This window comes from Miniopterus schreibersii, assembly GCF_964146895.1.
Source record: "Miniopterus schreibersii genome assembly, chromosome: 5".
NCBI lineage: Eukaryota > Metazoa > Chordata > Mammalia > Chiroptera > Miniopteridae > Miniopterus > Miniopterus schreibersii.
In genome coordinates, this window is record NC_138106.1 from 19,405,886 (window position 1) to 19,477,974 (window position 72,089).

Consider the following 72,089-nt stretch of genomic DNA (forward strand, 5'->3'; position numbering starts at 1 on the left):
GTTACATTAACATACAGCTCTGCCGATAAAGAAGCGTGTCTTGCAATTTGCATTACACGATGCAACACTGAGCTGTGCTCTCTGACAGCGATGCTCTTCTGCCTGGTCCTGGAAGCCTTGAGGAAACAGGGACTTACTGAACCCTCTCCCACGCTGGCAAGTGAGGGAGAAACATTTTCATTCTGACACTGATGGGCTGTCATCTACTTCTGAAAAGTACATCTTTCACCTAGGCACATTTGACCACATGCCCATGATTTCTGATTGATCCAAATTATAGGACATTTCCTTCAGAACAACTGTAGTTTGAATAAGGAGGTGCCAGGACCAGAGAGATGGCTTGGTGGGAGTAAACACAACTACACATAAGATTTAAAATATATTCCCCATCTTCCCGGATATACTAAAGATCAACCACATCATTTCTTCAGTCTTCCTGCTTCTAATTCCAGAAATGGGAACTGGGTACCCAAGTTCTCAAATGTTCAACTTCTAAAGATGTCCCCACAGTTGGATTTCAAGTGTCATTTTTGTTTTTGTCCTCTGGTTTTCAAGAAAACTATTATTTCCAGAAGAATTATATTACAAAGCCATAATTAGCAAGAATATCTGTGTCCAAATGTATTTTGTTTGACTCTGGAAATACCACTCTAATTTAGGCTTCTGTTTTTGACACCACTTCTTGAAGGTTTCCTTCTATGGTGAACATGTTCTGGTAGTAACAAGTGATGGACATCAGTGTGGCACACCTGAGGGGTAGGGATTGACTCTGCTTAGAGACACTGATGATAGCACATGTGAAATGATCCACTTGTAGGCTGAGGGAACATGTCATAAATCAAGACCAGAAGAACAGTATCTCCACATTATGATGAAAAAATATATTTTTTTCTAGTATGGTGGGAAAGTACCACCTGCCCTGCATCTCAGCAATACTTTTATATCAGTTAAGAGTAGGAGTTGCAAATGCAGAGACCTACTGAGATCAGGCAATAAAACTGATGAGTGAAGTGGGCCAGAGGTAATTCATTATGGAGTGGTGGGGACTGCGGATAAAGTGAATGAACAATCTAACATGGACAGTTCTACACGATTGAAGAAGATGCCATGTAGGAAAGCAAGCCCAGAGTTGTAGAGCCTCCAATTGTTTGAGAGGCAGGAAGTCCAGAGTTTATGTGAAATCGCCCAAATTTTAAATATTGACAACCAACTTATTTATTTTTATTTGTGTCTGTGGGCACAGTTGGGTCCATTCATCATCACTGTGCAAGTATAGTCTATGGTATTTAAGAAACAGATAGTCCTCTGCTAGCTAAGGGGAGCCTTAGGTAAGGCCTTAAAGTCCCAGCCAGCTGGGTCACCACCTTCCACAGACTGTCTTTTATTGTCACCTAACCATTGCTAATAATTCCTACTTCTGGTCCTAGAAATCATTCTGAGTCTGAAATTATTTTCAAGAAGCTGAAATTTCGGTTCATAGATGATCAATCTTTGACCATATTTTATAGATCACGTAGTAATAAAAGCAATCTCTAACATTTATTGAATACAATTACAAATGCCACCTGGCCGGTGTGGCTGAGTGGTTGAGCATCGACCTGTGAACCAGGAGGTCACAGTTCAATTCCCAGTCAGGGCACATGCCAGAGTTGTGGCTCAAGCCCCATGCAGAAGGCAGCCAATCAATGACCCTCTCTCATCTTTGATGTTTCTACCTCTCTCTTTCCCTCTCCCTTCCTCTCTCTGAAATCAATTTTTAAATATATTTTAAAAAAAGAAAAGAAAAATTATAAATGCCTTCTATGTATTGACCAAAAACAGTAACAGCAATCACTTTTACAGGCCTCACTTTAGCCAGGCCCTAATCTATATGTTTTACATATATAAACTCATTTAATCCTCAGAACAAGCCTATGAGGCAGGATTACCATCATCCCCATCCCCACACACTTCATAATAAGGAAAACAAGGCACAAAGAAGTTAAGAGCCCTGCCCAGGATGATTCAGTTAAAAAGGGTGAAGCTGGGATTGAAATTCAGTCAATCTGATTCCTGGAGTCATGTTCTCACCATTATACAATCCTGCCACTTAACAAGGGGGCAAAAGGAAGCAAGCAAAACACCAGCAGTGGAGACTCATGGGCCTCCACTCCAGTTCTAAATTCTCTAATATACACATAAATGCATGAAAACATCAGTAAGCATTAGGAAAAGTAGGAAATAATCCATTATCAACTGATGCTTTTATGAGGGAGGGAGTTGACATTTATTGAAGAAAGACTCTCCATGTGCAAGTGATTTACCTACATTAATATCTCACTTAATCTTCACCCAAACATCATGAAGGCCATGTTCATCCCATTCTGCACCTGGGGAAATGGAAGATCTCCAGTGGAGGTGAGTCCAGTTAAGGGAGTCCATTAAAGAAAACCACACAGAAGACTCCAGAGATTATTTTGACTGAAAATACGTCACTGTGTTTAAAACGAGCAGTCTTTTCTGATCATGTCAGTATTTGGCTTTGAACCTGTTAATTCCCATCGGGGAAGGACTGGGGTGGAAGCAGAAAAGAGTATATCAGAATCACCAGGAGAGTGTTTCCAAGACACACTTGACCCCACTTCCCCTGGGAGGTAGGTCAGTACAGGATGAAGTCCAAAGACAGGATGCCTCCAATAGGAAAGGTGCTGCCTGCTTTTGTCCAGGTGACTGCTTTGAAGGTTCAAATGCAAGAATGTTTCCACTTTGCCTGCCCTAATTTGGACTGCTGGGACATCTCATCTCATGGTTCCCCCTTCCATAATGACATCCAAGCTCTCCTAATCCAGCCACATCCCTATAAACTTAAAATACTCATCCTCCCATGGTGTTTACACATTTCAAATATTTGTAGCCCATTAAAAGGATATCGAGCACATGGAGAAATAGAGGTCCACATTTGGAAAACATAAATCTGAGGCACTGGGGATTACAGGCTCTCTTTTTAAAATTTTTTTAAAGATGAGAAAGGTTTCTTTTGATATTAAACAGAACTCTGAACCTAGCAAGCTGTGCATTCTTTTTAGGATTTGCCTCCCAAAGAGGTTTACCAGCCCTGAAGGAACCTTTCGGATTGAACGCTGTGTCTTCTAACTCCCTCACTTTGCCTTACATCACATGGCACTACTTCTGCTCCTTCCTTCTCTCTGATGACAGAAGATGCCAGGGACATCTCCTCCCGGGCCAAAGGAAGTGTGTGCCTGCCCTGTGTGTACACCACCTCCTGTGGTTTCCCCCTTTGCCTCCAAGTGGACCGCATGCACAAACACTTCAAAGAGTGAGCAAACCTCGACAGAGGACAGAACATGCAGGTGATCCACGGGGGAAAGTCTTTCCATTGCCTTGTGCCCACCCAGGCCCAGGCACTCCATTTGGGAACCCAGAAGATGAGCATAGGTGGCTAAGACATCATTTACCTTCAGAGCTCCAGCAATTCACTCCTGTATCCCCTGATGGAGCCCCTCCTCCCAACTCAGGCAGCTGCGAAGGAAGCTAAAACACTCCTCACCCGAAATTGTTTAAATGTGCTCATTTCTGCCTCCTTCCATTCGGGTTTTTAATTTCACTTTTACAGCTCCTGAATGGAGGTTTCAAAAAGAAAGGGGTCAGGAACTTCTGTAGGGTTAGCCAAGGGCATGCACAGGAAGAACACCCGATTGCCATACTCCTGCCCTTTGTGGTCTGTTCCTGTTTATCTCTCATCCTCATCGCCCTCCTTCAAACTCTATACAGAACAGTCTATGTGCTAGGTTTTCGTTGTTGTTGTTGTTGTTAAACATATATATATATGTATGTGTGTGTCTATATATATATGTCTTTATTGATTTCAGAGAGAGGAAGGGAGAGGGAGAGAGAGAGAAACATCAGTGATGAGAGAGTCATCGATCGGCTGCCTCCTGCATGCCCCCTGTGGGGGATCAAGCCCACAACACGGGCCTGTGCCCTGACCAGGAATTGAACCTTGATCTCCTAGATCATAGGTCGATGCTCAACTGCTGAGCCACGCTGGCCAGGCAATGTGCTAGTTTTTAAGGCATAGTCTCTGACCTCAAAAGGCTTATAGTCTGAAGCATCAGATAGATAGGTAAAGAGGTGATTAAAATAAGATGCCATCAATGTTAGGATGGTGGGAAGCATTGAATGCTATGGTGAACTTCTGACTGGTGTTGGGAGAGTTAGGGATGTTTCCTCAGATGAAGTAACATCTAAACTAAGACATGAAAGCTATGGAAGGAACCACCAGGTAAGTGTGGAGTAAGGTATGTGTGTTATGAGAATATAGAGATTCCAAACTAGGGAGCACAGGTAGGTGGTTCTAGAACCCCTCACACTTCATCCCTACCCAGCTCTTTATATTTTCCAAATGAGTCATCTCTAATTTAAAATACTCTTCCCCACCCCGAATGCTTGACAGACTCCTAAACATCCTGAAAGGGCCAACTCAAACAGCACCTTTCTGTGGCCATTGCTCTGACTTGCTGGGCCAGGATAGGGGTCCCATCCTCAGGGCTCCTGTCCTGCTGTGTAGTGGCACCTGTCTCCCTCTGGCCTGTTCCCTAAAGACAGAGACTAGATTTGTTTTGTTCACAGCTATATCCCCAACACCTCATAGAATGTTTGACACATAGAAGACTTTTAATAAATATGTATTGGAAAAATGAATAAAATGTCAAAAATTCAACTGATAATGTACGAAATAAATATACCTAACAAATGCAGTACAGGTGTTCAATAGCCTGTGATATGAAGGCAAAATTAGTACACCTCTCTGCTGGTCACACGTTCTTCATGACTTGTTAAGTGAATGAGTAAGGATGCAGACTCTGTGGTCCAATGGCCAGCATTCAAACTGGTCATTTATCCCTTATTAGCGTGACATCTGGCTTTACCCCATCAGCTTTGGTTTCACCACGAGGCCAATAATATTAATATCAATCTTGTAGCATTGTTTCAAGAAGTAAATGCAATGATTTGGGTGAATGACGGAGCCATAAGTAAATATTAAATATTATTATTGAGAAGAAATACAGGAGGACCAATGCTCTTAAATGACATAGAACAAATATGTTTTTTGTCCCCAGACAAAGCTGCCATATACCTGAAAACAGGGATCAGCGTTTTCCTCCTTCCTCATCCCGGGTAGCTCTCAGAAAAGTAAATTAATGACAAAATTGGCCCTCCTCACCTCACGCAAGTGAGGTCTGCTAATGAAAAGACATTATATTTATATTCATATTTTAAAAAGTCTGGTTTCCTCTCCAAAACTATGTCTAGCTCTAATCATTAAGAACTTGGGATATGGAACAAGTTCCTTCAAAGACTCTGGATTTCATTGTAAACCACTTGAGCAAACGGGTTATAAAAGTTATGTGGCTGCAGTTTTACGCTACTATTACTCTCTGGAATTAGTTTCCTACCATGTTGAGAAACGGGGGTGTGAACGCGAATGAATTCGTCCCTTCCTGTTTACTGCTTCGGCTGAGCCCGGAGCTGGGCAGCTTGCTCGGACGGACGGCTCCATAAGTCGCATTTTGTGGTTTCGGCCTGTCAGGGAGGTCACTCACTGATGACTCAGATATGCTGGCCCGAAGGTAGTTATGTGATCTCCCGGGCTGGCAGAAAGCCTGCCCTCAGAACAAGGCAAATATATCCCTGCTCTTGATGGCTTCACGCTCTGCAGTGAGGGGCTAACCTGACAGCTGCCTGTCCTGAGGGAGGAATAAAGGAAACTGGTGAAACACATGCTCTTTCCATGAATTCCCACTCATCTGCTGCTTGAAAATTCAGCCGAGACCCTGACAATAAAGGTTAGGCTTGCAGTGTCACAACAGAAAGGGAAGGAACTTTTACTTGCCTTCGGCATACCAAACAGGCTGCACGTCACAGGATCCACAGCTCGCTGAACCCTCTAACACACACCACGGAAAAACTATCAATGGCCATTTGTCTGGATTCATATTTATGGCATCTGTTTGACATGCGGTTTTCATTTCGACGGCAATCCAGATAGAGCTTTACAGAAAGTTCTGGCTTTTTGAGCTGTCCATATCAATTGTCTTTTACCAAACATCTAATTTTCAGATGTTTACAGATGCACCAGGAGAATATTTTCAAATCATTCAAAAGACTAGCATCCAAGGAAAAATCCGAACCAAATGCTAATGAAAAGTCTTGTGTTTCGTGTAGAAAAATGCTCTGAAATGGGAAGAAAAAAAATCATCTACCCAAATTGGCTACAAAAGAATAATTTGTCTGTCTTTGGGAAGTGAATTAGGCCATTCCTCTTCTCTCCCCATTCCTAATTTAGGCAAAAGACCCATATCAAATGTATTAAATCAGAGTTTAATCATTTCTCTAACTAGATGTTGTTAGGAAAAAAGATGTAAAAAATTCCCAAAGCAATGACACAAGCATCTCTGTGAGTCACTGTTATTTCAGGGATTTATGATAATTCCTCATCTCGAGGAAAAAATGAAGCTAATTGAAACAAACTCCATACTTTATATTTATGCCATTTGAATACAGGGTGCACCGCCAGTTACAAAGTGACATGGAAAATTAGGCCGTTCTCAACAACACCACGCTCTCTCAGTTTTATGTATTTTTTAATTTCCTCTATGGAAAATCTGTTCTTCATAAAAGAACTGCTAGAGAAAAATGTGGAAAAAGTTGATTCATTCCATATTTACATTCTTTCTGGTACCTGGAAATGAACCAATTGCAAAAGTATGCCAAAAAAGAAGTTAGCTAAGTCATTTAGAAAACTCATCTTCCCCCCAGGCAGAAGGACAGAACAAACTGCCTTGGGAAGTCTTGCTTTGATAATATAAAACACCTTCCAGCCTAGTGAGATCTGTCTTCCTAACCTTTACCCAAGCCTCCATGAGGCCAACCTTAAGAAATTGCTGGTTTTCTTTAACATACAACCTACCCTGCAAACTGTCCGCCAGCCTGGGAGAGACAGTACTATTCAAATCCCCAAATTCCTCATCTGATATTTGAACAGACTGGGGCACTTAACACAAATGTGTCCAACAGCAAAGAAACACCAAGTTCCACTACAAAGCCGACTTAAGTCCTCCTGACCTGATCTGCTAATGCTGTTTCCCAGTTCACTTTGAAGAGCTGGGTAGAATAAAGCAAGGTGTCATTCTCAGGGAGCAGAGAGCAGCACCATGCACACCCCCCAGAGCTGCCAGGTGCATTTCCCACTCGGCTTGTCATTAACAGCTTCATTTCATTCCATCTACAATAAAAACAATTTAGAAGCATGGGAATGACATTACAGTTAGGCTACCCTGAAATATCACAGCGGTGAAAAAAGCTGCTCTACAAATCGCATCTTTCTTTTTGAAAATCCATAGTTTTTCTTGGGTCACAGATCAGTGGAAGTCATGGCTTTTGACTTGCCCAGGTGACAAATTTTCTCCCAGAACAAAGCAGCCCTTTATAACTTTCACACAGAGGCGAAATGACCCCTCACCTAAGGAAAGGGGGAGAAATTTGGGCTCCAAGATGGTAGCCAATCCATGAAAATGTGAATGACTGCCTTTTAGGAAGTGGGAGGGGGAGGGGGGTCAGACATGTTGGCTTCATTTGCCACCACTTGGTGGTAATATTCTGCATCTTGCTCTAGCCAAGCCAATTTCCTCTTTCACGTTGTTCCTCATTCGGGTCTCTTTTCTACCTCAGCTGTTGCTGTGATGTGGAAAGACAAACTAAAGCCTGAATTAGGTAACCAGAACAGGAGCGAAGGGGATGGCGAAGACACAAACCAATGAAGAGGAATCAGCAGCACTTGGGGACTGAGTGCAGGTGAGGGGGACAGAAGAGACAAGGGTAACAGCTGGGTTTCTCGCTTGGGAAATGGGGGTGTCCTCTCCCCCGAGATGAGAAAAACAGGAGGAGGAGCAGGTGTGGGTGGGAGGATGGTAAATGCAGTTTCCGCGCCCTGAGCTGGAGGAGTCTGTGGGACGGCCATGTGATGGTGACATATACTAGGCAGGAGCCTGGATGAGAGATCTGGGCTAGGGTTACTCCGATGAGAAAGGTAAAATGGAAACTGACAGTTGAAGGACAAGTCCGTGCTGCTCTGTGTCTGGTACGTATCAGATGCAGATGTAAGTTTAGATGTATTACTGAGTGAATTAAGAAATGGAGTCATGGATTCTTTGGAGCCAAAGAACCTCAGGGTCCATCTGGTCTTTGAAATTACCAATGAGTAGCGAGAGTACTGAAGTTAGAGAAAAGAGGTTTACCCAACGGCACAAGTTGTATTCAGAAACTTGGGCTGTATGAATTTATGTCCAGTTCTCTTTATGCTCTATATTCCTTTCAGCTGTCTCCTGGGCTGCAACACTGGATTCCTCAGGAGCCTCCAACTCAAGAAGTATATGACGTTAATCCCATTACTGCCCTATTAACTCCTCTTAAACTGATCATCCTCCTAGGTTCCCAGTTGCAGGGAGTATGGAGCCATCACTCTCCAAGTTCCCTTAGCCTTTCTCTCTTTTTCCCATTCTCTCACCTTTAACATCCAAGTCAACACTTCACACCTATATTAATTTTAAAATCTCTTTCATCTCTTTCCCTTTTTCATCTTCTCTGCTATTACCTTTGTTCCTCCATTTTCACTTGAGCATTGACACAAGCTTGCATATTAACACAGTTTTCTAACTGTTCTCCCTACTGTGTCCACTTTCTACCAAACCACTGTGATCATCTTTATAAAATGGATATTGATCTTCTCACTACACTGCATAAATTCATCCAATTGTTCACCATCCTGATGGATAGACTCCAAATACAAATACCTTGACCTAACAAGTAAGGGTTTCCACAATCTGGCCCTTTCCTGCCACTCAGGTTTACTTCCTGAGTAAAGATTCCCTACAGTCACACAAAGGATGAGGTCTGAGCCAGAGCCTGGGACAGTCAGAGGCTGATGTCACTTGCAGACTGCCCTCAAAGGGAACTTAATGAAAGCAGAGATTGTTTGGGGGAAAGCGTCAATCAAAATCCTGGAAAACCTTCATGCTAGCTGTTGTCCCCAAGGCTTGGCAGGAAGAAGGAATTTGTCCAAAGGCAATGGAACAAAATTCTGGAAACCTACATAGAAGTGAAGGAAGGTTTAAGACATAAAATGAACAGCAGAGACCAAAGCAATTCTGTGAACTGAAAAGCAAGGGACTGTCATGCTTATTTAAGGAGCTAAAAACTCCAGGCTAAGATCTTCCAAGGCTGAGCTTAGGACTCAGCTCGGCACGACAATGGGCTTTAGCGGTTAGGCACCACTTACAGTGTCCCAAAGTGGCAGGCTCTCTCCCGGCAACATATAAACATGCTGTGACTTCTGCCAGAGTGCTCTCTGACCCCGTATCTGCCTGGCAAAGCCACCTTCAAGTATTACCTCCTCTTTGAAGTCATCCCTGAACCTAAGGTGATATTAAGTCTATGTAATGTTCCGGAATCAGCAGAATGTAAAGTATATACTGCATTTGGTATTTGGCATTCAATTAATCTCAGAGCCACAGAAAATCGTTAGAAATGTCTAGAGACAGAACAGAACAAGATGGCGGCCAGGTACCCACGGGACCCGCCGCCTCCCGCAACCACATCAAAATTACAACAAAATACAGAAGCACCATCACTCAGAGCCTCCTGACATCCAGCTGAACAGAAGCCCCACAACCAGGGAACTGAAGGAGCATCGAGAGCAGTAAGAGGCGGAGACGCAGGCGGATCGGGGCTGAATTGCGGAGATGCGGCCGCAGGCCCACCCCCGGGGCCGCACGGTAAACACGGGAAAACATCTCAGGGCGAGGGTTTCCCGGAGGAGGGAGGGGTCCCAGCCCCACAGCAGGCCCACAGCCCAGGGCTCCAGGCCGGGAAGAGACGTCCCCACAACTCCAGGCTGTGAAACCAGCGGGACTGTCCTGAGGGTCGCGGAGGCTGCGGGAGCCCCAGCAGCTCCTCTAAAGGGCCCGGCACGGACTCACTCGGACGCTCCCTCTGAGCCCAGCGCCGGGCAGCAGCCGGAAAGGACCCGGGACACTCGGGGGGAACTAACCTGCCTGAGATCCGGGCGAGAGGCGGAGGGCGGCTTCCTCCCAGGCAGAAGGGCTGGCGGAGGCCATGGCTCCTGTGGCGAGTCCTCCCCGCACACAGCCGGCAGGCAGGCGCCATGTTTGAGTCGCCAGCACCTGACTCACACCTTTGGCCCCGCCCCGTGATTCCCGGAGGCCCCGCCCCTCCCCACCTGCAGCTCATCCAGGCCATTTCCAGGGGCTTTTCTGTGCAAGTGGCCTCTTGAGCCTCATGCTTAGCACTTTCCTAAAATCTCTCAAACAGGCAGCAGCAGGCCCCATATGGCTTGATAAGTGGCCCCAGGCCTGGCACTAGCGGCAGCTGCACTGGCTCATAGCTTGGCCTCTCCTGGACACCGCCAAGCCCAGCACAAGTAGCAGCCAACTACCATTTGCTGTGTAGCTCATGCTGGGGGGCCCTGGGCAAGGCACTGGCACAGGCTGACTTTGCACCTCCCAGGAGGCCCCAGAGACAGTGCACCTGGTGGTCAGACTTGACCATGCTGGATTACAACCCTTCCACATCCATGAGTGACACACTCAAGGGGCGCACTTGGTGAACACCAAAGCCCCACTGAAGTAAATCCTGCTTCATAGGGGTGTCTCCAGCACAGCAGCCCTTTGGCTGTAGTTGCAGCTGGTCCTCACAACCAATTGGCCTGGGGGTCAATTCCTCCCAGTGATACCAGTTGCAACCAAGGCTCAACTACAACAGGCAGTGCACACAGCACACACAGGGGACCACCTAGAAGGCCCAGCTCAGGTGACTGGGGAAACAGCCACTGGGCCCTACAGAATACCTACTACACAAAGCCACTCTACAAAAATCCAGGGGACATAGCAGCTCTACCTAATACATAGAAACAAACACCAAGAAGCACCCAAAATGTGGAGGCAAAGAAACATGTCACAAAGGAAAGAACAGAAGAAATCTCTAGAAGAGGGACTAAATGAAATAGATCCAAGCAAGCTAACAGATGCAGAGTTATAAGGATTATAAGGGTGCTCAAGGGTCTTAGTAAGACTATTAAGGAAACTAGTGAGATCATCAATGACATAATAAAGAACCAGTCAGAAACGAAGGCTACATGAACTAAAATGAAAAATAATTTACAGGGAACCAACAGTAGAGTAGAGGACACTGAGAATCAAATCAGCAATTTGGAATATGAGGGAACAAAAAACACCCAACCAGAAGAGCAAAAAGAAAAAAGAATCCAAAAATATGAAGATAGTATAAGGAGCCTCTGGGACAACTTCAAGGGACCCAACATTTATATTATTGGGGTGCCAGAAGGGGAAGAAAGAGCAAACCTAGTTGAAAAAATGACAGAAAACTTCCCCTACCTGGGGAAAGAAATAGACTTACAAGTCCAGGAAGTAGAGGGTCCCAAACAAGAAGAACCCAAAGAGGCTCACAGCAAGACACATCATAATGAAAATGCCAAAGGTTAAAGACAAAGAGAGAATCTTAAAAGCAGCAAGAGAAGAGCAGTTAGTTACCTACAAGGGAGCACCCATACGGCTGTCAGCTGATTTCTCAACAGAAACCTTGCAGGCCAGAAGGGAGTGGCAAGAAATATTCAAAGTGATAAAAAACAAGGAACTACAACCAAGATTGCTCTACCCAGCAAAGCTATCATTTAGAACTGAAGGTCAGATAAAGAGCTTCACAGATAAGAAAAAGCTAAAGGAGTTCATCACCACCAGACCAGCACTACAGGAAATGTTGAAGGGTCTTCTTTAAGAAGAAGCTAATGAACAAAAGAATCTGACGAACTAAATAGATCCAGAGACATTGACACATGCAACAGATGATCATATTTCAGAGGAAAGAGGGAAGAAGGGTGGAGGGTGGAAAGGGATTAACCAAAGAAGTTATATGCGTCTATGCATAACCCATGGACACAGACAATGACGGGGTGAAGGCCTGGGAAGGGGGTGGGAGTGAAGTGGAGGGGGGTCAATTTTGGGGGGGGGGGAATGGGACACCTGTAATACTTTCAACAATAAAGATAAATTAAAAAAAAAAAAAGTCTGTAGACAGAGGAAGTCCTTTCTTGTGCTACTTGAAAATGGAGTTGGCTTTGCCCACTGTGATTCTTGGTGTGGTATGTTGACAAATGCAAAGAAACTTTAAAAGGCTAGATCAAGATCAGGAGCCATGCCTAATTGACAGTTTCTGTATATGAATCAAAGGACATTGATAAACCAATAAGTGCTACAAAATGTCTAAATTTATCTTTAAATTTTTTTTAATTTAGCTATACTGAACATGGTCCTGATTAGTGGTAAGAATTATTGAGACTATAGCCTAACTGGCTCCTCTTACAGAATAACAGGTTGAGAGACTCAGGCCTGCAGTTTGCTGAGAAGAAAGTTTTCATTTAGAACTTTGAGAGACTCAGAGGTGAATTGGCTGACTTTGGTTGTCATAATTATTGTTCTTTGTAAATTAGGCTGACTCTTCTTCGTGTCCATTCTAACTATATCTGAAGAATTAAACGAGTTGGGTCACCACCCAGAAAAGAATTAAAACAGTTCTGCAGCTAAAGAGCTCCCCCTATGAAGGGCCTTCTTTAACCTAAGGGAAATTAACAAAATTGCTACACTAAGTAGGGTCGCCTATCTCTAATATATAAATTTGTGGGATCAGGAAATCAGGAAAACCTATTAATGTCATTAGCTAGGGGATTCCGCACCCAATTCCTTTCACAGAAGTCAAGCTAGGAACAGCCAGAGCCTGAACACAGCCTTACCAAGAGAGCCCACTTGGAGGCAGCGTAAAGAGCAGAGTGAGGGGATAGCATTACTTTTTATAGCATATAAACTGTCCTTTTCCTACAGACAAATAGGGAAACCACTAGTTATTTTGATACCAGTAGTCCCTTGTTTAAAAATCATTATTGAAGTTCCCTTTAGACTAACCCCATGGGTTACTATTTAACACCCTTAAATTGCAGTTGTAGATTAATTTTATCAAATGTTTCCATCTCTGTCTGTAGAAATTAGTCCTGTGGGTGTGGTAAACCAACTTTTCTAGTTCAGGTCTCCCAGATGAATTCTCAAATGAATCTTCGATGAACTTTTCCTCTGCAACTCAGATTCCTAAATATTTATACACCTCAGAAGAGGTTCTAAAGGATAAAACCAGCCTATACTTTTGACCATTAGAGTAACGTATGTGACAAAATAAAAGTTACACCGAGTGAACAAATGAAAACGAGTCCCAGAACCTTGAACTCGAAGGAATGAATTCTTGAAAACTCAGCTTTCTTATAAGTGAATCATGTTAAAGGATTGTCAGAAGGCTCCCAGCATAGAGCACTAAGCTTCATTCCCCATCCGTCTGTGCTCCATGAAAGGGTGTTGAGTCACTGTGATCACCGCTCCAGAGAGCACCGGCATCAGGGGAAATGCAGGTACTGGCCCCATGAGGTTAGCATTGTGTGGTTCCTGCTAATTTTGCTAACCCTGTTTGAGTTGCAAAGCCCAGCATGCTAAACCGAGATACAATCCTGCAGCCCCAGAAACCGCCTGGCTCCTCCCTTGCGGGAAGAGGAGAAGTCTGAGCAGGAACAAGCCACAGTGCTGACATTCTGTAACAGATGGGAATGGACTGCAGATGGGTTAGCAACCCCGGAACCAGAAAATCACCTTTGAGAGGATTTGCAGATGAGGAGGAGACTGAACCAGATAGCAAAGGCATATCAAAGACCTACATTTATCACACTGTTGCAATAGCCAGCTTAAGAGAAAACAGTATATTAGACCCACAATCTCATTCTAGAGGTGAACTATTTACCTCAAGCAAGAACATCAATTGCCAGTAGATCACTGGGATACAACCAGCATTTTATCTCTCCCAGTATATTAAAAATAACCAATAAATTATTTCAAAAGAATTCAGTGATATTCTAGGGCCAAATATATGCCAGTTACCTCTGAGAGCCTACCAGGAATTTATAACCTAGGGAAAGAGAGTAGCCACACAGGAAGTATTAGGGAATCATTTGGCACTCACCTGTACCAGAGTAAATGCACAGTACTTTCCAGAGAAGGTGCATTAGTTTCCTGTGGTTGCTGTAACAAATCGCCACAAACTTGATGGCTTAAAACAACAAAAATTTATTCTCTCATGGTTCTGGAGGCCTGGAGGCCAGTAGTCCATAGTCAATGTGTCAGTAGGTAGCACTCCCCATGGAGGCTCTAGGGAGAATTCACTCTCTGCATACTTCAGTTTGTGGTCACATGACTCCAATCTCTCCCTCCATGGTCCCACTGCCTCCTTCTCTTCTGTGTGTCTCAAATCTCCCTTTCTCTTATAAGGACACTGGTGATGGTATTGGTCCCACTCAGATAATCCAGGATAAACTCCTCATCCCAAGATCCTAAACTTAATTGCATCTACAAAGACCTTCTTCAAAATAAGATTATATTCACAGGTCTGGAGATTAAGGGATGCAGACATATCTTTGGAGGGTCATTTTTCAGCATACCATAGAAGCAAAAGTTTACCACAGAAGCAAAAGTTTATCATAGGAAGTTTCCTTCTTACCCCTGAGGTGATGGGTCTTGAGCAGCACCTGTGAGGACAGCTAAGGTTGAACTGGCAGGCACAAGAAGCTGGGCATTCAATGTGGAGGGGCCAGCAGGTGCAAAGGCCATCATGTGCTTTCAGTAAATGAGGCATGAAGCCATATGTGGGGCCCATGGGGAGCGATTATCACCGCTCATCAATCCCCGATGGAGGGCATGTAGTAATGAGCAGGGTCAGTCGGGTTGGGCATTGAGGATGGAGCCAGATTATGCAGACTCTGGAATCACAAGTAAAGGAGCCCAAACTTGTAACATACAGGAAACAGGGAATCACTGTGAATTTTTAAATAAGAAAGTACCATGATGGCTAATTTTCTAGGACCTTAAATTACTACACCTTCTAAGCATGTGTTCTATTATTTATCTGATCTCATTCATTAGCAAAATCTAAGCAACAATATTTATTATTTTCCAAAGTAATCTTTTTTTAGAAGCAGTAACAAGAACTTCGTAAAATTCCCACAATGATAGGTTCTGCTACTGGACTTAGCCATTGCCGGGGGGGGGGGGGGGGGGGGGGGAGGGCTACAATACATAAATCTCCATTACTTTGCTTGAAGAAAAGGCTATCTTCGTGAGCAATTATTTATACATCTGGCTTATAATAAAATCATATCATGCAAATGAACTGGACTGACTCAAAGATGAAATTCTGATTATAACAATATGGGGCTTTGCAATACTGCATTAGGGAGACAGGAAATGCTAGTCAGCAACCCAACCAGGGAAAACTATTTTGGTCCATAAATTATGCAGTTTTGTGTTTATTCAATTAGGTTAATCCTAAACGAATCCTTCTGTGAAAACTCTAGGTAAACACTGTAGCATACAACAGGAAAGCAATGTTGAAAGGATGCCTGCAAGAAGGGCCGCCGATTGGCTCTGCCCCACCGTGGAGCAACTCCAGTTGCTCATTCACTTGACTCCACAGACATCTCCAACAGTGTGAGATCAGGTTTAATAAAAACTCCGTCTGGCTCCCGGGCCGTGCAAATCCAGGTGAGGCCTCACAGGTCCTTAAATTTTGATTGTTTGGGGCTGCAGCAACACCAAAACTTGATGGAAGTTTTATTAAATCTGCGAGAGCCTAAAAAAGACATATTTTAAAAGCTAATATAGAGTATTGGGAGGCTGCCCTTGTGGACGCATATTGAAAGCTCCATTATAGTAGCGGGGTTTGATGGGCAACTGTCCCTTTTCCTGACTCTACGTTGAGTAAAGCAGGCCAGTATTGGAATCTAGGTACCTATCTGCATTTGCAATAATTTCATAACTACATTAATAATAAATAATTAACTTAGATGGGTTAAAAATAATATATGAGAGCTTTTACATTGCAGGAAAAGACTTTGACCTCTCTGCAGTTGGCTTAGTGGCTGGTACCTTCCTCTAGGCCTTGATGACAATCACCTTAAAGCTCAGAGTTGATTTCTAATTGATAGAGGGGCTCCCTAATATAAACTCAGTCTATTCTTTCTTATCTAGTGACATAGTCAACACTGATTTAACTATTTGGTTACATTGAAACGCAAGTGGTGTCTCATATAGGAGAAACAAGGAAGAGGTGCTAACGGAACAGCTGGAAAACGTTATCTCCCTGAAGGAAACAACGCTGGTGGTCAGCTAACATTGCAGCAGTGCTTGGAGATGACAAGTGAAAACCCTTCGTGATGTTCCCCCACCCCACCCCCAGAGTGTGGGTTATGTTAAAATTCCACAAAACTAAGATTTTAATTTGATGCCTTTGGATACAAAAAAAAGTCTTTTTCAAAATGGTATTCATTGTAGTAATTTAACCCCTCTAAGCCATCTGGAAGACACAACAATTTGGAAATCACCGGTGGTAAACACAGTATCTTATTTTTCTTTCTGCCACTACCATTTAAGCAAGGAAGATTCTTAAGGCTTCTTAGAGATGGTATATTTCTCTTGGGATATTTTTTTAAAAAGAGAAAGGAAACAATAAATGCATAGTGGTCTCACAGGGAGATAGATCCAATATTTTTGGATGACTCATCAAAACTCTAACCTCCACCAAACTCTGGAAATACCAATGGTCAATCTGTAGGTGCTGTGTCGGAGGGTCACTGAGTTACCAAACTAAGAAAGTATTTCTGGGTTACTTTGAATAGAATGTTATGCAATTGTGAACCTTTAACTAAAGTTTGTGGGCATCATAAAATAACCACATAAGTGCCAGAAATTCCGTGTCTCAGGCTCACTGTTAGCTTAGTATTTTGCTACCACTAGATTTGTCCAATTTCTTATAGCATGGAATAAATGAACAATAACAGAACTGAATCTCAAGATTGTTTAAAATGAGGTATTTTTAGAGGGTAACTGTCAGGTTTTTAAAGAACAATTCCAGCTACAGCTTAAACTAAAATTGTCTTGCTCTCCTGCACAGTAACATAAAAGAAAACGTCCCATAGCAATTCAGACTAAAGTTTCTGAGGCTCAAGTTGCCTACCCTAGTTTCCCTAAGACTATTCCCTTTTAGGAATCGCTTATTCAGTTAACCAATTCCTAAGTATTTCAGAATTTAAATCATTCAGAAATGAAATGATGAAGCTGGTGATTAGGGACTAGGGCACCATCATGGCCTTGATCAAATATGGACAATGCAATTTTTTCAGACACGAGAAAACTGACAAAAAAATTTAGCAGCTCCCTACCCCCATTCCCTTATTACTTGCTCTGTTCTTCTCTGTGTATTGGTGTGATTATGTGTGTGCATGGGCGTGTGTGTATCTGTGTATCTGTGTGCGCATGCGCTCCTGGGTAAGTATGGTGAGTGAGCTGAGTGGCTCTCTAAGTTTTCCCATCAGGGGATGAAACAAGAAAGACAGGTATAGTGGACACCAGTGAGCCAGTTCTTTGTTTAAAAAAAAAAAGAGAGATAATGGGCATTGACACTATGGCTTAACCAAGAGGCCATAATCTCCTCATTCAGGTCCTAGATGTTACTGAAAATTCAGAAAGGTAGGCTTGTTTCACCTGGGAAGCAAGCAGATACTCTTCCCTGGGACAGCGTCTGTCCTTGGAGAATGTGAAGTCTAATGGGGCCACTCAGAAGTGATCGCAGTGTTGCCCCTCTGGTCTCTGCAGCATTCTTAGGGCATATACAGGAACCAACCACAAAAAGCTTTCTTGCTCTTACAAATGTTCTTGTTATAAACTTATAAATGAGTGGAAAAAGCTATCTACAGCCTTTCCTATATTTATTCATCAAATATTAATTTTCTGTCACTCTGTGCACTAAACAAGACTGAAACAAAGATGTATAAAACATAGTGCTGGCCCACAAGTCAAACATCAGTAAACAACAAAGAGGCCCAATGAATTGCCTCCTCCACTTCGTTAATAATGTTATTTACTCCCTGTAAACTTTTGGCAGAGAACTTGATGCTGTTTGGCCCATGGAAAATAAGCCTTCCGTGACCTACGTGATGATGACCTTTGTTACCAAGGCACGTTTGCTTAGACAACACCCAGGAGGACAGTGCTGAGCTCAAGGGAGAGCTGTAAATAGCATCACCAGCCATTATTTTGATCAAGACTATTAATTCATTCAACCTAGCGATAGAGACAATATCTGTCTCCTTCACCAGACTCACCCACAGCCTTACGTTTGATCATTTTCTGTGATTCTAATTTAAAACAGGAATACAAATATTACTAGTGCATTTCTTAAAAGTTCTTTGAGGGCACAGGCATGTTTATTATCTCTGTATCTTCTCATGACTAACGAAGTGCCTTATACAGAGTAGTGTCAGTAGTTTAACAAGTAGTTAAATTTAACAAGTAGTTAAATTGACTTGGATATAGTCAGAGTTTTCCAAAACTCCTAAACAATGACTAAAAATAAACTGTAAATTTTAGGAAGAAAACTCTGGTGTAATAAGAGGCCTACTCATTGCTAGTTTAAGGGGAAAAAAAGTGGATAAAAATTTAACATAATTTTTCAAAATCAACTCATTTATAAAGAAAACTAATCTTTGTCTAACATAATCCTTTATAAATGTAATTATTGATTCATTGAGTCAACACACTTTTATTGAACATCTACTACATCCTGGTCTTTTACTAAGTTTTCACATGGTCATCCGGGGATGGATAGGTTGGCCGAAGTGCCTGTTTCTGGGTGATCTTCGTGCTTTCTGCACTGGAGTGAAAACATACAGGAGTTCAAAATGTCAGGTATGAGACAGGGATGTACCCAGACTGCCTTGTCATTTCCTCACCTGCCTCATGCCCTTAACTCACACTCAGTTCCTTTTTTCTAGCTCTAGGTATATGCCCAGAGGTCACTACATTTCACGTTGGAAGCGTCTACATCTAAAGACAGTGAAAGAAATGCTCATCTTGTTCCAGTAAAGTTGCTACCCAACATGTTTGTTTTATCGGCTCTGGCTTCTTTCATCTTAGGCTGCCATGACATGGGAAACTCTCAGAAGATTACTAGCGACATGATGGTTACCCCAAATTCTGATCAACTAGACTCCCTAAAAGAGGGAATGCATTCCATTTATTTTACCCATTTGGGCACCTTTCACTCTGCCTTTTTTTAAAATCCTCACCAGAGGATATTTTTTCCATTGCTTTTCAGAGAGAGTGGAAGGGGGAGGGAGAGAGAAACATCGATGTGAAAGAGACACATCGATTGGTTGCCAACCGGGGCTGGGGGCTGAGCCTGCAACCGAGGTACATGCCCTTGGTCAGAATCGAACCCAGGACCCTTCATTCCACAGGCCGACACTCTAACCATTGAGCCAAACTGGCTAGGCCCAACTCTGCTTTCTTATTCCAAACTATCACCATAAAACCTTTCCCCTGGTTCCATCAGTATGTGGCTCCTAGGTTCACAGGCCTCTACTTCCTCTCCCCTCATCTCTAACTCCAGCCTAGATCACTGCTGATATGGGCTGTGGCATGAGAACAGGTCACAGTAAATTTATTAATTTCCTCTGCTTCTTAGTGGCTAATATAAACCTTCTATTCTCTCCTCAGCAGCTTCTAAAACAGGTTTGATAAGCTCATAATATAGGCAGCCTTGAAGATCACAACCAGATCTTCCCTGGGCTAATAATTGTCTCTAATAGGTAATTTTTTTAGGCCACTGATCATTTGTCTTACTAATCTCTCCATTTGTTCCTGCAGCTAATAGAAGATCCCCAAATACCCTTTGTAATTTTCTAACAAGCAGAATTTCAATTCCCCATAAAGAAATTCTGCTTTAAAGTGTAATTAAAGATCATCTAAGAAAAACAGAGCCAATTTTGAACAGCCTACGAGCAATTTTTTTCCTCTGCCAGGAACAAGGGTGTTTAGGGGGAATTAAAAATCACTTTGCAAAATTATAAACGGGTTTAATGCAACCATTTTGATCAACAGTCTTGTTATCAAGTAATATATCTAAAATTAAGGTAATGGATTTTAAAAGGAAGAGATTGAATAAAAATCATCTGCTATTCAACAGGCACATCAACCAAGCAATTACTAATTCTGTTTATAACTACAGCCCTTTACTCTTTTTAAAAGGGCAATGAAAGCAAAACTTGGTTTGTGAGCTCCTATTAAATTAGCATTGATTTTGTTTTACTGCCAAGCTAAAGAAATATCAACATTAGGAGTTCTTTAACCCTATTTAAAGTATGCACACTTACACAGAATTTAGTCCACAGGTTGTTTATCTTGCTATTTACAATGAGAGGAAAAAAAAAATCAATCCCAGCATTATGTATGGCTGTAGAAGAAAACATGGTTATCTGAGAAATTGTTAGAAAGCAGCACTACATTATTAACTGGAACACAAGATGGTTTATACTGTTCAGATGTAAACTCAGTGACGTTCAAGCCAATGTTAAATGTTAACAATTGCCTGCATTTGATCCACTACAGAAAGCAAGGCCTCATTTAAGGCAAATAGTGACCTGTGCCAAAGTTCTTTTCTCATAGTTATATTTGTAAATTTTTAGGGTTGTTTGGAAGCAAAATATTTTGGGTTGTTTTGGAGACAAATAAAAAGACAAAAAATAGTACATGTACTAGATTAAACAGTAAATAAAGTACAGCTTTCCTTATTTAAAAAAAAAAAAAAGTCAGCTCAAGTGAGAAATAAAAGCAATCAAGCTTTAAACATAAAAATTCCCAAAGCTATGACGAAATATGGCTCAGTGTTGACGGAGGTGTCAAAACCACTCAAGGAAGTCAGCACTTGGTATAGCCGCTATGGAAAACAGTATGGAGGTTCCTCAAAAGATTAAAAATAGAACTACCATATGATCCAGCAATTTCCCTTCTGGATATATATCCAAAGGAAATTAAGTCACTGCTTTCAAGAAATATCTGCACTCCCATGTTTATTGCAGCATTATTCACAGTAGCTAAGACATGGAAACAACCTAAGAGTCCACTGATGAATGAATAAAGAAAATGTGGGATGTGTGTGTAGTGTAAAATTGAATATTATTTAGCCATTAAAAGGAAGAAAATCTCCCTGTTTGTGACAACATGGATAGACTAGAGCGCATTATAGTAAGTGAAATAAGTTAGACAGAAAAAGACAATACTGTATGATCACACTTATATGTGGAATCTAAAAATGTCAAAGTCAGAAACAGAGAGTAGATTGATGGTTACCAGGGCTGGGGATGGGGAAAATGGGGAGATAGTGGTCAAAGGGTACAAACTTTCAGCTATAGGTAAATAAGTTCTGAGGATCTAAGGTGCAGTATGGTGACTGTAGTTAACAGTGCTATATTGTATACAGTACTTGAAAGTTGTTATTAGAGTAGATCTTAAATGTTTTCACCATAACAATAACAAAAAAATGGTAATTATAAAGGATGTTTTAACTAACCTTATTGTGGTAAACATTTCACAATATATAAGTATCAAATCATCATCTTGTGTACCTTAAACTTACACAATGTTATATGTCAATTATATCGTAAAAAAGCTGGGTATGAGGCAGAGGAAGTCAGCACATGGAGCTAAGTTAGCAAAGATGTCTTGCACCAGTTTGTTGCAAATATGATAGCAATGTGTTGAACTCTTCTAGTTTGCAAGAACATAATATTTTTCAAATTATGTGAATCTAAAATTGATTGAAAAGACAGCTATTAGACTTGTGTCAAAAGGCTTTTCCAGAATAGAAATGTACTAGTCATTTTGAAATTTAATCATAATCCTTTAGGTCTTTCTAAGACCCTAGAAACAATTTCTTTTAAAGTACAGTATAACTTTAAATGAGTTCTCCATATTCTGTTTTTCTCTTACCTACTGTTAGGATATGTTGAGCATCTCAGGATTTTCTTTTATAAGTAAAAACAAGAGAATTAGAGATGGGAAGCAAGTTCTATGATCAGGTAACTCAGAGCTCTCTCAGTCATTAAAAGGCTTGTTCCCAGAGCCTTTCTGGGGGTTCCTTGAATATTGGAGCATGGAAACCACTAACCTGTCTACCAAATTCTTGCTCAAATAATACAACTTCTTCTAGTGATATAACAGAGAAGGTAGGAAACTAAAATTTGTTATACCTTTACAATGTGGCTGGCATTGTGCTAAGCATGTTTCCTGCATCAGTGCGTTCAACCTTCACACCAGCCCTGTGCATATTTCCATTTTACAGAAGAGTAGACTTACACAGACAGAACCAACCTTAGGGCCACTTCAGTCAGACCAAATAGCTGTAAACTTGTCTATAAGATGGCAAGAACAACAGAGATCCGGAAACACTTGAAAATCTTTCCTCATCAGCTGCAAAAATTCATTATTGCAATAAATGGTCTCAACTTTTTAAATTGCATACCACTATCAGAAAAATACTCTTGTGTATGCAACCATGATACATGCATATTCATTTATTAGAAATTATAAAATGTATATTATATATCGCTGTCAGTAGCTAATATCTCAAGACACAATATCAGCTTAGGGCAAAGTTCATGGTTTTAAAATATGAGATGTAAATTCATATGACAAATAGCTTTCCTGATAATTTTGAACATTTCAGGCTGACCTTCTTGCTAGAGTATAATGAGCTCAACATTGATTTTACTGTGTGAAGTGGCTGAAGAAGAGTCCATGTGGCGTGAAGAGAAGAATCAGCTCTGAAGGTTTCTGGTGAGCTACTTGTCCAGCACAGTTGGCTCTAGATTAAAACCAATTCCTTTACAGGAATCCTGGTAAACTACCTGTCTATATTGTGAGGTTTTATTTTTTTTAAAAAAACAAGGTAACAATCATAAATACGCTTGACATAAAGCAGTACAAATAAAGACCAACATGGGAGCCAGGGTCCCCAACATGCCCTCTCCTCCAGCCACCCCACTGGGCAACGCCCTCTTCCTGTCCATCCCCTGGGGTCACTTGATCATCTGCTCCCGGGAGGCGGGAGAACAGTGAGAGCAACAGGGCCAATCTGTATCTTAGATAATTCGTGGTTTGATTTCATTTTTAATATAAATTAACATAAGTGTTAATACTATATAGCCTTTCTACATTCCAATGACTTATCTGACTCCCAGTGCTGTCCCCTAATTTGAAGACTCTCGTTCCAGCAAAGAAGGTTGGAGAGTCAGCCTAGACGTTAAAAACTGCCTCCAGCACAAGATCTTCTTGACAGAGTTTAACTAATTCCTAAGCGACGTCTGCTTAAATTCTCAAGACAGCATGTGGAGGTAGAAACAACATTAGCAAATGGTTAGGACCCCCAGCCCTGCCATTCTCTGTCCACAGGTGACTTTACCCGTATAAGGCACAATACCTACTTTATCTCCTATTGTGCACATTAGTTGAACACTTACAAAATATTTAGCTCAGAAGGTGCAGAGGGAACACAACAAATATCAACAGAATTATTACAGAATATTTAATGCTAAAAAATATTTCAGTGGGCAGTCTCCCACAGAAAATTATCTCCCTGGGAGTAAGGAAAACTACATACAATTACCATATAGTTGTTCACATCTGAGGCGCTCTTTCCACAGGCAAAGTCTGATTACATCAATAATTCATGCCAACTAAAGCCCTAAATCTGTGGCCCAACCCTTGATCTGGGTTCATAAGAAACAGATTCAAACAATAATGATTTGATACTTTCAAAAAATAAACAAGAGCCACAAAACACCCCCTTTTTTGAGGGGAGAAGGGGTTAGAATAAATCGGTGGTCCCTAGACCAGCAGCACCAGGGAACTTGTTAAAAATGCAAATTCTCAGCCCAACCCTAGACCTTCTGAGTCAGAAATTCCAAAGATGGGTCCTGTGGATTGCTGAGCCCTCCAGGTGGGTCTGACACATGCTGAAGGGTGAGGACTGCTAGCATTGTACCTGTCTTCTGAAACAAAGAGGCGAGAAAGATTTACAGTTTCAACTAATAGGTGCATTAACGCCGCCGATACAACTTCCCTATCATGAAGTCAGCCCTCCTCCCTGGTGGCCGTGACAATGTTAGAGCAATGACAGGGGTAACCACACTTGCTGAATTTGGTTTTGTGTGGAAAAATTGCACAAAGTTAAACACTAATACTTGGCTGTAATTCAGGACTGTTGTAAATTGTTGCTGTTCATGAGACATTTTAAACAAAATTGTATCCATGGTTTATAATTTCTCATAGAGTTTGGTATCATAAATAAATAAGGTTTAATATCTGTTTGCTCACTGTTGCATTTTCTTGGTAATACACATTCAACTGTCTCAAACATGGTTTTGAATGGAAACAAAAATCCCTCTACTTAACTTTCTCAACATTGCATTTGATACTGTTAACTAAAAAAAGTTTATCCTTATTGTCTTTTTTACCTTTTTCAGTTATTTTAACTCAGTGCATGTCACTGTTTTGGGTTTGTTTGTTTTTCAATTTGGCTAATTTAGTCAGGGGTTTTTTTTGCATTCTGTCCAATCTATAACAATGCCTACAGGTTCATAGACAAACTCTGGTCTTAAAAAGTCCACTTGAAAAAATAGTGAAAGCCGAAAAAATCATAATTGTCCCCTAATTTGGAAAGGAAAACCTGTGCAAGTCTCAATAATAAAAATAGACTTCTAGCTAGATGATTCTATCTAATACTTTATATACTCTTTAAACTCAAGTATATCATTTAAAGATACCACAAAAACACATAGAACTGGGCCCTTTATATAAATAACTTTCCCTTAATGCACGTGACCCACCCTTTGAATCAACTACTTATTAATGAGCTGTTCTCTCATTTATATAGGATTTGGGGCCTGCTGGCAGAGACTTTTGCCCACTCACATGATATTACTTATAAGACAGAATGTGGTTAATTTCAAGGCTTCGATGGCCTTTCAGTATTAGGACTGACAGATGAAATGTTGTAATACATTTGCAAAATTTGATGAAAGAAGAAAAGAACATTCTCAGATAATAACATATGGCCCAAGTCCAGACAGCCAGCTGTGAACTTGATTCTTTAAAAATGATTTACATGGTCCAATTGCACTGTCTCTACAATTTTCTCTTTACACATCAGTCTGGATCCAGATTATATATATAAGATTTATTTGGTGTTTTTTGTTCATTTTGATTTATTATTACACGATTTGGACTCAACTTTCCCTGAAATGCTTTCTATGAAAAATGATGTAACATTTATTGAATTTATTATACTTAATGATAAACCTTTCAGTAAATTCACCAATGTAAAAAATGATCAAAATAACATACATTTAATTTAATACAACACATGATTTTTACGTTGAGATTTTACATGCACAAAAATCCCCAAGACTTTGGCCTTTATCTAGGGCAACTTGCTTTCAGCAGGAGATGAGTTTGAATCAATTCTTTTCCCTTTTAGATTATATTAGGGTCAAAATTCTTATGTGAACCTCATGGCTATTTGTGGGACATGACAAAGAAAGACAAAACCTAACCATTATTTCTGGCCAAAAGGTTTAGATACTGTTTCTTATTTGATTCTACCTCTTTCATGTAACATTTAAGTGTTTCATTTCTCCTACCAAAAAAAAAAATAAAAATAAAAATAGAGTTTATAAAATCTAATTCTAAACCAGTTGTTTGTGGCCAGATATGTACTCCTAAATGGAATGGAATGCCGTCAGCGATTTCCTTGCTTTCCAAATCCCCGGTCATGTTGTCAGACACGCAATCCTCAGTTGGGGATGGGTTAAAAGGGTTAAACATATCTTTTCAAGTTAATTAGGACTCAATTTGAACTAACTCAATTCTTTCCCCCTGATTTAATGCTTCCATTTTTTACTAGTGACCTGAAAACATTTGATTTCATAGATGCCAATGTTGACAAAAAGCCCCAAACACCAAAGAACTGGTTTTCATTGCAATGGCAACTTGTTCACCTTGTTTAAGCTGGTTGGTAAAGTTCATATTTACATGTCTAACACTTCAAACTTTACACTCATGCAATTTAAGCATTTTATGAATGTAGCCATGGAATGCTTAAGTCCATTTTCTTGACCTATGACTTTTAAATTTTTTATTATTTCTCCTATAATTTATTTTGAAACCTAAACATCCCACATTTTCATAAATATTTGAAGGGTTTGGAAATATGCTATTATGAAATTGCCTAGTTATATATTTAACAGTCCAAACCACAAAGCAAAAACATTTTTAACATTGAAAACAAATGAATCTGAAGATGTTTAATTCAATTGAAGAGGCATCCTAATTTAAGGTTTTCTAAAGCCCTTACCAAATAAATGATATCATTTCTATCTGACTATAAATGTAATTGTTGTCCAGAAAAAGACAAATTGTGTTTTAAGAGGAAATAAACCATCCCCTATTTTTATAACAGAAAACAACATAACTTAAATTCAACCCTATCTTCTGCATAACACCTTCGCTTTGACCTTCACCGTGGAAAGTTAGAACAACTGAGAAATAAATGCTCATTGGAGAGGGAAGAAGTGGGGGGGGGGATGGAGGAGGAGGGGGGAGCTAAAAAACATTCACCAAAATTCATACAAATAAAACACTAAGTTCATACAAATGAACCACTGATCCAAAACAGTTGAGCTCAGATGGAGGATATTTCACATCAAATCATCATATCTCAGTGTTGAGTTTTGATTCAGGCTCTTTTTCCTTTCTGTTCCCCTCTAAAAGCTGAGACTATTAATTTTTTATTACAATAGGAAGTTATGGTAATGTTAAATTGTCAGTTTATCTTAACTTGGAAAATATCATGATTCCTAATTTGTTAACCGCCCTATTAGCTTTGTTTCTGTGTATGGACACTTTCATTTTCATGTGTCTTATGCATGAGAGCAAAGTCTATTTCTCGGTCCAATATTATTGTTATAATGTAACAGAAAGTCACTAAACAATGACAGAGTTTCAAATGCCACTCACTGTGCTGGCAGCTGGCCCACTCTAATCGCCGACCGTTAAACCTGCATTTGGTCACTAATACACTAAAACATTGTTAATGACATGGAGGTATGACAAGATAAGACCAGCCTCATAATGAATGACTCCACAAAAGCAAAGCGGCAGAAGTAATTATAGAATCGCATGGGCCGCTGGCCTTGAATTGTCATGGACGTCCCATTTCGTGTCCAGCTAAAACGCTCTCAGATAACCTTATGTTCAGCAGAAGCGGAGGCTGTATCCAGATGTACTTCAACTGACACATGCTTCTGTTTCAAGAACTAATTGTTCTGCAGGAAAACATCTTCAGTTTCTTTATTACCAGGACAAATTCAACAGTTTTCCACATTCAGATTGTATCCTGACTATACAAGCCCTGTGAAAATAGAGTAAACGATTTTTCAATGTTTTAATAATCTTGTATTGAGTTATATTAAATACCACTCAGCATCACCAACTTCCCACGCATCCCCATAAAACTTCATAAGAAGTTTCCTCTTACGCATAATCTATAACCTGCAGAATTACAAAAAAGAGGAGTGCATTTAAATATGTCAAGTGTTTAATCTGATGTAATTATAACCATGAGGAATCTGATCAAGCTGAATAAAGATGCTGATAAAAGTTGTATATAAATATTTGAAATAACCCAATGTTTTTAAAATATATTTTAATGCATACAAAAATTCTTGTGAGCAAAATAATAAAATTAGTCCATAATTCTATTAGACCTAACATGGAAAATTAAGAATTTCTTTTTTAACAAAGCAAGGAAAGGGTTGCTTCGCTGAGGCAGCCTTGTTGCTCCATCATAAAATTGAGCCATAAAATCAGCCCCTGATACTGTCACTTTTACCCAGACGGATATTTTTCTCCACAGCTTGTTAATAGACACTGTCAAGGTGATGATAAACACCAGAATCTAGGCACATCTATCAATACACTCCGTGACGGGAGGGGGAAAAATGAAATAACCACAAATTCTAAATAGTCTTGCTGCTGTGATAATCTCTACAGCAAATGCAACACGTCAAGGTATTTCTAAACATTAACCATTTGTTTGACTTCTGGGTCTAAAATAGCATCATCCTAATCTTATCAATTTGTGGTTAAGGGAAAAACCCCCATAAAGTCAGGGACCTGTTTGCTCTTGTAGCACGTGCAATTCCAATTACTGGTAGGTTGGTGAAACACACTAAATATTGGTTTTTTGATAAGCTGGAATTAATAGGTAGTGACAAATGAGACATAGAGTGGTCAGGATAAGAAATTTATAAAGGGAAGAAAAATGTTGCTGGGGCATGGGAAAATGGTCAGGGAGGTTCCTAAGATTCTAGAAAATTTTGATATAGGAAAAATGGATTGTGGAGAGCAGGATTATTGCATATTAAAGAATTTACAAAGACCTCTACTTTAAGCTCTTTCTAGGAAGGATCATTCTTATTTCCCATTTTGCCTCAAATACCAATAAAAACATAGACAAATTTGGAACCCACAGCTGCATATTGACAAGTATTTATAATATGTTTGTTTTATTTTTTTACTTTACCTTACCTTGGCTTTATTTTATTTTATTATATTACATCTATTTATCTTACCTTATTTTATGTACTTCAAATTCTTTGGGGGAAAAAGTGAGAAGAAATGCCTTATTTCATTGAATCTAAGTCCCCCTTTCATTATAAAATGCACCATTAGTGTATGCTACTAAGGGGAGTGGCAAAAAAAACAAGGAACCCACTATCAATTGAACTTTGTCACATCATCAATTATCAGATGCATCTTGTTTCAGAGACGATAAATGTGAACCAAAACGTTCATTTTTGAATCTGTGAAACACAGTAACATCATTCTCATTGGTATATTTATAAGTATTTATTGACCATTCAGTTTTGTGCTGGGCTTCACAGGGCAAGGCCAAGAACTCGAGCCACGGTGATAGGTAAGACATTAGCCTTCATCTCGTCCTATCTTCTTGTTTCTCAGATGAAAAAAATGCTGAGCAGGAGACATAGTCTGGATCCTCAAGAAATTTGTCGTTTCATTGCAACTTCAATGATCGCATGACAATGCAATGTGCATTGACTGCCCATCAGTTACTCAAAGGGTTGGGTATATTTGTCCAAACTTGTGCATTGAGACTAAAACTAAACTTCAACATATAAAGCTTTTCTTTTTCTATGAAAAAGACACACCAATGTCAATTCTTTCATCTTTTTTGCCTGTGTAATACAAGCTATTTTCATTTCTGCCATCTCAATTATTACTGCAGAATTCCTATCATGTTTAAATTCTGTTGTGTTAGTGAAACATTTAAGCAGAAAGTGGGAAAAGCTATCTCATCAGAGGTGCTCCACACTGGAGAGCAAATCTGGATCCTTGAGTGTTTCATATCTAGAGTAAGACAAATGTTACATGGATTTTGTGAAAGTCTAGTATAAGTAAAGAATAAAATATCTGTTGAGCTTCTAGTATTGTAGATGAATATACGAAAATGAGTCATTTGAGTCAGAAATTTTGATTTTTGTTACACAGTAGATATGAACAGACTTCCAGTTCTTATTTTTCAATTTTTCATCACTTAAGGATTAAGATATATTATCTCTATCCCTCTAACATTTCTAATTAAATGGTAAATCTTATAAATGTATCTTCGACCTGAAGTTACGCTCCAGTTACAGTAGACAATTTAGATTTTATATATATATATATATTCATAGTGAAATTAAACCTGATTGTAAGATAATTGGCAATATGAATAGCTGGAAGTTAACAGTGGCTTTGCCTGAACACACAACATTTAAACATTAATGATGGTAGAAAGCTAATTAGTAAAATTTAATTGGATGTATTCAAAATGGTATAATGAGAAGAGTTAAAGCATATTTAATTTTTAATCCAAACCCAAACTCTGAAGTGGAAAGCCAACTAAAGCCAATCACTGTGAAAGGTAGACTGACACATTTTAAGACTGCCCTATTAGCACACAGAATGAATTAATGTCTAAAATTAAACACAGTAATATATTCTCTGGTGCCTTAAAAACACACACATGTAAAATGCAATTATCTAAATGGCTTAAAGACACAAAAATTTGAAATGGGAGAGCAGACAAATGTATATGGAAAATATGTCCAGGGACTGTAGTTTGAAAACGGAATTGAATTTTATTATATGCAGATGAGCACCCACAGCCAGCCATTGGGCAGGCAGAGAAACCTAGAAAGCAGCAAAGGGAGAAGGAGACACGTCAAAGTCAGTGCCCGGCCCCCCTGCAGCTGATAGCAGCGCAACGTGATACGGGAGCCAGAGGGGTCAGCGCTATTTCAGGGAATATACCTTACACAGAAGTCGATAGTCCCTCTCTGCACACGATACCGAAACCACACCCAAAGCTTAGAGCAAGGGGTGGATCACAAGCCCGGCCGCCCACTGAGATCATCTAAAGAACTTTAAAACACTGATGCGCAGGCCCCCACACCGGGAACTCCACTTGAATTGATCTAAGGCGGGGCCTGGGCAAGATGAAGTTTTCAAGCTGCTCCCGGGGGTTCTAATGAGCATCCAGCGTTGAGGACCCCGGTTTAAAAAGACCTTGCAGCACCTTTTTTTCCTGCCCTTAGTTGGTTCTAGCTTTTGCTGATTGGTAGGTATGCATCATTTCCTTGGAAGTGAGCTTAGCTTTCTGCTCTTGCCTAATATTCTTTAGAGTAGAAATAGGATGTCGGCACACAACATGCGTAAGAGACAAACGTCAAAACTGTAAGTCAGGGATACGGTGTCTTAAGCACCACGGTCAAGTTGGCAAGGTTTTCCAATGTCTTCTCTGTGCGACGGACAATCACGCTCAGGACTGGGCATTGAGAAAGCCTGGCTTTGTGGCTTCTCAGCAGGGGACTTAAAATATGATATCATCAAGTCTGGCCAGTGCACCAAGAGGTCACGGGTTCGATTCCTGGTCAGGGCACATGCCCGGGTTGTGGGCTCAAGCCCCAGTAGGGGGCGTGCAGGAGGCAGCTGATCGATGTTTCTACTTTCATCTGTGTTTCTATCTCTCTATCCCTCTCCCTTCCTCTCTCTCTAAAAAAATCAGTAAAAGCATATTCAAAAAAATATGACATAATCAAATATGTGTTGTATTTGCCAGGGTTCTTAGTAGAACAGAAACGATTCCAATTTAGGCAGGAAAGGAATTCTTAAAAGGCTACCCTCTAAGTCAAGAACCAGGCTTGAGGCTACAAACCATGAACTGTGCCCCAAACCATATTTCAGCACTGTCCTGTGAGGCCCTTACTGCTCCTGGGGCTCTGGCCTAGCACCAGAAGGTGGCCACTCACCAGCCATTCACACTGCTGGCTTCCCCAATGCAGACTGCAGGACCCTGTCGCTAGACTCCCCCATGCACACCAGAACGGAGTCTTTGCAGTCCCTGCTTCTATGTCACTACTGAACCTAAAGCAGGGGGAGCCAGGTCACCTGCCCACCCACCTCTGGCTCTCAGAAAGGCTGGCACAGCCCTCTTCTGGCATTTTCCACTCCCATAGTGGAACACGTTCTCTCTCTCCCACTACGACTCGTAAGGTGTGGAATTCTTCAAACAGAAAGGGAGTTCATTCACTGAAAGTAAAGTCAAAAAAGAATTATAAATGGCCTCTGCTTGAATCTTTCACTTTTCCTGGAATTAAGCGAATCTATAGGAAATTATTTGGTCTGCATTTTACTCCTGTGTCTATAGTTTACTGTATCTAAGACCAGCTCTAGCTTCAAGTTCATTTTCATGTGTCTTGGGTTCATCAGTCTCTCCAACACACAAATATTTTATTAAGCACTAAAGTAAAGCTGCTCAGTTCATAGCTAGCATACTGAGTTCTGCTGGTTCCCCACATTGTACTGTGGTAGGTTTCTATAACTAAAATGTGCCAAGTTTGGGTAGATATTATATATTGCAAAATAATGATACATCCATAATTTTATGTGGAATATAAACCATGCCCATTACAGTCCTCTGGACATTATCCTAAATTTTCCATCTTACATCATAAGTAGATCTCACTTTTAGAGGGCACATGCACCAGGTATGTGCCAGGAACTGCAAGGTTTAACATGTTTCTGTGGCCCTGAAATCCTAACTTAACCAGGAAAGAAAAGTTTGTGCTGGCTCAAAGACACCTCAAAAATTTCTTCTCCCTGCCTGTGATGCTTTGATTATTTCTGAAACATTTCCTGACCTTGTAAATTATAGCTCCTCCTGCCATTTGTTGGCAGACACTTTGAAAGGCGTGCTTAATATATATATATTTGCAGAAACGACTGAATGGTAGGACTTCAAACCTAGTCGCTATTAAACAGCCTAGCCTTGTTCTGACAGGTGAATCCAAATCTTCTCTTAGAATATATTAGGTTATTATTGGAAATACAAAAAAAAAAAAAAGAATCCTCAACTAAAGCTTTCTCTAAGTTCTCTCTTTCAATGGGCAACTTTCTTTTCCCATAAGGAGGAAAGAAGTCATCTTAACCCAAAAGCAAGCCTCCAGTTCAAACCAGAAAAATATGAAATAGTCAATCCCAATATGCAGTTAACAGAAATAACTTTGGAGGAGGGTCCCCAGTCTTCCCACAACCTATCTTCCTGATGCAAAACTCTGAAGTTCCGTTTGGGAAAATGAAATGAAAGTTAGGTTAGTTTGAAACACAAAGAGTATTTCTAAATACAAAGGGTTCCAGCTTTAAACAAAGAGTAATCACAAGCAGGGCTTTTATGAGTCGCATAGTCTACTAATTCTATGCATTTTTCTGTAGAGAAGGTGCAGAGCTATCACCAGAATCATAAAGGGATACGCCTCAAAAAATCTAAGTTAAGAAACAGCGCTCTGGAGAATAAAATAGAGCCCTTCCCTGTTGCAAGGTGGGTTCTTCAACCATCACCACCCGACCATCTAACTGAAGCAATGAAAGGTAAAGTCAGTTTTCCAAATTCAAAATTTCTCTGCAGTCTTAGTTTCCATATTTCTTAGCTACGAGGACCCAAACTGCCAACAACCTTATCTCATAGTAATTTTTTTAATAAAGGAGTGAATTATCCTTCCAAGGAATAGTGAGTCTCGAGTAGGGCCCCCGTGCAGTGTTTATAGATCTGATCGCCCTCACCACTGTTAGGAGGAAGCAGGTAAAAGAAGTGTTCAAGGAGCAGGGATGATGCTCCGCAGGGGACATCATTACACAGAAAGAGAGAAAGAATAGCCATGAGTGCAGCACTCAAGCCATAAAATGGCAGTTTTTTAATTTTATAGTTTAAAAATCTAAGTGGCAGAGTCGCATCTTCTGACACTTTCCATTGTGGTTCCACAAAATTCATGGAAGATAGTCGTCATCAGATCTGGCTAAATGGGTTATTTTGAAATACTAAAAATATTCTTATTTTGTAATCCAGATAACCCAGTCTCCATCGGTTTGTGATTATAAAATAAGTCATGGCTGAATTAATCATTAGCCTGTTTTTCAGAAATTCGTCTTTCTCAATGTGTCCTCCGTTGTTTTCAGGAGTCTCCTACAATCCTGGTGTACTTTTCCCGTGAGGTCATTGCACCAACATTTCTCCAAGGTGTATTCCCTAGAATGTCAGACCCAGAAGATGCTCCATCAAGAAAGAGACTTGGAGTCTGGGAAGTACCCCACTTAGATTCCTTGTTATCGGTGCTGAGAGGTCCCATTTTGCTTTCTTTGATTCAAAGTCACTAACTCCTGACCCAGAAAGTGAAGAGTTTATGCCTGATGGATATGTTTACCTTCAGCCACAGCATTCTAGAACTTCTAGAACTTCATACTTGTAGAGTGGGTAAGGCAAGTACCAGCTGCTTCACGTTGGAGGTGAGAAAACTGAGGGATGAAAAGTTAAATGATTTGTTCAGTGTCACCCAGGGCATATGTGACAAAGCTGGGACTCAAGCCCAATGTTCTTTGTATTACCCTCAGCTTTGGGGCCTCCAAAGAGCCACCAAAGGCTGGGACAGTTTTATACTATACGCCATCTAAACACAGAAACACACCTAGGTCTTCCGAGAAGCCACTGTAGGAAAGATTTTCTAGGCCACGGGGTTATCCCCAGATTTCTGATCTCCTTGTGTTGCCTTAGCGAGGCTGGAAATTCTTACTGCCTTCTTTCACCAGCCCACACCCAAATTACGTGTGAGCCTTTCTCAGTTCCCATCAATTAGTGACAACAAATCCCCTGAAAATTTCAAGAAATGGTGAAATTTAATGAATTGGGAAAATAAAATATATCCAAACCTCATATTTAAGGTCTCAAAGATTTTTTAAACCTTTATAAATGTAAAATTATTCATTAATTTACAGAGCATGAATTATATCCATTGTAATTTAACTTGTTCACATAATTACTAGGTTTCATTATAGTTCAAATAAACCATTCAATGGATTAATTGAATTTATATTTAAATGTATTATATTTTCATATAAATGTAACATTATATTGCCAGACTTTAAACAATTTAGCTGGTTTTAATATTTTTGAACTTCTGAGAAGCAGACAAACTCTTGGAAATAAATGAAACATTATATGCCTGTAAGACCAAAGGTTATTATATCTTCTGGGCAGAGTCCCCCAGTGTAGGACAGAAGAAAGGCCATGGTTTTTACCAAAGGAGTTCAGTAAAATGAAAAACTTTTAAAATGATAAAGCTGTTGCCACATGCAAGTATATATCAGCCTCTGTTTTCTAGAAACTTCTACAGCAATTTCTGCCTTTGAGAAGTTTTCTTTGTATCTTTTTTTATGGACTTTTTATTAGTTTCGTTCCAATACAGCTCACTTTTTTTCCCACCAGAGGTGGCCTTGAGCAAATGAGCCTGACTTAGCTTCAGGAAAGAGCCCTCCTCACCCTGTTCCATGTAAATTCTGTAACTTTGGTGCGTCCCTGGCACACCATCTAGGAGTCCAAAAAACACTGGCCAGTCCCCTCAGCCTCCTTCACCCACCCCCTCACCGGCCTCCTGGTGGTTTCTTCTCCTGAAATTGCTTAAAAGCATCATTGCTTGGGTTCTTTATCTCCTCTTGCCTAATCCTCACCCCACAGTTGCCTCTTTTTTCAGCACAGATGGCCTTAAAAAGAAAATTATCAACCAACTATGTGTTTGAGAAAAATGCAAATTTGTATAAGGTCAGTTTCCTGACATTTCATTCATTCATTCAACAAACTGTTCTTAAGGGCCTGTTTGGCTGGTTTGTGCAGGATGCTATGAATATAGGGAGCGTCAAAACATGACCCCTGGCCTAGCAGAGCTCAGTCTAGCAGAAGTGACTTGTGTCCAAAATAGATGACACCACAGAGTACACAGAGCACCAAGTACTGAAGAAATACACGAAGGAAATCACTGACTCTACAAGAGGGTTGGGGAAAGGAGGTGGCCTTCCAGCTAGGTCCTGAAAGGTGGACGGGAGTTTATCGGTCTGTAAATCCAAGCACAAATATATCTGAGGCAGTGGCATTTTAATTGGACTAAATGAGATGGCTATTTTAACATACACGCCCATACAGTTTCGAAGGTGCGAATGCTGTCAACGTCAAGTCTCCGCGCGAGAGATTTACACTTTCTGACCCAACGGAGGACATCAATCAGCTTTTGGCATTCCCTCCACCTTACCTCACTGTCCTGTCAGGAACCTCTCCACACCTCCAGCAACAATGATTTAAACAGGTTATCCTTTCTCCCAAGTTCTCAGGCCTACCTGTTAACATCCCCTCCTTCACACCTGATAAATGAACCAGCAATTCATTCTCGTGGAAATACAGCTGTAAAGGTCCATAAATAATAAATTAAAACTTGCAGTTGCCATCGAGGTTAAAATAACCCTTAGCCTGACTATTGGCAGAGCATTCAGTCATAGCTAGGGATGCAATATGGTGCCACCACATTCAGTTCTAATTTGTGCCGGAGGGGAATTTTCCAGGCAGAGGTGGACAGAACAATGTCAAAAATGTCTGAATGTCTGGAATTATGTAGGCATAATAGCTAATTATAGTTTAGGGGGACTTATCCATGATTTCTGGTTTTCTTCACCTCAAAAACAAAGGTTTTTAAATGGACAAAATCCTTGCCTCTCCCCCAATCTCCTTTATTTCCCCACCAAACTTTGGATGCAAGGGACCCCTCCACCTCTATTTGATCACCACCCATTCCTTTCGTCAACCCCTCCCACCCCATGCAGTGAGTTCTCCGTCAGGCCACTCTAGTCCTCTTCTACTAATTCTGCCTCTTGAAGATCTCTAAGGACCCTTAATCTTGAATCAAATATTCCCATCAGTGCTTAATATTTTATACCACACTGTGTATTACTTCTGTTCACCTTTGCTCCTTCTCAAAGCCACCTTCTCTCTCACTTCTGGATGCAGTCATTTGTCAAATATCTACTAAAGAACCCAAGTCTATGCTAGGCACTGGGGTTGGCACCATCCTTGCCTTCAAGAAATGTATAATCCAACAGGGAAGTCAGAAAAGAAGCCAGTAGTCAACGAACAGGCATGGCATGTTACTAGAAGATAGACTGGGTGTCAGTCACATGGCTGGGATCCTTTCACCCAATAAAGCAAGCCAAAGAAAATGTCTTAGAGAATGTGAGCCGGGTCCAGAAGTTCAAGTGGGGTTCAGAAGGTCAAGATTGAGAAGGAAGGAAAAGCAGGCAGGGCATTTCTGGGAAGAAGAACATCTGTCCTTCAGCCGTATCTCCCTATCTGTCATTCTGTCTACCTCTTTTGTTTTGATTCTGGGTATAGCAGATACTCAGTTCTCATTCCTCAGTGCTTTCTCTACCTACTTCTGCTCATTAAAAGAGCCTACTTCATAGTTCAACTACCTGCAAAATGTGATGCTAGTCAAATCTGAACTACCTGCCTGGGATCCTCACCTCCCTGCAGCACAGCCCCACCTGAAGACCAGGCCATCTCCTGGTTGTCAGTGTTTTCAGACCTGGTTCATTATCTATCCATGAGCAGAACCTCCAGCAATAGAACCATCCCTCTCCCAGGAATCAGAATTCAAAACCTTGAGAATAATCTTTTCCTTTTCTTCTTCCTCCCTACTCAGTTTTCCACGTATTCATGAATGGATAAAAGAAACTATTATTGAGCATGGCTTTCCCCTTTTCTAAAACCTCGAATGAGCTCTCTTTTACCCTAAAGATAAATTATTAATGTAGATTTAAGACTCTCCATAATCTGGTCCCTTATCCATGCCCAGCTACCTATATACTCCACACTCTTATCACATTTGTATGGTACTTGATGGTTTTGAAAGTGTCTTCCCAAAGCATTTTTGCAAACATTATCTCTTTTGATCTGCCACAATACCCTAAAAAGAGAAGCAGGACAGGCATTATTATTCCTTTTTTTTTTTAAGACAAAACGAAAACTTTGAGAAGCAGATTCAACCAGGTCTTCTAATTCTTAACCCAGTGCTCCTTCCTGTTGGGTTACATCATGTTTCATGGTTTTAAATGTTGCATAGGTACTTCTAAAAGGCAAGTACCTATAGGTACTTCTAAATGCTGCATTGTAAACTTCTGAAAGGCAAGAAGCAGTCCAAAACTTTTTTTCTGTAACTCCTCAGCACATGGCATGTAGCACTGCTCTATGCACAGAGAAGACATCTAATAAATGCTTCTTGAATAAATGTTCTAAACCAGGTGATTCTGTTTAGGAAAGTCACAGCCCTACTCCCTTGCTTAAAACTCATCACACTCAGCTCTTCTGATTAGATTATCTTAATCTAAACTTGTGACCACAGCCCATAAGACCTTCAGATCTTGCCCTGGCCAATTTCACCGACTTCCCCCTCTTCCTCTCCCTCTTGTTCACCAAGCTCCAACTACCCAACCTTCTTTCTGTTACTCAACTTTGCTGAGCTCATTCCTGCCTTGGGGCTCTGTGTCTGCTGCTTCTTGCTGGAATGTTCTATGGTTGGCTCTTTCTGATTATTCAGGTAGCAGCACAAATGCTACCACCTCAGAAAAGGCTTCCTCAACCACCCAACCTAGAGTTAGATGCCAGTCATTCTCATCCTGATGTGTTTTCTTCCCAGCACATATCATAATCTAAACTTAGTTACTTATCTGTTTAGACTGACTCCCCACTAGAATGTAAACTCAGTGGGTCAGAGACATTAACTCTCTTGTCCCCCAGTACTTAGATTAGGGCAATATCCATTTGTCAAATCTCTGAATAGGTGAATAGATGAACGGGTGAATGAATGAACGAATGAATGGTGAATAAACCTCAGTTTCCTCATCTATAAAATCCTGGGGTTGGAGTGGACAACCTCTAAGATTATTTTCCAACCTGATGTTCTTTAATCAAAGCTCTTTTCTTTTTATGAAATCAGCCAAGGTTCTTTTATTGGTTATCATTAGGTCATGCTTTCTTTTTCCCTTGACTTTAGTTCCCTCACCGATGGCATTCCCATGAGTGGAGAAACAATATTAAGAAGGGGAGAACAAGGCCAAACAATATAGTTTGGGCAGAGAACACCTTGTTTCGTATTGTGATGCAGCTTTCTCTCCCTTCACAGCTTTGTGACAGGCCACAGTTCCCACAATCACATTTGCTACCTACTTTTTGGTTTTTAATATGTTTGCATTATTCCCCCAACATACCCCTTTGTTTTCTTTGTCCCCGATAAAGATATTCCTAAGATGGTTATTACCTCTGAGTTATTCCCAAGGTACAAAATTACTGACTGAGAAATTGGTTCTTTTCAAATAGGTAATGTTGACACACATGATGGGACAAGTCATGTGTCTTCAATTGCTAGTGACAATAACAGTGGAAGTTGTATGTTTGTGTATCATTTCCTTCATATGTGCAGCATCCAATTACTGCTGAATTATAATTATTCATGAAAATATTCTTTTACAGTTACTCTGAAGACAGTAGAAACACAAGACACTGTGATAAAGACTAAAATTAATTGTCTTAAGTGTTCTCCAACCATTATGAAGAATAACCTACTACCAATATCGAGTCTAAATTACTCATGATTGCTGACCTTTACCTGTGCTTGTCTTAGGAAAACAAAATCTACCACTGGATACTTCCTTTGTCAAGAGTCTCCAGCAAAGGCATTTTTCACCTTGTTCAAAGGGTACTAAATGTTTACCCATCATTTTAGCAACTTTAGGCTTTTGATATTTTCTGACCTCAGTTGCAACTTACTTACATGGAGACAAATTGAACAACCCTCCTTAAAACCTGACAAGGTTAGATGTCCTAATTGCTCACAATATGGAAAGGTCAGGAAGTGGGAGAAAGCCTCCTTAGAGATTCCTTCTTCAAATTGTGATCTCAGTAGACCATGGCATTGTGTTCTCATTTTCGTTTAGTTACATCATCAACTTCTGCTTTGTGTTTTTGGCCTGAAGGTGCCAAGTGAATCAGACCATAAATTATTTTCCGCCTTTGCCCATACATAGCTACCACTGACACCTTAGGTTGTTAGAGTTAATTAGCACTTAAAAGAATACAAAGTTAGATACCAAGCTTAGATCAAAATTTAAGAGTTTATGATGGCCACTTCTGGTATAGGGTGCTGGCACGCCTTACCCCAGAGCAGCTAGGAGGGAAGCATAGTCACAAAGGACAAAGCTAGGAGCACATGAGGATAGTCACAAAGGACAAAGGGTTCTCATCTGAGCTAGACTCCCTCTCTTGGATTTCTGCTTAGCATCTGCTTAACCTTCAGTTATTTGATTACAAAGATAAGAGAAATGGATCCCCAATGACTACATCATTTAAATTAATAACGTAGAATTTCAAGGACAAAAATTCCCAAATCAGAAGATTCAGAAAAATGGAATATTTATAGAAAACTGTGAAAACTTGTCTTCTAATAACGAACTCCACAAAATAAAGCCACCTCAAGTGAGCCCAATTTAATTGATGATCATCAATAATGCTACAAAGTACTTTATTATTAAATCTCTTTTCCCTTTAAGGGGGCTGGGCAGAAACAATAAAGAAAATAACTATCAAGTCAATCTCAAAGCTGAGATGTAAATATCATAATTAGTTTTGCTCTGGGCCTTTTTATTTTTCATGAAAGCTTCTCTCCTGATAGAGAAGTAATTTATGAAAACAGAAGGAATATTTATTGCAGGCTGCCTCATGGTCATTATTGAACATTTAATTTATAGCCTGAATAGTTTAATTCCACCTTTAAGGAAATTTTAAGATGTTTTTAAATCTGAGTACTGAATTTTATTTTATATTATCCAAATGTGTAATCCAAAAGAAAAGACTTAAATTATTCTCATCACTTTTTTAAAAAGTAACCTTGTTTCTTGATCACATATTTATTTTAGAGATTAACATATTTTTTTCTCCCATCATTTTTTCATTAAATTAAAAATAAATGTATTTCCAAGTACAGCAACAGAGACGAAGGTATACATCTCCTACTTCCCCATTACTGTTAACTCAAGGAAAACCTCTCCTTACATAATATAGAAAATCACTTCAGCTCTATTATTTATTTAAAACAACAATCAAATACTAATAACAAAACATTAATAAAAAGATTTGGTGCCTGGCCCGGTGTGGCTCAGTTGGTTGGGAGTCCTCGCATGCACCAAAAGGTCACCGGTTCAATTTCCTAGTCAGGGCACATGCCCAGGTTGTGAGATCGATCCCCAGCAGGGGGCGTGCAGGAGGCAGCTCATCAATGTCTCATCAATGTTCCTATCTGTCCCTCCCTCTCTCTTCATCTCTCTCTAAATCAATAAAAACATATTTTTAAAAACATATATGGGATAATAAGTGGGTAATTCTTTAAAAGATATGAGTAACAGGACACAAAAGATCATTTTACATTTATAAAGAAAAATTTAAAATAATGAATCAAATCAGAACCTAGTCTTCTATTTATTATGCTATAAACCCACAAAAGACAATAGCTAACCATGTTTTTTCCCCACTTGCCCTCCAAAACTATTGTCTAGTACAAGTTTAAAAATGGAGAATTTTAAAAGCCAACGTTCACAGTTATTTTATAACGGAAGCACCACAACTGGAAGGGAAATGAGCTGTCCAGATTAGCTTCGCTACAGTGGCCGAGCCTCAGCTAGAGCTCAGGACCGCGCCAGGACGGCTGTCGGTGTCCCCTCAGGTTGTGGCCGCGCAGCCCAGGGCGAGCCTCGGTGTGGAACAGCCCTGACGGGCCCGCGGGCCGGGCAGCGCAGCCCCGTGGCTGTGGCAGTCCCGTCTCAGCGCCGCGCTTCCTCTGCGGCACCACCCTGGTGCCTCTGGCGCGCATCCTCTAGCAAACGCCTCCGGCTGTCATCCACTGCCGCAGCCCCGGCTTTACCTCCTTTGTTATGAAAAGGGAATTCTGGATGTTTCTAATTGACCCAAAACTACCAATTTTTCACCCAATATTCAAAACATTTATTCTTAAGTCTACCAATTAAATTTCACAAGTAAATTTCAGAAAGGATGTTATTTTTCCTTTTAGGCTAAGTGGTACAGACAAAAGAACATCAGATTTAATGTCGAACAGATCTGCCAAGATATGTGACGTTGGCAAGTTTCTTAACCTCTCAGAACCGCAGTTCTTTCTTCCGTAAGACGGAAGAGAGAAATCGCCCTCACATCTCGTGCGGGTCAAAATGATGTCGATGACGGAGCTTCGTGCTGTGCTTGGTATACGGTATTAGCTTTATGATTTTTATCATCACCATCATCCTTTGGAGCATCATATCACTGTGGAATCATGTTTTCACAGGCTTTCCTCATTTTTTCACTCCAGGACACACTAGTGCCCAGCCCCGTCCGGACATGATGAGCCGAGTCTTGGAAGACCTGAGCCTGGCTGCATCTCCCCACAATGTCTGTTGGGAAGCCGCTGCCTCTATGGCGTGTTATGGGTTGAATTTTGGGCTATAGCCCCAAATTCACAGGTTGAAGCCCAAGGTAGTGATATTTGGAGATGGGCCTTTGGGAAGTAATTAGGGTTAGATCATATCATAAGGGTGGGGTCCTCACGATGGGAGTAGTAGCCTTATAAGAAAGACATTTTTTTCTCTCTTCCTCCTCCGCCTTCCCACTACATGCACAGAGGAAAGGCCGCGAGAGGACATAGTAAGAAGTCAGCCGTCTACAAACCAGGGAGAAAGCTCTCACCAGGAACCAAATCGGCTGGCAAGCTGATCTTGGAGTTACTGGCCCCCAGAACTGTGAGAAATAATTTCTGTTGGTTAAGCCAACCAGTTTATGACATTTTGCTATGGCAGCCCAAACGGATTAACACAATGTGATAATGATTTGATGACATCCCATACCCTACTTCGGAGCATGAGTAGGTCTATGGCATTTGATGCAGACATCCAAAACAAAAAACAAGGGTGGGAGAGATTAATCAAAGAATTTCTATGCATAAGTATGGGGAAGGCCTGGGAGTGGGGCAGACTCGGGGTGGAGGGGATCAATGGGGGGTGAAGGGGACATCTGTAATACTTTCAACAATAAAGATAAATTTAAAACAAAACAAAACACTATGTTTCAGCAATAAGAAACCAATGTAGAAAATGATCTTGCAAATTTGAAACTTGACCAGGCAGTCCACACAGAATTTTAAATCTTCAAGTTAATTCTGCCCAAGGGGCTCACAGTTAGCAAATAAATGGCCTCAGTGTTTGCTTTTCCCTGTTCAGTATAAATAGGCCCTTTTTCTGGATGAGCAGTAATTTCCCTGGGTAGAATAACATATTCAGCCTACTTCTGAGGCATGCAAAATCTCTGCCTCACCTACAGGAAGGGAGCTGCGAATGATGAAGAAGGTGAGGGACCAGGCGGTTTCATACACATGTGTTTTTCCTATAAAGCGGCATATGTTTCTCAGGTTGATGTTGGCCAGATTAAATTGATCAGGTCTTTGCTTACGGAGAGTAAAAGACATTTCTGGGCTATCTCAAGTGGAGTGGCGATCAGATAAGCGATAGCCCTGCACTGGAAAGATACTAACCAAGTGGATATTTCTAGATGGATGGTGGGGTGTGGGTGTAGTTTTTCTGCCACGATGGGGATATAGCAAAGAAGATTGTTGGATATGCATGATCATTTTATATCCAGAAATGAGATAGTAGTGCTATTCAAATAGGGCTGGAAAATCTATCACTTCTGGGACAACTCCTTGAATGATTGCAGCGCTTTATTCTGAAATGAAGCAGCAGGGACAATCATCCAGGCTCCCTCTCCCTTACTGCTGATGATCAGAAAGTGAGTGTAGCTCTGGAGCTGAAGGCCATGCTGGTAAGGTCAAATGTGGTGCCGCAGTGCAGTTCCCCCAACAAAGACTGGGTATTTTTCCTATGGGAAGCCTCACCCTAAACAGATTAAGCCACTCACCCCAATGCTCTTTGCATTCCCCACCTGCTTACTCTGCCTTAGTTCCTGCCTTTCCCCCAACACCCCCTTACCACAGGGGAAAGCCTACCACCTCCCACGGCTCAGCTCAAATGCTACTTTCTTCGTGAAATTTCCATGCCTCCCCTGCTGAAAGCAATGCCTTCTTACTCTCAGCTCCCAGAGGACTTTGTTTGTTCCTTCATATTACACGAGGCATATGCTTCCATACACTCTGTTTTCTATTTCATCCCTTCCTTATCCTGAAAGGTTCTGGAGTCAGGAACTCTTACTCATCCCATGTAACACCTCATAGCAGGAACTCTATAAATATTTATTGAGTGAATGGCATGTTTTCTCTTAATTTGCTCTCTCTACTGATCAAAGCTACAATCAACTCAAACCATACAGGATTTAGGACCAGCTGCACCGCACAACTCCAGAGGGCTCTATTTTCATTGCCCACAATGTAAATGGTCCCCTGAAGTCAGGCCACATAGCTACCCTTAGAGCATTGGCCCTTCCACGTGCACAATGACCTTAAAAATTTAGAACTCAGAATAAAATCTGCGGCTAGATGGGTATCGTAGTGCTTTTCTGACTTCCTTTGCAGGTGTAAACATTACTATTGTTTTATATTTTTCATGTTGCTTTTAAATGTGTCAGTATTAAGGTTTGGAGGGGGGGGAATTTAGGGGCTAACACAATAGGAGAAAAGATAAAGTAAGAACCAAACAAGAGGCATATTTTTGGAAGAAGCATCAGAGAGATGTGCCAGAAGGTGTCAGCCCCCTCCTCTGTCTCACCCAGGCCTTTGGGCCATGCTGAGGGGACCTGTTTTCACTCTGAAAGAAAGATCTTTTATTGGTCACAGCTGTACCTCATCCATAACGTATGAGCCTGAAGAGGATGCTGGAGCCTAAACCCAGAAGCTGCTCTGAGAAATGATGAAAAATCATATGAAATAATATATTGTTCTGATATGATCTCTTCCTTCAAATTTAATCAAGTTTATAATTTTTGAGGACAACCCAAAAATTATATCTTCAGAACGAAGCACATGGGGAAGGGGTGGGGGAAGGAAGGGGTAAGAGGGTTCAGGGAGGCCAGAGGGAAAGTACTTACCAAGGGGGGTGAGGTATGAAGAGCCCCCACTTTCCAAATAAGAAGTCAAGGGTCTAATGTGAGCACACCAAGGCCCAGAGGAGTAAAGGGGCTTAGGGCCCATGTGGAGAGGACTGGATCCCCAGCAACATGTGTTCTTTCCATGGAAACCCACGTTGCACAGGAGCCATTATTATTTCTGAAGGAAATAAAATATTAAAAGAAACTATTGAATCGTGTGCGCTTGGGGTCCTTTCAGCAACAAAATCTGCATTATGGAGCAGATAATTCCCTCAAGCTTCACATGTGGATTGGAAGGCCCATCCTGTGTACAGATGAGTCACAGAATCAAGACCCAAGGAGCTATTCAGGGCTCTGGCTCTTCATTCATTTCAATTTTTTTCCCCACCACAAAAGCACTATTAAATTATCACCCCCCCCTTACAAATAAATAGTGATAAAACTTTCAGGCAGGGAAAAAAGTGTTCACCATTCTACTGAACTGACAGAATCATCGGTGTGCTTGAAGTTTCCAGGGGTCTAAGCCTTCTCCTCTTGTAAGACTCAAGGGATGCAAACACATCTACTATCTTAACCCTTTGAGAAAAAAGGTCTATTGCCTTTGAGATGTCAGGACTCTGAGACTCCTGAAACCCATTTCTCTCCAATGACCAAATTTACCCCTTTATGTTCAAAATGCAAATTTGCATTCCTGGTGGAAGATCCCACTAAAGCTGGTATCTGTTTGCATTTCTTTATTTATAAATCCTATACAATTAAACACAAAAAGTTTAGCAGTATTCCCTCATCCCACCCAGATATAGATCAGACTTTCCACACTTCTACAGCCCTCAGGTGCAGAATCCTTCAGCCAGCAAGCTGAAAAACATTTGCTGAATAGAATACCCATTGAGACTTTAGTTAGAAAATAATTCTGGTTCCAATTTTGCTATTAGAAACAACAGCAAATGACTAACCATTATCTCACAAAAACCTTAGGAGAGACTATGTCACCTAATCTGCACTCTTTAGAGAAACTCTGAATGATTCTCTAGTTTGACGGCCACCCAGCATCTTCAGTTAGGAAAGGACCCTTGGCATCTCTGTCAAAACAGAAACTCAATCCCCTCTTTACTTTTCACAGATTCCATGGATTCAATCAATTACAGAATTTCTCTTAATTTGTGTATTCAGATTATTGCCCAAGTAAATTATATTCTTTGGTACTCAGGCTTAGCTTCAATTGGATTTCAAAATCCCAACCCTTACTTGGAGACAGCCTCCTAAACCTTCAGCTTTCATCTTGACAGTAATTTCCTCCGGGACCCCTTCCCTGATTGGCAGGATTCCTAATAAGAGGAATACTCCAGAGGAACAGACAGTGCACCACCTTGTCCATCCCTGCCCTTCACCCTGGTCCCGCACAATGCCTAACCTGCTTAATTACGCTCTGTTGAATGAATGGATGAATGAATGAATGAATGAATGAATGAATGAATGAATGAATGAATGGAAAGACTCCATAGAGGAGGTGGCATTTGAATCAAAGTCTTGAAGGATTGGGTGGGACCTGCCAAGAGCAGGAGAAAGTAGGAGTAAGAAACAGGCCTCCCGTCCAAGGCCTGCAAAGTTCTGACAACCTACCATCCTGTAGCTCCTCGTGCAGATGGACTCGGTGATGGGCAGGGACAAGCCCTAAGAGATCAGGCCGAGATTGGGCAAGAATCAGCATATAAAGAGCCTCGCATGCCAGACTTTATCCTGGAGGCCACAGGGGATTCACTGATTTTTGTAAATAAGACATAACAAAGTTAGCCTGTTTGATTTTGTTCCAAACGATAACCAAGAGCAGTGTGGGAAGTCAACTGAAGGCTGCCTGGGCCTGGGCCAAACACTCCCAGCGCCTTCTTCCCCCGCTCTGAACCCAACCCTTGCTCTCTCTTTAATACCCCCCGATGAACATTTTACATTTTGTTGGCGAATTTGCTATTATTTTAATTTCGGTGTAATGAGTTTTCGTGTCATAACCTCCCCCTGAGATCCTGGGATATATCGCTGTCCGTGCTCTTTCCATCTCGCGTAATGAAGATGCTAACCGAGGACCGGGACCTGGGACCAGCCTCTCCGTTGGCGGGGCTTGTCATCCTTCCCGCGTAAGACCGTGTCAAGGCTCCGTGGCATCCGCAAGGTTCCGCCGGCCCCGCGGGCGCAGAGCCCAGGACGCGCCCGGGCGCCCGGGGTGCTGGGCCGCCACCGCCGGCCCTCCGGGGCTGGGGGCGCTGTTGCGGGCCCGGCTCCGGCGTCTGGGGATCAGCAGCCCATCTGCTCGCGTCAACACCTTCCTCAGGTCTCGGCCGCGAGGCGGCCCGAGCGTGCGCACCGGGGCAGCGGCCACAGCCGCGCCTGGAAAGCGAGCCCGGGGCGGCGAGGGCGAGAGCGAGGCGCGCGGGCGGGGCTGCGGGGCGCCGACGGCCGCGGACGAAAGCCACTTTAGCCCAATGCGGGGGTTACCGTGTGGGATTCGAGGGCGGGTTTACAGTGCAAAGCCAGGGAGCCTCCTTTCGCTCCGCAGGAACGGAGCACACAGCTCCTCTGTGCAAACAGGGCCGGTCGCGGGGAAGCCGGGAGGTTGCCGCGCCCGCGTCCCGGGCGGCCGCCGGGAGACCCCGCGCGCCGCCCCCGCTGCCCGCCGCCCCGCGCTCGGCCCGCAGCTCCCCTCGGCCTGCCGCGCGCCCGCTTCTGCACTCCGCAGAATGCCCTTCGGACCCCAGGCATCCCACCTGCCCCCTTCATTTAAACCAAAACATCATCTCTCCCCTCTTTGTTTGGTTTGGGAAAATCTCGGCCTTAGTAGCTTAAAAATAAGAAAATGGGTGTCCGGGAATAATGCACAGGCCCCTGGAACGAAAAGGGTTGTGCGGCAGCCTTCGTCCAAAGCAGCTGCCGCAGGCCTGGAAACATCGCTTCAGCCCCTCACAAATAAAACATCCAGCAGCACTCCGAAGCTTACAGGGTGCGCAGCCCGGGAAAGTCTTCCTCCCGCCCCCGGCCCCCACCCTGCAGCTTTATTTGGTCTTTTTTGTACTAATGAAAATCAAGCATTGGAAGTAATGCTGTTTTGTGTTTATAATAAAACCTCATTAATTCAGATGCAACTAATTTATAACTTGTGATAATTTTACCACAACAGAGCTGAATGTGCCGATGTGCAATATGTGATTTTGCTAAGCAAATTAATAGTTTAAATCAAATTTTAGAAAGACTATTAAGTTCCCCAAATTATCCTTAAGGACATTATTAGTAAGTATTTGTGTGTAGAAAAAGGAAAATTAAGACTCATTTGTGGTTACAGCTCCACAGTCCCTTCCCTTATCTGAAACACTGGGATACAGATGGGTTTCAGAATTCAGAATTTTTCAAGTTTTAGGACGTTAATAAAGTATACATAGCATATATTATATTACACCCTGAGTAGAGTCTGAGCAGTACCCTGTAATCAAAATGCAGGAATATTTACACTAAATGAGATAAAGGCTATACATAGCCTTATATAACTTCAGGCTAGCTTATTCTGTCAAATAAGTCCAGATGGGGTTTGGACTTGCCAACAAAAAAATTATGGAAATAACTTCCACTTTCCAGAATTCTGGGGTCTAAATTGTGGATGTGTGTCTGAGGACCTGTGCTGAATTATCCCCTCACGAAAAAAGCTGCGCTCTGGTTCATGAAGCTGAGGTTGTTGCTCAAAGGACAGCTTTGAGAATGATAACACTGTGATGATTCCAATAACTGGCGTTTTCCTTCTGTCCATCAGCCTTCGAATCGGATGGACCACCTCAATGGTCACTTAACCTGCATACGTAACAACCCAGATCTAAAGAAACCTCCATTGTGATCCTTCAAACTACAACGGGATTTAAGCATTGCATTCGGGCATCTGACTTTCTCCAGAGATGACCACAGCTATGCTGAAAAAGGATGGTCCCAGTGCCCAAAATAGTCATCACATTCCACAAAGATTTGTCACAAGTGGAAAACCTCAAGCATCTCTATTCTTCTAATTTCAGGCTACACACTCCTGAAGAATTGCTGTAGATTTCAGTGTATACAACTGCTTGACCTTATCTTTATAAATTGCTATGAATATTCAGAAGAAAGTCAAATTCAACCATACAATACTCTCCTGACAAGGTTTTTAAAAAGAAGTAGATTAAATAGTCATCAGAATTAAGCTTCAGGAGAACAGTTACTCTTGATCCAACAAGGAAAAGTTGGTGGGAATTCACACCACACACACCATTAGGAATGAACCGAGGGTCTCCTGAAGTCCTGTCTTTTTGTTTATGCTGTTCTTCCTATTGGTTTATCTATCCAACAAACTTCCCAGCACTGGAAAGGATTAAGTTAAATATAAAGTTATGACAAATAACTCATTTCTTTCTCTTGAACAGTTCTCTACTGATACTCTAAAGAGGAGGCTTGTAGAAATTATTTGGTGTATGTTATTTACCAGTTTATCCGTTCCTTTTGGGTTTCCAATTTTAAATTTGGGGCTTGCCAGTAAGCCATCATTTCATGTGAATTTTTAATCAATCTCTCTCTCTTTTTTTTTTTTACAAAAATCATGAAGAGATTTTTCAGTAACCTGTTCATGGTGAGTTTTCCCATTTCAGATATGTCCTTGTCAAAAGTCATTCTTTTAAAAACCTTTGGAAAACATTTACTCTATTACTTTTTTCCTTCACTGGCAATATAGTTGTAATCTTAAAATAATTTGTTTAATGTCAGTTTTTAAAGGATCAGAGACTGCACTAGAAATTTTCATGAAGCCCAGAGACTATTTTACCCTTATTGTCCATGTGTATATATCAACCCTAATTCACCAGTGGAACTGGAGGTCATTATTTCTGAATTTGCACATTAAAAATAACATCTACTCATAAGGGAATATCTTTAAACCACAAATGCCAGAAATAACAATTGTATTAAACTGCATTTCATGAATACATAATAAAGTTCAATTTACCACTATTTATCATGTTACTTAAATTAAATCTATAATGGAAAAGAGATTTAGTTCTGTTTTGAAAATAACAAATTCCTTTATGCCAATTGCACAGGATTTATATTAACTCCAATGCATCTATGTCAATTTATTTATTTTTTGCTTAATTACTATTGCTTTCTATTGTTGGGATCCTAGGAGACAATTCACACCCTTTCATGTATTTTTTAAAGCTTAAAGAGACACATACACATATAATACATTAAAAATGACTATGATTTAGTTATATTTATTTATAAAATCTGAGACTTTTTAAAAATGGCATTGTAGGCTTTACTGGGACTTTGACAGTTGCCTGGAGTTGCTAGGAAAAGTCACTTTGAATGCAGAAGGCAGCATTTTCAGAGTTAATACTTGTGTCATTCCACACACATTCATATGTGAAGAACTGAAGAAATCCACCAGAAAATTCAAGATAAACACACCCATTCACAATTACCTGCACATTTTGGCAGAACAGAAGGCAGGAAAATGCTGAGAGGCCTTGAATTATCAAGTGATTAGGTATTCTTTAAGATAAAAGAATTTACTGTTAATCCTATATTGAATGCATTAACACCCTTGATATGAGTTTAGCCAATAGTTATGCCAAGCCAAGCCAAGCGACTGTATCTCCATCTTAGTAAATGGCCCCATTACGTACCCAACCACCCTGACCAGAAATCAGGGCGCTAGTCCCTCTCCTCCCACAATCATTTGGTCACCAAGACAAGACCTATCCATCCTATTCCATGACATCTCTTCAACCCATCTCCACTCCTCCTCCCGAACTCTGCAACTACCTAAGTACCAGTTTTCATGGTCTCTCCTGGGCTGGTGCACTGGGCTCTTAACTAATTTCCTAAGTGTCAAGCTGGTTCCTTTCTAGTCCATTCTTCATGTTCCTGTGAGTTCTCACTTTTAAAGGAAAAAAAAAAGCAAATATGATAATGAGACCCCCTTGTTTAAAACCCACCACCAACTCAATGAAGTACAATTTTTACCAGGGCTTACCAGATCCTCTATGATCTCACCCGTCTTTGTCTCCAGCAAATTCTTCTTCAAATGGCTCCAGGCCTCGCCAGCCTATGAGCCACTGGCCCTGATACAGCCCTTCCCAAATGCTCTCCCTCTCTGGGCCCACACTATGCATTTGTCAGGGCGCAGCTCAAGCCTGACACTCCCCCTCAAAATCTTTCCTATTTCCCTTTTGCTCCAAATAAAAAGACTGAGCACTTTTCCTTACACTCTCACTTCCAATAAATACTTCTAACTTGATGCCTGATCATTTGTATTATACTCATTTGTTTACCTGCCTTTCCCTTCTTGTGTGAAAATCCTTCCAGAGTCTGTGACTTACATATCATTAAATCCTATTTCCTACACCCAGCACAGTTCATAGCATATAGCAAATGTTTAATCAACGGTTATATAACAAATCAAGGGGAATCCAACATATCTGTTTTTCCATGACTCCAAGTACTTACTCCATGTTAAAACAGGAATCTTTTCTGGTGGCAACAGGCTAGCTATTGTGGAATGCCCACGAGCACCCTTAAAGTATGTTTTCTAATGAACTTTGTATCTAAAACCCCAAGTAAAATGCATTTCCTTTGGTGGCGCATAATGACCACCTTTTTGCTATGGCATTATCTTGAGAATGTACAGTTACTACTTAGTACTTATCAGGTGGCAGGCTTATCACCAGCACAGGACTCAAAAAATTCTTGAAGAAACAGCTTCCCATCAGCTAATTTCTCCAAAGCCTCTTTTAAAGACCAGATGAGACTGGCTGACTCAGCACCTCCAGTAACACGCTTTTCTTCAGATGAGCGCTGAAGGAGACGGTCGTCACTACTGGCAGGACTCCGGACCTAGGTACGTTTGGCCCAGAGAGGACATCAGTGGTTTGTTCCAGGAGGGCAGGGGAAGCTTTCCCTCCCAGAACAGCCAGGCGAGGATTCAGGTTAGGAAGCGAGGCGGAAAGCACGGAGGAAGCCGGCCGGGGCTCTGCCACGTTCACGCTGAGATGGGGAAAACAAGCTGAGATTGCAGCACCCATGTTTTCAGAATCCAAACTCAAAATATCTATCATATAAATAGAAGTGTGCATTGGTACATAATCAAGGCAAATACTTTAATCAGGAATTAGAGACTACCATGATACAGAGAGCTTAGGATTAAATAAAACTGAAGTGGTCCTTGGAAGGACAGAATTCTGTTCACAGGAGATTCCCAAGAGAGAGTGAGGAAAGGTAATAGTAGAGAAACTAGATTTAAATTAGCCTGTACTCTGAACCAAAGAGAGGAGAAAAATCCTGAACCACAAATTTTCCATCTCAGAGCCCACATTTTAACAAAACATAAAGAAAGAAACTACTGCATATTATATGCTTGGTTAGATCAGTTTTAAAATCACTGTAACTAAATTAGACTTTTCTCCTAAATGAAACCAGCAGAAAACCAGGCTTACTAACCAAAAATTTCTTGAGCACAGAAAACCCTATTCAAATCTGCAAAATATAATCTAAAAGGGAAAATACTGATATAAGTTATCTACTTATAGTCCACAATATCCACATAAATTTGGCATAAAGAGGGTTGAACACATTAGCTATAAGTGCTACCCAACTTACATTAAGCAAGTGTATCTTCTCTTCTCCCTTGAACTAAATACCCACTCATCAGGCTACTTTCTCACCTCTAGGGTAAAACTCAATGGCAGGTTTCAAGATAGCTCGACACAAACTTGTGTATCATAGGAGTAAAGAAATACCACGATAATCATGTTTAATCCTTTAAAACTGTGATTGAGAAGTGGCATTTGGGCAGGATTTAAACTTGGCTTTGGCCAGAAAAAGATTAAACCAACTCTGGTTCTCTCCCAGTCTTATTTTTTTCTCATTAGTTAGATGTCACATAGGAAATGAAATTATTATAAACATATTTAACTTGTTTAAGTAACTTTAAAAACATAACTTACAATCAGTGGATTTCAAAATTCAATAAATCCTCTCACTTATTAGTTACAGAATACAGTTGAGTATAACCTAATAAACTTAAAAACATGGCTTTAAGGAATATTCTTTCTTGGCAAGAATTAAATGGGCTTGGCTAATTTACATTGTTTTAAATGCAGAGAGCACTGTGTATTGACTCATGATTGCAATACATAAACCATTTTCATGAAATGGTCTGAATTAACCTCCATGCTATTTCTATAAACAGCACATATCATTGCATGCATTGCAGTCTACTTAGATGGGAATTTTTTTAAATAAGTAAATTAAGCCTGTAATGTAATCCTTAACTAAATATGAGAATAAGGGAAGTTTAGTATTTCATTATGTTCTAAATGATAGGAGCTCATTGTTTTTGTATGTTTTAATATACCAAAAGCAGTTGTTAATGTCTAAAGTTAATGCAAAATAGTATAGCATTTGAGCATGTATTTATAAAACTTATATAATAAAATCAAAGGCAGCTAAAAACTATAGATAAAGCAATGACTGCCAAGTTAGTTCACTGATACATGTAACGTACGAGTTGGGCTCCAAATTTTCCTGGACTTACTGCTTAGAAGGGTCCAGTGATAACACTCACCCTAAAGACCATAATGAAGACAGAACTACTGTGAAATTGTCACCTACTTATTAGGAACTACATTTTAACACTGTTAGTAGCTATTTGCTATCTATTCATGAGACATCTATCTCAACTCAAAATAAGATAAATATTCAAAATTAAATTTGTTAATAAAATCTGATGACAACACGTCTTGAAGAACAATAGGCATGTGAAAGCGGGTGGGAAAAACCCTGAGAGGATCAATGGTTACACTTTCAAAGAAGATATATTGTCTTTAAACAAACGGCTGGTAATAACATGACAATTTAATCCCTCAATAAAGCAAAGAGAGATTTTAATTGCATGTTTTATTTGGCAAGTCTATGTGGAATGTTTTATTCCTAAACTATTTGGTTATTCATATATTCTGCACCCTAAATCTACCCTTCTACTACAGATAGACTCAACACAAGGATTATGTTTAGTCATGGATATGTTTGGCCCATAACATTCTAAAAATAACTGGATAGAAATGAAGCATTCGATTTTCCTCCCAAACTTGTTCCTTAGTCTCCCACCACCTAAAGAAATGGTAACACCATCCACTCCACTAGTCAAGTCAAATATTTACGAATCATTCTTGGGCCCTTTCCCCCCACTTCCAAAATTCCAATCCACTGCCAAGCTCTGTCTCCAGTATGTATCCTGGACCTTGGTTTCTCACATCTCCCACGTGACAGCTCTGGGCCTGCTCCCAGTACCTCTCCCTGGACAACTGCCGTGGAGTCCTTTTTGGTCTTTTTGACCAAACTTCTTGGTCAACTGCCCTTCCACCACCCATTCTCCTCATAGCTAAGTGAACTTGATAAAAAGTGAAAATTGGATATGACTCCTCCGCTTAAAATTCTCAAGTGACTTCCTATTTCACTAAAAATCTAAATCCGTACTGTGGCCCACCTCTCATGTCCCTCCAGCCACACTGGAGTCTTTTTGTCCCCTCCAATAGACCATGTTCATTTTCATTTCAGGCATGTGCCTAAATGTGATGTGGTCTCTGCTTGGACCCCTCAGCTCCCATGTCTTCACATGGCTGACTTCTTTTTATCATCACCTCGACCACCTATCTAAAGGAATACCCCACCACCCACCCATCACTCACCATCACATCGCCATCTTTACATGGTTCGTTGCACCGTTTCCCCCTTCAGAATGTAAGCAACAAGAGGAGACCAACTCTGCCTGTCTGGTCACAGCTGAACCCCCAGAGCTGGCCAGTGCCTAGGACAGAGTAGGTGCTCAATAAACACTTGTAGAATGACTCATTTCTGTAGAATTTTATAATTCACTACATTTGGTGATGTTTAGTTAAAGTCGGATTCTGATACTTTAGAAGTAGAAATGTCAGTAGAGCAGAAGGAAGATACTTGATACCACTAAGTGGGATCCTAAGTTTTGCCTAATTATATCCATCCAGAGGATCAAATTTGCTATAGGGCTTTTTTTTTTTTTTTTTGGTTTATGCTTTTGTTTTTTAATTATTTTCTCTCTAGAAAAAAACTATCCCTGTTTGGCTGAAGAAGTCCATGGGAAGCAGAAAGAATGTAAAATAGCAATATCATTGGAATATCTTCATGGTTTCACTTTCCATTGCAAACAAAAACAAAAGTAATTGTACATAGCTATTCAAAATAAAATGGAATCTATGCTTTTTTTGCTTAAATAAGTAGTTGAACACAAATCTAAACAAAATAATTTTACCAAATAATGTTATTTTAATGCACTTATACTTCCAAAGAACTTTGACCAAAATAGCTTTAATAATAACTAACATTTACTAAGCTTTTCTCTGTGCCAGGGACTATCATAAGCACATTCCTTGTTTAAATCATTTAATCATAGCAAAAACTCTATATAATTAACACTATTATTATCCTTAATTCACAAATTAAAAAAACTGAGGACAGTTTATGTAACTTGCCCAATGTTACACCATTCATAAGTGTGACCAGACTTCAAATCCAGGGATCCAAATTCCACTTGCCATTGCACTACATCACTTCATTAGATTAGAGATATCACATAAGAGTAGAGATAATGTGTATAAAATTCCTATCACAAAGTCTAGAACATTACAGGTACCTGATAGTGTCCTTAGCAACATTTTATCTCTGCATCATCTGAGTTAAGGAGATTTAGAGGACATCAGCCCCCACAGGGGGCAGGTCCCAGGTTCTTGCTCCTGAGCTTGTTAGGAAGAATTTATCAGAGCTGAAGTCATGCTATCAGCCTAGAGTCAAGAACTCACAGGTCAAGATTTAGGAAAACAACTGAAGCAGCAAACAGGAGGTCAAGTAAGGAACATAAGAGGTAAGAATCACTGTCAAATCAACATCAGGTATTCCTTAAGCCTGATGGATAAAATCAAGGTCAGGAACACTAGAAATCAGGGTGTGGTTGATAAAGGAAGCTGCTGAAACAAATGGTATTAAAGAGGCAGAACAAGACCAGAGAAAGTAGAGGAATTACAGGCTTTTATACCCAGTTGGCCCCTGGCAGAATTTCCTCCCACACCTCACTCTGGCTTACACACTAACCCCAGGTTCTCAGAACCCTCTGCTTCCCCCTCCCCCCAGGTCCTGACAACTCCATTTTATAGTGAAAAGACCAGATTTCTGTACATAGATAATGTCAGTAACTTTCCAGAAAACTTTCCAGAGAATCAGTAAGGGAAATGCAATTTACACATAGATGGTTTTTGAGAAAGATCTAAGATGACTGAGCAAACCATCCCAACACTAAGAAAAATTGCATCTTCTATATCTTGCTTCATGTTTTCCTTTCTTATTGAAGGCTAAGCCGTAGGAGCAAGAATGAAATGGGGAAAGCTAAGAATGGGATGGATAGTATCTCCTTCCAATTCTGATGATCAATAGCTGAGGGTGACTTTTTCCTCTCATCAGCAATGTCTCAGCTATGTCTAGCTGGTCCCAAGAGAAGAAAATGACTTTCACCAAAGCTTTGTAAGAGCCAGGAACATGCCATAAGCTTCCAAGAATATTTTTAGCAAGGTGTCAGAAGTAGAATCCAGAAAATATATCTTTCTTAAATATAATCTGAAATTATATCAGAAGCATAAACATATATATGATTTTAATATAAAAATGAGAAATAGTTTTCACCTAAAGATCATTATTTTGAATATGGTCAGAAGGCATTTCCATGGATAAACAATGATAAGAGGATGCATTGGAAGCAACAACTCTTTTGATTCACTTCTTATGTCCCATTGTTTACAAAGTCCCTGTGAAACTGAGAAAGAACATGAAGTAATTTCTAAGTTAAACCTGAAGAGGAAGACGTCATGGAAATCTCTTTTTTTTAAACTGGGGGATAGGGGGTGGGGGGGAGAGGGAGTTATTTCTCAGAAATGACCAAGAGGTGAGTCAATGATGTCACTGAAGCAGTACATCAGACTTCTGAGCCACATATGGATTTTCAGAATTGTGAATCTAATTTTATATTTTCCCTTCACTTCTTCTGGAATAAGTTTCCATCTGTAAAATAATAGAAATTATCTCCTTATAGGCACCGCAAAGGGAATTTCCTGGTCTGGCAATCTGGCATCTCATTATCTGGTAAAAAAATGCCTACATTTTCAGGATTATGAATGTCACCAATACATCTAAAATCAGCACGTGTCAGTCATCAATATTCATATTGCTCAAACAAAACAGCTTATACTATAGCTGCTCATAAATCTGGCAGAAATGGGAAGGGGGGGCGGAGAAAAGGGAGAAGTGAAGAGATAAAGAAAGAAAGAGCTCAGGGATATATTGAACACAAGAGGGGTCTCCATTCATTCGCTCTAACATCTGCGCAGCCTGAAGTGGAACCACCTGTTAGTTTATTAAATTGTAGAATTAATTTATGTGGAAATAAGAAAGGAGGGGAAAAGGAGGCTCTAATTCATAACCCAAATATGTATATATTCCCATCTTTTTTAAAAAAAGAGAAGGCTTGCATGGGTATAATCAGTGCCATGAACAACTAGCCTTATCATAGAATTAATTGAAGAAGTGAAATGTTTTCTACGACTGGTAAGTAGGCATATTGCCTGTCATGTGTTCATTTGTTTGTCATGTGTCTCATTTTTCTTTGAGAAATACATGTGTTCCTATATTTCTTTGAAGAAAAGGCCACTGGTACCTCTCTTGGCAATTTCACAAGAGCAGCAGCAAATCAAACAAAGAGATTCTCTAAGGAAGGTCTTACCTTCTAAACACTCGTCTATTCACTCAAGTTTGAGGGGGGTATTTTCATTTCTCCTCAGCAGAGCAGATGAGAATAATATAGCTCCAGCTAAGGATCATAAGAAACCCGGCGCTGAGTAATGCAGAAGTCTCCATTAACCTCTCTGCCTCCTTTAATGAAAGACATACTGCTTTGCTTCCTCCAATAGTCTCAAATCTCAGGATCTCAAATTTGCTGAATTAAAGTGATGGATATTAGATCTACAGTTGATTTCCTCCCAAGTTTGCCAAGAATGTCAGCTGGTCATCGAGGAGCACCACTATGAAAGGAGATTAGAAGAGCTATATAAACTTTTATGTGAACGTAGATAGATATTTTCCAGTATCTCTTGCAAGTCAACATGCCTGTCATTTTTGTCTCTTTATAACCTGTGGACTGGTTATCTAAGTTAGTCACAATCACCTGGGGCACTGAATATGACAGCCTCTCCCAAGTTTTGTTTACCAACCACAATCATTTAGGATTTTCTTTGTTTGGGGATGGGGATTTTTCTTTGAGTTACCTTTTACTGTTTATTGCAACAACGAATGCTGTCCTTTTCTAAGACTTTTTCCAGTAGCCTACACCTTATGAGGCAATTATCTTAAGCAGTGCTTTTTGTATGATCAAGGATCATAAACTTCCTTGGGGGAAAAAGGAGAAAGAAGAAAGAGAGAGAGAGAGAGAGAGAGAGAGAGAGAGGAGAGACTATTTCAAGTTGCATCTGTTTTGTCTCTTGAAAAAGTTACCCCAAAAATTGAGGCCAACTTTCCATAAGGCTCTTTATAAAATGCAGTGGAGAAGCCAGCTTTCCCTGGAGACTTATCCAATTACAGGGACTGCATGGTCTTCCCCTAAGAGAGAGGAGCATTCAAACTCATGTTTTTCTGATCATGGCAGTGAGTGCAAAGAGAGAAATCTAAGAAATTCAATTATCTCCCTAGGTGTCACTCAGCTTTGGGACTCATATAATTGGCTATAAATAATACGAGTACATTTCGGTCAGAACCTCTGTGGGTTTCATTACAAATCCCCTTGCCACTGAGATGCTAACAATTGCATTTGCCATTTGGATTAGTTGGGGTTGCAACTGCAAGGAGGTTACTCTGTCAACCACTGCTTTGCCTCATTTTCATGGTCTTCTTTACATATTTTAATTGATGTCCCCAATGTAACATTTTAAACATGTATTGCCTTTTCAACACACACCAAAATGACCTTTTAAAGTAATGGTTTAAAAATCCAAAGCGATGCTTGATTACCAGCTCAGTACCATATAGCATAACTTTTCTTTTTCATGCCCCTGACATCGGATGGAACTACAATAGCAGACAATATGAATAGAGGTGGCTGATGTAATAGAATTCTAATTCCCAAAAGACCAAGCAAGTGGCCCACTCTGACTTTGTGTGGGGATTTCTCATGACCACATTCCAGCAAAGACTTCTCAGCTGTGAAATGGGGTAAACTGTGGCTCTCTACTTTATTGATTGCACATAGTAGGCAATCAATAAAATTTGTTGACTTTATTCTAATTAAGCCTTTTGAAAACTGAAGCATGTTGATAGAATGTTTAAATAGTGCCATGAAGGATGAGGGTTTTGTAACTATGCCCACATTTCGAAGTCATCCAGTATTCCAAAGAGTTTTTCAAATGTTTTGAGTTTAACCAAATCCTAAACACATTATGCCAAGTACTATTTTCCTTTAAGTCTCAAACCCATGTGAATTCTAAGGGAAATTAAATCCACATGTTTCTGATTCATTTTTACTTAAATCATTAAAATGCTGTTTTGGATGAGCCATTTGACTTCCAAGAAGCTTTTCTTCACAAACTCTTTTACGCCTTTTTGGTGTGGGGTCAAAAGCAGGAAGTCATACTTTGACAATGATAAATTAATTGTGACATCAAACACTGCAAAACCAAACCCTAGCACTCTAACAATACTTCAGCAGTTGACAAGTTCATTTTCCTAATTTTCCACCAGGAAATGCTTGCGTTTTTCCTTATTTTGCCAATATAACTAAAGAAGCAAAATGCATCACCTATAAGCACTATGCCACAGAGAATCCGGATTTGGGGTTTTATCGTTTTTGCAAAAGGGGCAACAGCACCATTTTGCAGCTCTGTTGGATTTGGACAGTCTTATCCAAGGAAAAGTTAGAAAATGTATATGAAATTCTCCCTACTTCAACCAAACTTAGTTATCCTGAGCAAAGTATCTTATAAATGTCATGTGAAGCCTGATAGAAAGTTTCCAGGACGTTGCAAGGCGGTCATCCTTCTGCTGACTTCATGGTTCACATTAAGGACCCTCTCTACATTTTGCTCTTAAACAGCCTTCATTTCTCCCCATTATTTCTAACTTCAAACTTTCATGAGCCTTTCCCATCTTTTGGAACCTAGAAAAAGAAACACTTGATCTGGTTGCTGCCTCCCTCCAGCTGTCCTCCTGCATCATTCCTTCTTTTCACTTCCAAATTTCTAAGACTTCATCTCACCAACCATTCTCTCCCTACCACCAATCGTCTCCTTGACTTCTTGGTGATAATGTTCAAAGCTACATTTTTAGCCTTGATCTTGAAGAATTTACTGGACAACCCCATGTGGACATCTTGCCACCATTTCAAACTCAATTTGATGAAAATTTAACCAAAATTCACACCCTGCTGTCGACTTCCCTATTTCTGTAATTGGAAACAGTCATAGTTTATTTGAGAAACATTCATATTTTATACAGGACGTACGAATTTGAGACAAGACAATAAACATGCACACAATTGTAGCTACAACACTATCTTAGCTACATTGCAGTGAACATGCTATTCAGTCGGCTGTCCATCATATACAACTGGATTTTAATAGTGTTATCTACAGAGCAGCCAACAGTCCCATAATAGACACCGCCTATCCCCAGTAGACACTACATTTCAGGTCACCACAAACAATAATTTAAATAATTTTACATAATAAAAATTGTTTACCATCTCTTGCCAAGCACTGCCAAATTCAGATCTTTAAATGTCAATAGGACTTCCATTGCCTTCAGCCCCATTCATGCTACATAACCAGATCTGTACCACCACCCCCCCCCCAAGCCTTTTGCTTGTGATCCACTCTCTTGTTGATGACTATAACTTTTGGAGTCTTTTGTTGCTATCAATAGAAATCATCTCTGGCTATCTTAAGCAATAGGAGTCTTTGGGAAGGTCAACAGGTATATTTTCATATCAATGGGAAGCTTGGGACTTGAGCAGCAACAAAGGGAAGTGAGACAGCAAGAAAGAGCCCAAGGCCCCCCTACAGAAACAGTCTGCTGAGGACACTGGCCACTGGCACCACCAGACCTGCTGTGGATAATTCATCAACTGTCCCTGTGGGTTTGCGTTATTTCCTCAAGCTTCAGAGATTTAGGCAAGAGTAACCAATTGGCCAGGCCAGGGTACTTAAATGTTTCAATGACAGAAAGAAAAAAAAAGACAAATGTCTTAAATATCGTAATAGAAAAATGATCAAAGTATATGAATAGTTACTTTACCGAAAGATAAAGAAAGGGCCAGTTAACATATAAAAATTGCCCTGGGCGGTTTGGCTCATTGGTTAGAACATCGGCCCACAGGCTGAAGGGTCCAGGGTTCATTTTCGACCAAGGACATGTACCTCGGTTACAGGTTCAATCCCTGGTCCTAGTTGGGACATGTGCAGGAGGCAACCAGTCTATGTGTCTCTCTCACATTTATGTTCTCTCTCTCTCCCTTCCACTCTCTCTGAAAAGCAATGGAAAAAATATCCTCAGGTGAGGATTTAAAAAAATAAATAAATAAAATAAAAACTATTTTACCTCACTATAAAATGCAGATTATAAGCGTAATAGGAAATAATTTGTCATTTAAAAAAAACTAACAGAAAAATTAAGCCTGAAAATATCATGTGTTGTGAATGGAAGAAAACAGGCCCATCCTATGATGCACACATTCTATGGTAGCAGAGATTGGTGCAGTCTTTTTGATGGGAAATTTTTCATTACTATCAAAATTTACAATGTGCATATTCTCTGCCCCAGAAATTTGACTTCTAGAAATACAACCTAGAGAAATGTTCACATATGTCCACAAAGATAGATGTACACAGATGTTCGCTGCAGTACTGACTGTAATTGTACAATTGGAAACAACTTAAATGCCCCAAAGAGGCAGGTTAAATAAATTATGATACATTCCTACACTGGAAGACTACAAAGTCATTATAAAGAAATAGATGGATTTATAGATACTGCTTGAAATCTCTTTGGTATACTCTTAAGGAAAAGAGACAAGTTGCAGAATAAAATTTATAATCCCATTATATGTAAAATAAAATAAAATGCATATGTATGTATACAAAAAGAAAGGTTTAAAAAGGTTACACACCAGACTTAACAGTTGCTACATGCAGGGGTCCAAAAGTTGGGGGCTGCCAAGACAGGGGGCTTCCACATTTTGTTCCATGAACTTAAGTACTGTATGAACTTTTACAACAAGAATGTATCCATCTTTCAATCTATATTAAGAAATGTAGGATGCATGAGGTTGGTAGATAAAGCTGAAAAAGCCTGGAAGGGCTGTTTTTAACTGGAACTATTTATAAATCCAAACGGGACACAGACTTGGTAGTTAGTGGGGACCTGAGTTCAAATCTGCCACTTCTCAATTGTATGTTAGTGGGAAACTTACTTAGCCTCTCAGAGGTTGTTTCCCATCTGTTTACAAAATGAAAATAAAAATAGTATTTTTCACAGAGTGGCTGTGAAGATTAAATGAAATAATTAATATGCTCAGGACTGTGTCCAACCCATTATATGAGAGTAATGAATGGTGATTCTCTTTCTCCCTCTCTTCCCCCCCTCGATAAAATGAGGGAAATATAAACCATCACCCTCTATTTTGACAGTATCTTCTATTCCAGGATCCCATTATATAAGAAACTATTTACATAGAGAATTTTTGTTGTTTTGTGCCCTTAGTTTTCAATGCACCCCAACTAGGGCAGGATTGTAATAATGGTCCCCACTTTCTCTGATGGAGGAGCTAAGTCCCCAAAATACCAAATGCCTGGCCTAAGTCACAAGCCCCACCTCTGAAGCATGGATTCAGGACTCCGATATCAGCTCCAGTCCCTCAAGCCCATGCCTTTCCTAGTCAGAGACCTTAGTATGTGCTGCTTCTGAGCATGTAGCAGAACTGTAACAGAAGAAAAACCTAAGCATTTGTTTGAAATATTTCCACACAGAAAATCACACATAGCTTTGTTTTACACTTAAAAGCCTTCTATTTTTTAACAGTCCAAAATCTGATCAATAGCAGGGAAGCTGTAATACTGATCTCTTTCGCCAGAGAAATTTACAGCCAAATAGGGCTTTAGAGCCAAGATGTTCACAGCAATGAAAATGATGTGGCCAGGAAGGGGGGGTGGGTAAAGAAAGACGTCTGTGATAACATCCTTGGGATATCTCTAAGCTCCATTACACTATCCAAAAGAAATATAATAGGATTTGAGGCCCAATTATTACTTCCTCCATCTAACCCCCTTCATTTAACATATCATTAGTATTTTTAGACAAGTCCCTTGGGGCTCTCACACTTTCCTAGGTGAGTCAGACAGCAAGAGCCGTGGTGGCAGCGATCCAAGGAAACTGATCCCCCTTTTAATGCTCCTTTCTGGTTACCTGCTATAATGCAATTATCATGTACTGAAGCAATTTTCGGGAAAATGACTTGACAAGAACTCTGTCATTTTGTAAACAAGAACAAACGTTGTAATTGGATCTTAATTACACAATGCTCTGAGAGGTTATTTTTATTTCTTTGTTTGTTAATGCAATTATTTAGCTTCCCTATTTTAGCCTTGACCTTGCAGGAAGAGGGTATTTTCCAGTCAGCATAATGCTTTATCTTTGAAAGCTACAATCAATAAGGATAATTAATGATGCCGGCTGCAATGATAGCCTCAGCAATCATTATCCCACATTAATCCCTGCAGTCAGACTGGGGTCAAGGCCATCTAAATCATTCACCTAGGGGTGGAGAAATTCAAATCATTTACCAATTTAAATCCTTGCAAACAAATCCCACTTTATTTTCAAAGCAGTCTGATTGCCACCTGGATTTGTTTTGTGTATTTTCACTGGCTTTTTTTTTTTTTTTTTTTTTAATGACAGAATAGATACTTTATATTAGCATTGCAGGTTTGCTGTTTGTGTTTTGATAAATTAATGGTAAAAATACGCGGCAGATTAAATGCTGCTGTGCCTGGAGGTACATGGCACATTTAGCATTTCACAGGTTGTCTCCTAAGTCTCAGTTTAAAAGAGGGAGAAAAAGGGAAATGAGGGGAAGGGAAGGGAAGAAAAGAGGTTAGGGCGCTGGATGGGAGCCGGTGGCCTCAGGCAGGCTGAGACCTGGGGAAGAGGGCCGAAAGCCACCAGCTGGAAAATTTTTGAGATGGACCTGCAGACTTACTCAGCACTATTGAGAGGGCTGTTGGATGTGAAACTTCATGCTGGGTATTGCAAAACAGCCTCTGCCAAGGTCTGTTTCTCCCTCCTTTTTGCCTTTTTCCCTGCCTTTCCCTAACACGCAAGCTGGATGACTTGATGTATGCTTCTAACTGTCTGCTATAGATCACGCTGTTATAAAGAATTCCACTGGGCTCCCAAATATTTTTCAATGATTTCATTTTAATTAGTGTTTTGCTGTAAATCATATTCATAGTCTGTACATGCTAGAGATGATATCAAATTGTCATCTGGTCTCTCCCTCTCCCCTCCCCCCACCTCTCTCTCTCTTTCCAGAAGTAAATTAGCAAATGAAGAGAATTTTGTAGTGCAGTGGGTCTTGATAAATATTAGTTCATATTATGTAGCCAAGTTTACTTCAATCTTTTTTTTTTCAAGTTATGTAACGTATGGGAAGGACTTACAGCAACTAACAGTCCTGGCACAGTAATTAGGGTTTGGGATATTTATGGGTGTTTGGGGGAATTAGAGGACAACTTAGAGATAGCTGCTAGAAGCAGAGTAAAGATCTGTAAAACACTCCGCCAGAGCCCCTCTCCTCTCACTGTGAGAACTCCTCTGCAAACACTGTGTTGAAAGCTGCCGAGAATTTATCACCCGTTGCTTTTTCATTATGAACAGCGACTGCTAAAGAGAAAGCACTTAACATGTCTGAGCACAGTTATTATATTCGTGATAAGGAACTCTTTCTAATGAGATTTTATCACTATTCTGCCAGTTCCCAAATATGGATCCTTGCTTCATCCTGGCAAAAGAAAACAGAAGATATTTTGGAGTTTTGGAATAGATCTGAGTGGAGGGAAAATGTAAGTAAAACTGAATTAAGAAGGGAACAGTGAACTGTGTACTTGAACATGGAAAAGCACATGTCATTCTAGGTTGGGCTATGAAATAGCATGCTCCCTTCCAGCTCCCAGCTGTCTAGTAGTCTCCCATCTGTCTTTCTAGGCTTGTGATTTTTTTATGACGAGCCCAGTCTTTGCAAAGACTGTCTTCTTCCATCTTCACTCTGTCCTCTTTGGCGTCTTCGCCTGTGATCCTTCAATAAGCGTGTGTGTGTGTGTGTGTGTGTGTGTGTGTGTGTGGCATCTACATGCAGGGCTGGTGACATAATGTGCAGGCTCAGTACAAAATGAAAATGCGGGGCCTCACCCAGGACGATGAAGTCAATCTCCCCTTCCATGGGCCAGTCATCCCAATCCATAGTGGAGGGGCACCCGCCCCAAGGGTTTGCAAACTTTGCTCTGGATGCTCTAGTCCCTGGATCAGTGGTAAGATCTAGAGAGACCCCTACTGAGACCACCTGCCCAATGCACCATGGAGCTGCCAGTCTGGGGAAGGGATGGTTGATACCTTACCTGACTGAGATGTCCTGGGGCACACACCCAACTCAAACCCTCCCCACACCGACACCCAGGCCCCATCTGGGGGCTCAAAGTGACAACGCAGTCGGAGTACCCCAGCATCTCAACAATGTGACCTGGTCATCATCCCCCAGCAGAGGGTGGCAGCAGTGATTGTAGAGCATTAAAACCCAAGCAAGGGGCCCTATTCAATTTCACTGGTCAGCCGTGTGTGTCACCAGCCTTTCTATAATGCATATGGGGAGACCCGAAAATAAATAAGATTTAACCCCCTAGCCTTTGGGAGCTGATTGTCTGGTAGAGGACACAGGCAGGTTAAAAAAGTTACATGTTACATCACAATGCGATGTGGTTTACTGAGCACCTGCTGTGTGCCAGGCGTTCTGCTGAACATCTTACTTGTATCATCAACATAGTCCTCGTAATGACCTCGTGCGTTAGTCCTATTATTACCCCTGTTTTAAAATACTGAAACTGAAGCTTAAGAAGTTAACAACTTTGTCAAGGTTGTTTAGTTAAAAAGAGGCAGAGCCAGGATTTGAATGCAAACTAGATGCTTCTAAGCTTGGTACCCTGCTGTTTCCCTTGTCGGAGAGATTTGTGCAAAATCCTCTATGTAAAGTCCAGAGGTCATGAGCACTCCCCTACAGGAGTTGAGAAAGGCACTACAAAGGTGATGATGGGCTTTTGAAAAATGAGCTGGAATTTTCCTGTCAGAGAAGGAGAAATGCTATATATAGTCATGGAAGGATTTGGAAATTCAGGAATCTTTTATGGGTAAAGTCAGGGGTACATGGCAGAGAACAGAGGGGAATAAAGCCAGTGAGGCAGGGAGGGGCCTGTGCAAGAAGTGTGTCCTTTAACAGGCCTTTATCTTAAGCGGAGACCCAACAGTAACCACTAAACTGAACGGTACATGATCAGATTGTTATTCACTCAAGAAGCCTGACCAAATTTGTATGGAACACATACCAAAAAACACCACCAAAATAACTCTCATTATTTGGAAACTATTCTCAAGTACGTCAAGGATTTTGCAAAAGCTCTTCAACAGCAAAGTTATTCTCCCAGGACAGCTGCCAACTCAGCAGAAGAGGCCAAAGAATGAGTGAAGATGTACAGTCAACAGAAGAAAACTTCAGGTGATCAGAAATGTGGGTCCATTCTCATGGCAGCAGAAGAGAGGGACCATGGAACAAGGCCTCCCTTGGTAACTATGGTACGCATATACTGTTTCTTTCTGGATCAGTGTTTGAATGGACTAGTATAATGGAAATAAGTTTGGAACTTGAAACAGTTATTTCATTTGCAGTCAATCAGTGTCCCCAAATTGGTCTGGAGTCAGGTGATGTCAGGTTTAATGCTGGCTCTACTTCTAATGAGCATTCTTGGGTCTAAATAGTCAGTTACCTCCAAACATTTTCCCAGGAGACAGATGAGTAAGAATTAGAGAGGTTGGGGTTGAAATCTCAGCTCTGTCCCTTGCCAGCTGCATGATTGTGGGTGTTACTACACTTCCATGAGACTTGGTCTCCTGATCTACACTGGGGATAACAATTTTAACCATAAAAACATATTAGGAGTATAAATGATATGACAAAGAAATATGTACTAGAATAGTACACGTGGTAGGTGCCAAGAAATGTCTGTTTCCCTTACCTGTCCTAGTGTTCAGTCTTCTCATCTACAGCATGAGGGAGTATTAGATGAGTTCCAAATGGCCTCCAAGCTCCACATTTCCTTGACTCTAAAACCTTCCTTAATTTCTCTCTTTGAGCATATTTTATGTGTCATGCACTGTGCTATCTCCTGGGGATATAATGGTGAGCACTGTCCTTACCCTCAAGGATTTTATTATTCTAGCAAGGAAGCACTTTTATGGTGAGTACTTAGAGCAATAGCAAGGAGAATGAGTTGCCCAACAGAAGCCTTTATGTGAGGAATGGATGGTCAAGGCTCCCTGTCTCTTCCAGCACCGGAGAATTCCCTATTTGAGAATCAATCCTTTGAAATTTCTCCTATTGAATAGGAGACAAAATACCTTACGCTATTCTCAGCTAGTGCTTTGAAGAGATTAGTTAGCTATGAAGTAAGTGCAGGAAGGGAACGAGAGAGCAAAATAAACGCCTACAAAAATGGCAGGAGTGGGAAGGCATTAGAGAGAAGATGAAGCACAGCAAACATCAGACTTCACACCTGTAATGTTTAGGCAGACTCCTCTCCCCAATACTCACCTAATAACCAACCTATATGACCAACTCCTAGAATACAACTTTGGGTTCTAGAAGAGTCTTCAAGAGGGAAGGGTTGACTAGTGGTACACCCTAGTACCCTAGATTTTCCATGATTCCTATTTTTAAACAAACTCCATAACCTAAGTGATTTTTAGCTTCCATTTTTATCTGGACTTACAGTGACTTCATCAAATCCCAAATAATACTGAGAAGTTGAGCACATACTTTCTTCACTCTTTTATTAAAAAGAAACATTTAATTAGTCCAAAGACTTGATCTTTTTTTTCTTTACAATTATACCTTCTCCTCATACTCAGATTCATTAGTTTGGGATGTGAGATGGTTGTGAAGAAAGCTGGAAATTGTTGGGATTTTCTTGTCTTAAGAAGTTCAGAGGAGATGCTCAGGAATGAGTCTCCTATATCAAAAAGTGAGCAATGATAACCAAATTAAATTAGTTCAGGAGCTACATCCAAATCCACATGTTCATTCTTTTTCAATGTTTGCTCTTTGAGGGATACAATATCTTGACATCACTCTGTGAAAAATAAAGAGACCTCCCTCACACTGTTCTGTCCTAAATATGAGATCTGGGATTTTGCCAGCCTCTCAATCACTTCCTGATGACTCTCAATGCTGAACTGGCATTTCTTTGGCCTTGGGAAGGAATGAGAAAGAGGGTTGGCTGCTTTCCAAAGAAACAGAAGGGGACAAGGGAGGATGTTCCCCTTAGCATTTTAAGAAGACAGTGAATGTTGTATCTAAGGCATTTTAGGCTCCTCCTCTAATTCTTTTAGAAGCATGGTCTGGTCTGTCGGTGGTAGCTTTGCCCCCGATATCACTTAACTTGAACAAATTCAGGCACACACCAGAAAGAAAACATTTCTACTGTGACGGCCATACCAACAGCCATTTTAATTAACACACATAGGTCCAACGGAGAATAAATGAGAGACTTATATCTGCTATTCCCTCTGCTGGGTCAAAGTTTTATGAGCTTCTCCTTGTGTGAGCATCTCCTCATACTGAATGAATTCTCTAGTGCTTCAAGTTATTTTTATGTCCCCTAAATGTGAGCCAGTCTCAGTTCTTCACCTGATGTACAACCAAAGAAAAATCTACCTAAGAGATGTGGGTGAGGAAACTGACCATATATAGTCCTTGCCTTATTTGCTGCCATTGAACCCTAAATCTTCCTTAAGTGGTGCCTCCATTATTTTCTATGCAAATTCAAGTGCTGGTTGCTACATGCACCAAGGAGCAGACAGTGGCATCAGCACTTAAAATATTCTAGTTGCAAAGACATTTGGAGAGCATGTAATCTAGTCTTAACCCCTTGGCTTCATAGAGAAAGGCATCAAGGTCATGGAATTATCTTGCTCAGGACCCTGCTTGCAGAACTGGGATGGCATTTTGGGCTCTGGTGCTGTCGCATTTAACAGAAGAAAGCACTTTGTGTTTCACTTAGATGAGGCCATTCTTCAACCCTGCCCTGTGATATCTATAGTGGATTATAAGCAGTTATCGAATTTGGAGTAATCATCATCAACTGAACAACAAAAAGAAAATCAATCAAGCTACTATTGGAGGTACCATATGATGTATATTTACGTATTAGCCTAAGATACCCTCCCCCTGCTAAGGGTGAGTCTCTGAACACACAATGCTATAGTCTAGGGAGTAAATTCAAAATCAATCAGCAAATATGTACTGAGCATCCATGATATCATTTACTATATACAAAATATAATGCTGGCTGATGTGATGGAAACATAAAACAAGGTTTCTGCTCTTTTAGGGCAGAAATTAGTAAAATACATATACATATATGTATGTGTATGTATATTCATATATATGAAATGAAAATGAACAGTAAAAATCTGTCTATGAGTAAATGCTTTAGGAGATCAAGAAACAAAGATGTCATTGGGTTGTGAGGGGCTTTCTGAAGGAAGAAGAATTCGGTATCTGTTAGGACAGGACAGGACAGGACAGGAGAGGACAGGACAGGGTAGGGTAGGGTAGGGTAGGGAAAAAAGGAAAGAGAATGGTATAGGCAAAGTTGAGGAGGTTGGAATATATGCGGCTGGTTCAAGAATAGTGTACAATCTTGACTAAAGTGTTGGGTCTTGTAAGAGATAATGAAATATGAGAATTAAAATGCCTATAAATAATGGAAATCCATTATCTAACCAAATGAAGGAATCGTTACAACTGTGTCTTGAGAAAACACATATGACTTCAGGATATGGAGTAGGTTGGAAGCAGGAGAGAACAAAGGAGAGGAACTATAGGCAGTTATTGCAATAGTACAGCATGAAAGGAGGGCAAACAAAGGAGGGTGGTGAGTGTGTGAACAAAATAATGGGTGGATGTGAGTTGTATCAAATGTAAAACACTGAAAATTTAGGCTCTGGTTGGTATATGAGTGACCAGGGAAAAACAAAAAGATGACAGAAATGGAGCCATCCAGAGAGGGAACAGGTCTGGAGAACAGAGGGAGAAGTCTAATTCTAAGTATATTCAGGTTTAGGTGATGGTAGGACATACTAATGGAAATGGCCCACAGCGAGTGAGATATCTGAGACTGGAGTTCAGAAGTTAGATCAGGACTAAGAAATGTTGACATTGGGAGTTACCTGCAGAGAGGTGAGAACTGAACCGGAATGATTTGTGAAAGGTAGGAATAAAGAGAGATGAGTAAGTGTGACCCTTGCCCTAACAGAGGCACATGCTACGGTACCCTATGTGTGACTATCCTCTGTAACGGGCCTTAGCGCTGACTGTTCCATTTCTGCTGAGTATGAAAACAGCATTAGAACTGCCTGGGAGCTTTGTGAAACTACCAACGCCTGGGTCCTGCCCCCAGATATTCTGATTTAATTGGTCGGGGGTCCAGACATTTGGAATTCTCCAAAATCTCCCTGTGTGGTGATGGTATTCTCATTTTGTTTAAAAAGTAGAGTCTTCATCTTTTAGACATACAAAATGAAATATTTACTTCAAAATAATAGGCAGGTGCCCGGAGTAAGCAAGGTATAGAAGAAACAAGATTGACCAATGAGTTGATAACAGTTGAAGTCGTGTGATGGGTACATGGGAGTTCACTATGTTTTTCTTTCTACTTTCCTATATGTTTGAAGGCTTACATAATAAGAAGTTAAAAAATAAATCAATATGAAATCTTTTTAGGCAATTCCACTGTGTACCATGTTGAGGACCCCTGAGACACAAGGCTCTTTGTAAGTAGAGCTCTCCTCCTGGATCCTCAACTCTGTCAGCTATCACTGTCAGACTTTCACGAAGATCCCCTCCCAGGCTGAGAGCAAAGCTTCCTTGCTTCCTCTACCTCTTCTGACCTAGAGCTGAAGGCCCTAACAGCAACCCACACCCTGATCTTAAATTCTCCAACAACAAAATTGACAGTTCCAGAGACATTGCTCATGGAGATGACAGAATTACCCACAGCAATCACACTGCATTTCTAATCCCCCATTACTGATAACAGAGGCGGTAGGCCTGGTGCATGTACTCTGAATCCTTTGATTGAAAAATAACAAAAACATTGATTGAAAAAAATTGTTCTCCTGTAGACACATACTTTCAAAAGAGATACATTGGGATGCTCTTCCCCAATTCACTCATATTAGGTGAAAAAGGAGGAGGCAACTCACAGAAAACTGCAGTTCTGATAAAACCCAGGTTACTTTTACAAATAAGGCCTACCCAGTTCAGTTCTACTTTTCCCATGAAGCGTTCCTTAGATTGACATTTCAAACAGCAAATTGAGCTCCTTCAATCGATCAGGCGCAGCTGGTGGGTCAGGAGCAGTGACTTTTTTTAAAAAATGAAATAGAACAGAATGGAAAATATCAGAGTGCATCACATGTGCTAGCGGTGAGTCTTGTTTCTGTGAATGTTAGTTTCAGAACTATATACGCATGCACGTGTGTATTCAACTTCACTTATTATACTCAATTTCATTAGACACCTGGTTTCCCTCATGACGAGGTACATCAGGAGGTCTGGAGCTTAGGGTAGGCCCTGGGTAACTGAAGACGTCAGGAGTCTATGAGATGAATGAGGTCAAGACTTAGGAACAGGCAGCCGGGGGGGGAAAGAAGTAGCAGAGCTGGGTCCAGCAGGCAGAGCAGGTCGAATCAGGCACTGAGGATGCCAGGCCAGTCCAGGGCAGGGCTAGGTGATGTGGCTCTGGAATCCCTACGTTAGAGTGACCTCAGGAATAGGGATCCCTTAGGAGGGCTGTTGGGGTGTCAGTTGTATTTGCATGGTAAACTTGGGTTGTATCATTTTGGGGTGCCAGTAGATTCTAATGGAAATTATGGGGAACCTAAAGTCCCCCAACCCATGCCACCAAGTCACCTCCTTGGCATGACCAATAGGGCTAAGGAAGCAGAAA